Raw genomic sequence first — 72,089 nt, 5'->3', positions numbered from 1 at the left:
AGATATAAAAATTAAAATTTTCACCGTGCGTTATCCAAGAACAAAGAATAACCAAAAAATTTATAGAAGAGAAAGAAATCGTGATGAAGGTTTGGATCTACATCAAAGAATCATGAAAGTGGTATATTTTCTTATTTCTCTCATGTTATTTTTGGGTGATGATTATCTTTGTTTAGCAATTGATTAATTGTCGTAGTGGAAATTACAAAGTTTCTTTAAAGTAAATTGGAGGATGTTGCTGACAATATCTTAGAGGTAACATATATATTGAATCTAATGTGCACATCTGTTTCATATATTAAAGGAGTAAGTAATGAAGGGAATAATTTTGGGTATTGGAAGCAACGACTCTGATGCTTATTTAAAAGCATGATTTCTTGAATATATCTCTTTTAAGCTTGATTTTGATGGGAATTTGTTGCTTGTTAATGTGAATGAATAATTTTTTCTATTTCGGCATTATTTTTTATACGTGTAGTTGTATTTTATTTTGGACAATATAAAAGGGTCAGAAAGTAGAGAGAGAAACTGGCCTCATTTCCTAGTCAGTGTCAGTTTACCCGGTCAATACTACCATCAAAATTACAGGCGTATCCTTCGGAAATCTGACCAGTCGAGATATATTTAGGAAAAAAAGGGAAAGGCTGAAGAAACCCGTCACCCTCTCATCTCTTCTGCTTCTCCTTCATCTTCTGCTTCTCATTCTCATTCTTTCAATCTTTTTTCAAATCTCAACAACAATAATAACAAGTCATTTTCTCACTATTAAGATTTGTATATGGTGTTAAGAGTGAAATTACGGTTTGATTTTGGTCTCCATCTGTTAGCGTTTGTTGATGACAAAAACAGTGAAGTTGATGTTTGAAGTAAATCCATAAGAAAATTAGTTTGATTTTGGTGGTGAAACTAAAATCAAATTCGGTTACAGCAAACCAAAATCAAGGTTAGGGTTTTCTATACTGAATCTTGTGGTGGTGAAATTGTTTCTAATGGTGGTGAAGAAAACCAAATTCGGGTATGTTGATAGTCAAATTGAGAACAATTTTAGGGGTTTCTGCTGAATTTGATTCAGCTGCAACTGAATCTGATTATGGTGAAACTAAATTTTCTACTGGTGAAGGAACAAGAGGTGAGTTGGGTTTAAATTAAATGTACCAGAGCTTTTCGATTTTTGTATATTTATTTTTTCTTTTTATGATTTGATCAAATGTCACGGATTCTTGAGAAGTTAGGGTTTGCTGGTACTATGAATTGGAGAATGAGGGCTAGTCTTGAGATTTAGATGAGTTTAGAGAAGGGAAATAGATGGTGATATTGATGTTAATGGGTTTGTCTTGAATCTACATGTGATTAACGGTTATGAATGATGGATCTGGTTGCTGATGCTGGTGATGTTTAATTGAGGTGTTGGTGAAGCTGCAGGTGGGTGTTGTGTAGGTGCAATTGCAGGATTTGTTTGAGCCCAAGGAAGAAGTGGTAAGTGCAGTTGATAGCTGGTGGTAAGCTGAACTACAACAGATGATGTTGTAGGGCTGTCAATGGGTACCCATTATCCGGAACCGGAACCAACCCGGTTAGATTCAGGTCCGGTTCTGGCTACTAAAGTTGGACCCATTAGCAACTTAGGACCCGACGGGTAATTACCCGGTTGGACCCGGATGTTAACGGGTAATACCCATCGGGTACCCCGCAGGTAACAGGTACCCGGTTATTCATCTTTTTAGCAAAATTATAAGTATTTTGCTAGTTTTGACTTTGATTTTTTTTTCATTTTTCATTTTTTTCTTACATTTAATCTTTATTTAGTATATTAATAAAGAAATAATAATAAATTTTTATAAAACTAATTTAGATTCAAGTTAAAAAGAGAAAGAAAATTAGTTTTTAAGATTTTCTTTATAAAAGATGGCCACAAGGGCTTTTATTAAACAAACAAATAATGTCTTACACAGGGTCGGTTTGAAGGGTTGGCAGGCGAGCAACAAGTTGTGCACCAACAACAGTAGTTCTATATTTCTCTCTAAATCAATTCGAAACATTCCCAAATAACATCAATGACACATATCACTATTCCAGGCTATTTTCGAATGATAATCTTGAACCATAATTTAAATTACGAACAATAGATTGTCCTTAACCGAAATTCATCAAGTATGAATAAATGTTCATTAATCTTAGTCATATATTTCGAGAACTAATTACCAAGATAAACTTGCGAATTGCAAAGTTAAGAAGGTAGAATGAAGTTCCACACTATGTAAAAGTTTTTGTAACTTCTAGAGGTTGTAGTTTATCTGTTGTTCAATTTCAACTTCTTTCTGTATTAAACACTTGGACTTTCGTTAACAGAACTCTCCATTTAATGGACTCAAAAATATTGATATGATTACGATAGTGTAATTAGTTATGCGACATCATCTCATAGATAAAAAGATGAATATAACTTGAGATATAGGGGGGCCAGTCTTCACTTACCTTTTGTTGAAGAAGTTCTCCAAAAGCTTCGGCTGATTTTCTCCTTCAAACGGTAGAACGCAGTGATGACTGCCGTGATGTCCATTTCTCAACAACACCTTCTATCCTAATCCGAGACTTAACTACTTGTAGACTAGAAATCAAGATATATTTTTGACAACTAAATTTGACAACAAGCTTGAGATAGCAACACTTGTGAGTTCGACCGAGCAATGTTCTAACAACATCCACAATCGATTTCCACTGATCTCAATATATTTTCAGCTTCCCTCCTGTAGATGGGGAAAAACGATTTGTTGGTTTTAAAGGAATTGAGGAGACGATCGTACGGAGGAGACTCCTCGAACCGAGCGAAATATTAAACCTCACACAGATGCACCGATGCAAAGGGGGTGATTTATATTCGAGAGATCAATCTGTAGTGCTCCGGCCTAAATCAAGACAATGACCGTTCCAGAGTAATTCGATCACAAAAGAGGATGGGTTGATCTGTAGGAGGGAAGCTGAGAAATGTGTGAAATCAATGGTAATCAAAGATTGTGGGTGTGTGAATTCTAAATATGATAAGCTCTAAATGATTGAAGTTGCTCAATTGAGAGTAGTTGCTCAATTGATGAGTTGATGATCTCGTGTTGTCGATGAGACGTGAGATTGATGATACCGATGATGCTTCAATCATGATTCAGAGACTTATTTATATTTCTGGAATTGTAGACACCATGATTCCATGAAGTGTGACAGTTGATGGAATCAAGGAGTGGGGAAGTGTAGATCGTGTTTTAAACCAGTTTCTCAACGTGTGGAGACTTGGTCGATTTTCCACCCACTACCTCGTGAATTCTTTCAACTGATTGCACGACTTGCTCACATTCCATCGCGTGTTTGAACACACGTGTCGTAGACCGCCAGACCAAAACCCTAAGTGATATCCCCCCAAATGACACGATTGAAGTCTCGTGGTTTGTTAGTCAATGGATGACTTCGTGGTTTGATGGGACGATGAGTCCATGTAGTCGTTGAGTTGAACATGATGTTCTGAAACTCATGAATTGAATATGTCATGAGACAGAGGTATAGTTCTTACGATGAAGTGAGCAAGTATTGCTCATTCGATGGATCGTTGAATATTGATTGTTGAACCAATATTGAGCAAATATTCCTCATCTGAGCAAGTGCTGCTCATGTGATGAATTGTTGAATATTTGATCGTCTGAGCATGTGTTGCTCATCTGATGGATTATTGGCAGTGTACCAAAAATATTAATTAGAATACTGGTCGTTGAACCGAGCATAATTAATAAAATTAATGACCATGAGGCCGTCGTAAAATTATTAAGGTTGGAATCTGGAATGATGATCCTTGGATTCAGAAACCCTAATTTGATCAATTGATGATCAATTCATGGTTGTCAGAATTTCAACCATGGGACGAAGGAGGGAGCGACTACATGGGACCGTGGATCAACCATGTAGTGTCCATATGCTCACGTGAGAAAATACGAAGAACTCCTGAAGAGTTGACGATTTGTTGGTGGAAGAATGATTAAATGCTGGTTTAATCATTTATTCAAAAAATGCTCGTCCGAGCCTTAGGTGAGAAAACCTAATTAATTATGACGAGGCGAGGGACCGACCATGGAGTCATGAAACCGGCCCTAGGATGTCCCGTGACCGCCTGACGATCACTTCATGAAAATCCAAAGTGTTTGGGAGAGTTTTGGACCTAATACGAGCAATTGTGCAAATTAGGTCAAAACTGTGAAAATTGATGGGACCGGCTTCCGTGAGCCAAAGAGCAAATCTTGGTCGGTCAAGATAGCGTGCTCGTGTCCCCAAGGCATCCTCATCTCAGTCCTGAGAATTTTGATATTTGGCGTGCAATTGAGCATCCATTCAAGAAAATATGCCAAAATTAGGGTTTCGACGAAACTGAGGAAAACACCATGAGATGATGAAAAATAATTATAAAATAAGGAACGAGGAGGAGGCGTGGGACCACCGTCGTCAAGTCATGGTCGTCCGGTCGTGACCACGGTCCCGTGGTGCCTTTTCCTTAAATTTTAATATTTTGATGATTTTATGAAAAATTCATGAATTTTGAGAAATTTGATGAATTTTGGGAGTTTCCATGAATTGAAGGAGTTTTCATGAGTTCAAGGAAGCAAAAAATATTAAAATAATAAAACAAGGGCGTGTGGGACCGTGGAAGGCATGGCCGGCCGGCTAGGGCGCGGTCCCACGAGTTTCCCTAATTTTATAATGATTTTATGAAAAATTCATGAATTTAGGGAGTTTTCATGAACTGAAGGAGATTCCATAAGTTCAGGGAAGCAAAAAATTTAAAATAATAAAAACAAGGGCGTGTGGGACCGTGGAGGCATGACCGGCCGGCTTGGGCTCGGTCCCACGAGTTTTCATAATTTTTTTAATATTTTTTAGGTATTTTTGATGATTTGAGGGAATTTTTCCTAATTTGAGAGAAATACCATGAAATCAAGGAATTTGATGAATTCAAGGAAAACTAATAATAAAATAATAAAACAAAGGAGCGTGTGGGACCGGCTAGGGCATGGCCGGCCGGCCAAGGCCTGGTCCCACAAGTTTTCATAATTTATTTTATTTTATTATTATTTGATGATTTGTGCAAAAATACCATGAAATCAAGGAGTTTTTTTATGAAATTAGAGAAATAATAATAATAAAATAATAAGGAACCGTGGGTGTGGGGCCGGTTGGGACCAAGGCATGGCCGGTTGGCCAATGGTCACGCCCCACACTCCTTTCCTTAATTTTATATTATTTTTTATGGATTTATGGAAGTACCATGAAACCGAGGAGTTTCCTCGAGACGAAGGAGATTTGATAAAATGAGAGGATTTTCATCAAATCATGGAAAATAATAAAAATGCATTAAAAATATAAAACTGGCATGGGATTGACCATGACATGGTCGGTTGGTCGTGTGTCCGTGCTCCCAGCACCCTGGTCAATATTTCTAATTATTTATTATTTTCTTCTCTATTTTGCATAGGTTCATCGTTTCGTTGTATTTTTGAAATACTCGTTCGTGCGGTGACTGTTAGTGTATCATCGTTGAATACACCTTCACCATTTGAATCGGGGCTTACTTAGAGGTATCTCAGACGCACGGTTGTTGATTATTTATTACTAATTATGGAATTCAGTGGAGAATAATTCACAAAACTGAGTAATAAGATGTTTATTATTAATTCATAGGATCAGCTGAGGATCCGACTACGAATTCAGAATAATAAAGTGAGCATTACCATTCCATGGGATCGTAGATTCGACCATAGAATCGGAGTAATTAAGGTTTATCTATTACCATTTATGAGACCAGTTGTGGATTCGATCATGAAATCGGAGTAATGAGATAATATAGTTATTGTTATTCTATGAGATCAAGCTGTGGATTCGATCATAGAATCAGAACAATTGTTATTGTCATTCCATGGGACCAGTCGTGGATTCGATCATGGAATATGAGCGATTGTAATTAGGAATAATTAACTTTGTGGCTCTATACTAGCATATCAATCTATCTAGGAGCATTAATTATCCTGATACGATCTTGCCAGTAAGTCATATCCTTTATATAGTCAGGGTAAACTTGTTGTTTGTTCCTGAAGACGTTATCGCTCTATACTAGCAGAGCAAGCTGTCTAGGAGCCGTCCATCTCGTGATGCTATATAGAAATAATCACTGAAAGTATTCAGTATTCATGAGATATGCCGTTGTCCAGTCGTGAGACTACATATCTACATGTACTTTGAGAGAAAGTACTCTCCGTTGAGAATTCTATGAGAGACCCGTGTCTCGATACTCACGTCTGATTGCTGAATCAGGGCTTCGCATAATTATGAGTTTACGAATTTAGCCTTTGTCGAAAATCCACCATCTACATTAAGTCCCCTGCTTACTGAGGAAAGCTGTGTTCCTCAGTCAGCATTAAATGGTGATTTTCCGGCCATAAATAATAATACCAGTAATTGAACTTAGTCGTAAGTTGAGACGTTACCGGATTTAAAGAGCATGAGCAAACCACGACTTGATGAAGGCTTCAATGTCATGATTGGAGCGTCTTTTGATGAGCATAAATTGGTGTTGAACCTGGTTTGGACGACGAGTCCGTGGTCGGTTAGGATTCGCGGGTCGGGCCCAATAAGGAAATCCTTAGAAAATTAGGTTTTGGAAATAAAATTGATATAAAAGGGATTAATCCTCTTTTTTTTATTATTATTTTCCTCACACACGACCAGCACCTTCATCACCTTCATGCCAGGGAAGGAGAATCTTCCCGCCGGAGCCGCCACCGATCGTCGGCGACGTCCGACCGTCGTCCGGCCAAATTCTGGTCGCCGCACGTTAGTTTTTTTTTTGTTTGCTGATGTTTATGATCCTCATGAGTTGATCATGATGAAGTTATATACATGTGTGTATATTAGTGTGAGTTTTATGAAAAAACCCTCGTTTTTTGAAAACGTATGTTCGTTCGATCGTTAGTTTTGAAAACTAACTATAATCCCTGATTTAGGAGAGATTTTTTTTTAATATGAACCTATGTCCAATGATAAAATTTAGTGTATGAGATTTCATGTATACCAAGGTTTCATCATAAAAGAAGTGAATTTTCATGAAATTGGAAAAATCCTTCGTTTTAAAAACAAATAATGATGACACGAAGGAAAATATGTATGATGAACTTGTGTCCAGTGATAAAATTTTTCTTATGAGCTTTCATGTAAATACAAAACTTTATCATATGTATGAGATGTGAGCTTTCACAATATTTTTGAAATAAACCTTCGTTTTAAAGACAAATAACGACGATACGAAGGAAATTTTTTTTTTTATATGCAGCCGTGACATATATTATGCAAAATATGATGATATATTTTATTTTCATGAGTTTGTTTTCATTAAATAAATTTCTTGAGAATTCATGTAAGCAATGTTGCATTAATTGTTGTTTTTTCGAAAAATCAGAAACGTGGGTTTTGAGGAACCTTCGAAGATAGACAATATATTTATGATGAAATATTTTATTGTTATGAACTTCATAGGTCAGTTGTGTAAATGTTCACATTATGAAAATTGTGTCCGTGATTTTATGAAAAATCAGTTTCGAAATTAATAAAACTTCGTTCGTTTTTTGCAGTTTTCGAAGAGACGAACGATTTTGAGGTGTTAAATCTAGCATTACTATCACTATTGTTAGTGGAAGTATAAAAGGTAAGAGTTACCATTTTTTTCTGATGTTGATTTGTTTACATAGTAGTAATCTTTGATCTTCCGGTTCCAGAAAATGTTGACCAACAATAACAACAATTACGATTACTGGTATTCCTCTTCTTCCTCTGGATCTTCTGATGAGGATTCCGATGCTCATGTAGCGAAATCAAAGGCTAGGGTTACCCAGAAAGGGGTGAAGCCTAATGTTCCTTTGGGTGAGCGAAGAGTCTCTTTTGCTGAACTTGAAAAAAAAAGAGCTGAAGACAAAAAGGAGGATGCCCGTCAACGTGAAAAGGATCGCACCTGGCGTAAAAGACAGAGGGTTGAAGAGAAGCGTCAATTCTTGGATGGGTTGCCTTCTGATTCTGATGTCGATGCTTCTAAAGGAGAGATCACATGGGAACCATCCGAGCGTCACATTAAGCCTGACCGATATGAAAGAGAGCATCGGAGGACGATGAAAAAAATTGAAGCTGAAGCTGCAGCAGAAGATAATTTGGATTTAGATGATGATGTTATCTTCCGTCCACCGGACTTCACCAATGATCCTGACAGTGACTCTGAAGAAGATGGTTCCGCGAAGGACAGTGACGATGAAGCTGACAGTTCGGATGAGTCCGACGAGTAGTTTTACTTTCATCTTCTTGTAGATGGTAGAACATTCCCTTTTTAGTCTGCATAGTGGATATCTTTCTTTTGACTGTTTAAATGAATTTACTTCAATTAGACTTTTCTTCTGAATGATGAACATTTTGTTAACGTCGATTTATTCTAATCCATGACATGGACCAATGTCCATATATCCAAATTCATCATGACTCGTCGATTTTCATGAGAAGTAACATAACACACGGATGAGAATTCATGACGTGTACAAGGCCGCGTGGCCTATCCTCTGACCCGTGACGTTCAATCCCTCGTGTGTTATTTTCCTCCGCGTCTTCGGTATCGATCTTTGAAGCCTAGGGTTTTAGTGAAACTCGTAACTGAGTTGACTATATGACTATCGCCTGATATATATATCTTCAAGACTCCAAATCTATGATCCACACAAATATTTCTTACATTCCTGAGTCAGTTTCATCGTGCAGGGAAGTTTTGATCCCACCCTCTTGCCATCATGTCGAGTAATAGCATTTCTTCTCAAGATGATCTTCAGTCGAAGCGTCAAATAGCAACGTCTATCTCAGTAAGTTGTACACTTCTTCTTCTTCTCCTTTCTTGTCTCTGTTCAATCGAGATTGTTGATCACAAGAGAATGACTTGTCGTAGGATTGTAAGAAGAATGCTACTCCTCATAATGTAAGGCCTAAGCGGACTGTTAGAGCTCCTGCCCGGTATGGGTCGGCTCGTGCTGAAGCTGGATCGTTTGTAAGTAAACCTATGACTCTTGAAATTGTACTAAGTCCCGGGATTAATACTTCTTCATTTCATCGTAGGCGTACGTCCGTGTCATCGTCGATGCTAGACGAAGAAAGAGTGGAAAGTCCGTGACCGTGGTTGAGGTTGAGGAAAGCAGTAACCAGGCATGTGAAGATTCTGTAGGATCCGTGGAGACCGGAGACGGTGTCCATGCTCGTGAATACCCAACCGCTGGACTTTTATTCGAAGCCCCATTGATTAATACCTTCCCAGACAATGAAATGGTCGGCGGATTCGTGGTTCCCAAATGTCATGTCTCTGTACACCAAGATCTGGAAGAAGTATGGTCACATTGACCACAGAAGTGTGGAAAGGTTTTCTTCCAACCCTTTTAACCACGGTAGCGGGGTTATTGCCGATCATCGAGGAAATGAATCAGATGCACTTGCGAGACGTCAAAAACCATGAACTGCACCAATGGGATGAAATGATCTCGAATTGTGAGATATTGCGATTCAATGTAAGCTGGCTCTCGTCGTCTTGAGATAATCAAGGTTCATAAGGCGCAGAGGCTGCTGATGCAATTTCCATGAATGCAGCTTTACTGGATGAGGAGAGGATACTGGCTCTGGAGTCGCAAGGGTTGAGAAAGCGTCGAAGACTTGAAGGCAAAGACCAAGATTTTTCAGAAGAAGCTTGACGAGGCTTCTTACAGGGATTATCCGTTGCTGGATGGTTTGCTCTGAGTGAGCATTTGTGGTTGTTGTTTTTTGAGTAAATCTGAGTTTCTAGTTAGGTGAAACAGTTGATCATGGTATGAACGAATTTTGCTCATTTTGAAATGTTTAATGAACAAAGGAGCATTCGCATGCTCTTTGGAGGAATGAAATTACATTTTTGAAAATGCTTGAAATGATGAAGAGGTAGTTTGTTTCATGGATCAGGCATAATAAGCTTTGAGCCATTTGCCATTGATGATGTTTCCTTCCTTTCCTCCATTGATTGCTAAAATTTTGTAGTATCCGCTAGACACTGCTTTGATAACAACATATGGCCCTTCCCATTTAGGAGAGAACTTAGGAGCGGACATGTCTTGTTGAATGTGCTTTGCCGTCTTTAATACCAAATCTCCTACTTGAAATGTTCGAGGTCTTACCATTTTGTTGTAGGCTCTGGAGATCCTCTGTTTGTAAGCTTCCACATATTTTTCCACCTTGGTTCTCCTTGATTCCAGCATATCTAGCTCAGCGATTCTTGATCTGGAGATTTCGGCCTCATCCCATTGTACACCACTGGATGCTGCAATCCTGGCTGAGGGAACTTTGATTTCTGCTGGAAGTATGGCGTCGGCTCCATAGACAAGGGAATATGGCGAAGTACCGATCGAGCTCCTTGGTGCAGTTCTGTAAGCCCATAGAGCCATGGGTAATTGCTCATGCCATGATCGAGGATTGTCATGAATCGTCCGACTGATAATCCTGACAAAGTCTTGTTGGTACTTTCTGCTTGACCATTTCCTTGTGGATAGTAAGGCGTGGAGAAGATTTGTTTGATCCCATATTTATTGAGCAGCTTCTCAACATCTTGATTGGCAAAAGGAGTTCCGTTATCTGTGATGATGCTTAGGAACTCCGAATCTGCATATTATGTGCTCTTTGATGAAGGCGGCAATCGTAACTCCAGTGGTGCTTCGAAGAGGAATAGCTTCGACCCACTTGGTGAAGTACTCTGTCGCAGTGATGATGTATTCATGTTGTTTTGAAGATGCTGGATTGATCTTCCCAATGATATCTAGTCCCCAGCTGTAGAAAGGCCACGGACTATTCACAGAATTCAATGGGAGACAAGGAGTGTGGATGAGATTACCATGGTTTGGCATTGGTGACACCTCTGAACGTGTGCGGCTGCATCATCTTCCATGGTTGGCCAATAATATTTCTCATGAATTTGAAGAAATAGTTTCCTCTTTCCTTGATGTTCTCCATCATGTACTTCCTTCAGGATTGTAGGGATTTCATGTTCGGCTAAGCACCTCAGTAAATTTCCACCAAAGCTTTTGCGGTATAAGATCCCATCGAGATAGACAATCTCTTAGCTTTCTGAATGAGTTTGACTGCTTGCTTCTTTTCCAGTGGTAGTTCGTTGTCCCGGAGGTATTTGATGTAAGGCTCCCTCCAGTCCCCAGTGTGGTGGACGTCAAAACTCCAAGTGATGAGGAGGTGTTTGGCAATCAGGACAAGATCCTTGTAAAGCTCTTGACTGAGTCTCCATGGATGGCCAGTAGTACCCCATTCTTTGAAGCTTTCTGTAAAGTGTTACCACTAACGTTTGCCCACAGACTTCCTCATGTATGCGCTTGAGCTGTTCTTCCGCTTCGTCGCTCCCAAGACATCGTGATAGAGATCCATCAGGGTTTCGATAGTATAGCCCTCCATGAAGCAAGAAGTAGTTCTTCAATTCCTTGAGGCTGACTTGGCCTTCTGAAATAGAGCTGCTCAATTCATGAATGATGGGTGCTCGCCAATCGTTCGCTGGAATGTCTTCGATCTGAGTGAGCCAAGTCGAAGTATACGCCTTACAGTGATCGTTTTCTGTGCTCCTTCGAATTGCAGCTTGGAGGCGAGAGTTGCTAGGCAATCAGCATGCCTATTGTTAGTCCGTCCAGTATGGACGATCGTTGCGTCAGCAAAATAGGTCAACAGTCGCTGAGCTTCGGTTCTGAATGGAGCAAGTGTGATTTCTTTGAGAGAATACGTTCCATTCATCTGGTTGACCAATAATTTTGAATCTCCCCTTATCTCGAGGTGTGTTGCTCCTGCTTGCTTGGCCAAGGATAATCCTAATAGGAAGGCTTCATATTCCGCTGAGTTGTTGGTGCAGTGGAAATCCAACTTGAACGAATGTGAGAAAACTTCACCAGATGGAGACACCAGCACTATGCCCGCTCCTCCGGTGTCACTACTAGGGGTGGCAGATCCATCAAAGTATAGAAGCCATGTTTCTTCCTTGATGACCAAGATGTCTGGGAATTCGCCGGACTTCTTCATGTAGTGTTGTTGTGTCTTCCCCTGGAAAAGCAGCGAGCAAGTCTGCGACCGCTTGACCTTTGATGGCTTTAGGTGGCGTGCAAGCTATGTCATATTCTGACATATGGAGTAGCCACTTCGCTGGTCTTCCTATCAAGGCTGGCTTTGATAGCAAAAACTTTATGGGATCAGCTTTGGAGATAAGTATGACCCTGTTAGATAGTAAGTAATGTCTGAACTTCTGGATTGCATGTACCAATGCCAGGCATGCTCTTTCGGCCTTTGGATATCGGAGTTGAGCATCTCTCATTGTGCGGCTGAAGTAGTAAATCGGTCGTTCGACGCCTTTGTCATCTTCCTGAGCGAAGAGTGCGCCGATAGCGACGTCACTGGAGGTTGTGTAAAGAATCAGAGGTCTTCCCTGCACTGGAGACCTCATGACGGCCGGTGACAATAATATATGTTGTATTTTATGGAAAGCTTCTTGTTAAACAGCTGTCCAGGTGAAGCTTGCTCCTTTCTTCAGCAGAGGTGTGAACGAATCAATGAGTTGAGCTAATCCAGGAATGAAGCGTCGAATGTAATTTACCTTTCCTATAAAGCTCTGTAGTTCCTTCACGGTACGTGGAGGAGGCATGGTGGTAATATATTTTGCCTTGTCTGGGTCGACTTTGATTCCTTCAGCCGTGACCAGGAATCCTAAGAATTTTCCGGAAGAAACTCTGAATGCGCACTTTAGAGGATTCATTTTTAACTTGTATTCTCCGCACCTTTCAAACACCTGTCTTAGAACTTCGAGATGAGATGCTCGAGTCTTCGATTTTACCACCACATCATCAACATAGTCTTCTACTTGCTTGTGCATCATGTCGTGGAATATGGCAGTCATGGCTCGTTGATAGGTGGCACCAGCATTATTTAATCCAAAGGGCATCACAATATAGTGAAAATTACCAATGGGAGTACGGAACGCAGTCTTGTTGGCGTCATGTTCATACATCTTGATCTGGTTGTACCCACTATAACCGTCCATGAATGAGAACATACCATGACCACTGGTTGCATCGACGAGCATGTCAATGTTGGGTAGAGGGAAATCATCCTTTGTAAAACATTTATTCAAGTTCCTGAAGTCGACACAACATCTGATTTGACCATTTTTCTTCTTAACAGGTACCACATTCGCTAGCCACGTTGGATGAAGAATAGGCTTGATGAACCCTGCTGCCAACAGTTTCTGGATTTCGACCTTGATTTGCTTCTCGACTTCGTGTCTAAATTGCCTGGGCGGTTGTTTGACAGCTTTGGAACCAGGTACGATGTGCAGGTGATGGGTGACGAGTTTGTCATCTAGACCCGGCATTTCTTCGTACGTCCAGGCGAAGACATCTTGATATTCTTTCAATAATTTTACCAGCTCGGCCCGCTCCTCTGGTGATAGCATTTTGAACTAATCAAGATTGGCCTTGGATCATATTCAGTCCCAATGTTGATTGTTTCGATATCGTCAGTGGTAGAGTCAGTGCCGTCCTGTAGTTGTCGTGGGGCATATTGGACTTCTTCTTCAAGTGATAGTTCACTCTGACACGATTCTTCATGGTGGGGAGACTTTTCATCGTTCTCCCCGATTAATTGCTAATATTTCCGTCGGCGATAAATGACTCTCCCTTCTACGTCTCGATTGGTCATGAAGTTTGTCCCTGGAGTTGAGACTTGATCATTATGGCGTTTAGCCGGTGTAGTAGGTGACTTGATCATTTTAGCAGCTGAGGATGACGGATCGTTATCAGCCTTCTTGATAGTCTTCCATCTTGGAAGTGGAGTACTGCGAATCCTGCTTGGAGGTTGATGGTTTTTCAAAATGGTTGTAGTAATAGTGGTAAAACTGGGTCTTTTCAGACTTGTGAAGAAAATTATTTTTTAGATTTAAATTAAAAATAAAAGATAAAACAAATTCAAAATTCAAAATTATGTAAATATTATGGAAAGACCAGGGTTTAGGATTTCACCATTCACCAAAATTCATGTGATTCAATAATAATTATTATCATGCATTTCTAGACATTATAATTCAAATCAAAAACAATTGTGATTCTAATCATTGCCTAAATCATATTTTCAAAACATCCATTGTTAATCGCAAGCATGAAATATCAAAAGCAATAAACCAAGCATATTTCATCAACAGAAAACACAATTAATTAATAAAAATCATTTATTCAATTTTCATTCGGTGCAATTAATCATAAAAGGATTGCATAAATAAATTTAAATGAATTTTACCACATAACTTTTGGAAGAATGGCTTCCTCCATCACCCCTGGGATTGGGTTTAGCTCCTCATCCCAAAAACACACTCACAAGATAAATTCATGGCTAAAATAGGTGTTTTTATTGATGTATATAAGATGAAACAGGAATTAGCAAAGCTGTAGAAGTGTTACAGCGTCACTGTTACAAAGGGGTAAGTGCTATTGAAGACTGTTGTAAACGATAAGCCTTTACTGCTGTAAAAGAATGACATTGGTATTGTTATTTAAGACTGCTAAAGAATGACTGACTATGTGAGTCTGTTCTTCGTGTTCTTGAATCTCTTCAATGGCAGCAGCAGCAGCAGCACTGTCTTCTCTGTAATCGCTTCTCCTCGGCTCTCCTGGACTCTAAACTCTCTCCTAAGGTTTTCTAACCCTTCTATGATGAAAACACAACTACTTATAGCTATCCAACTCCCTAGAAAATCGATCAAATCCGAGAATAATCTCATTATTCTTCTCGGGCAGTTTGGAGAAAAATCACTTTCATGTTGATTCACGTGGTTCTGTTGGCTATTCTCTCGTATCCAAACTATTCTCTGACTTGGAATGAACTGAATTGGTATATATCCACACAAGAATATCCCATAAATCTTTCTGACCAATCCCAAACCCTAAACAGAGAAGCCGTATCCTTTTGGGACTTTGATCAATTATTCCGACTTATCCAGCCCAATTGGATGGGTCTAGACGATTGCATTAGGCATGTTATGTCTTCTAGAGTCCGTAGGTACCAAATACACCCGTTTAATCTCCTCAGAACTCGCTAAGAATTCAACTCCAAAACTGTTGTCGCTGCAGCAAATTCTTCCCGCCAATTTCTGTTTTGAATTTTGAAGATGACCTCCCCCTATCCAGTTCCGGTGTCCCTTTAGTACATGCCCTGAAATGGGGTTCCCCTTATCCAAATTAGGGGTTCCTTTAGCAATTCTTCTGGGATGTTTTCTGCACTTTTTCAGGGTTCCTCCGGGGTATTTCCGGTACACTATCAACGGCAATCCAAGGGCCACATTTTTAGCCAATTTTGCCGCAAAGCCTTATTTATCCAAAAACACCTACAAAAGCATAAAAGACCATAATAAATACAAAATCGAGCACTAATAATATATACAAATGAGATATATTAGACACATAAATGTGTCTATCAAATACCCCCAAACTTATTATTTGCTAGTCCCGAGCAAATCAAAAATACAAAATAAATCCTAACTCACTGTCGCAGGCATCGTCGATTGCATTTAGCGTATGCAATAAGCCTTTAAACCCCTAGGTGGCCCTAGTGGACGAGTTATAGTCTCGAGAGGGCTTACCAGAGATATACCCACAAAATCTTTACTCCAGACCCTAGCTATCTACGAAGAACCTCGGAAAGCACTAAAGAACCTCCTTGGTTGGCATACTTATTGATTATTGGAGGAAGTACCCTGATGCGAAATTCCAATTGTTGTACACGAGTTTGCACTCAAGCATACTAAAATTCATATAAAGTGACAGAGCTCTACTCAAATAGTTTTTGGACATCATAAACCGGAGTCAACCAATCACAAGGATAGATTAAGAAGGTGGATGTACATGGATGATGTTGACTAAGGTGAACCTATCCTAATGGACTGAGATATTGGTCTTGACTAATATCAACACACTGGCATATACAAGGGAACTAGTGGTCGATAATCCTAACTCTAGGTCAACTCAGCTGGCATATACAAGGGTACCAGTGGTCGACTTTATTGTATTTATTCCGGTTGGTCTGGTGGTCTGGCCTCAATTTTTCAATCTTTTTTTTTTTTTTTTTTTGAATCTCAGTCACTCTATTTCACCCTAGTAATGGTAAAAATAAAACAAAAGTAAGTGATCAGGATTCTTTCGATGTTTCCATCACGAGGATATGGCGAAACTACCATGTTTTTTTTTTCTAACACCTGAGCTCTGTGCTTTTATGAATAGACTCTATAGATGTTTCCATCTAGTCAGATTGGTTCCTCAACTCCTAAAACCAAAATGCTTCCATCCACTTAGATTGGATAGTGCCTTCCTTAATAACGATAAATTTCTAGGCTCTGGAGTTTATTTATTACAACTTAAAACTAACAAAAAGTTTCTTCCCCACCCCCAAACTTAAATCTAACATTGTCCTCAATGTTTTAAAGATGAAATTAAAAGCATGAACAAGGAGAAACTGTTACCATTTGAAGCAAAAGAGATAAGGAAAGATATTACTGTGTCGCATGAATGTTGGGTTACCTCCCAAGAAGTGCTAAGTTTAAAGTCTTCATCCAGACTTAGAAAAAGATTAGTCAACTCGAACCATAAAGTAACAAACGAAATAACTGCGGGTCTTTCAAACCAAAAAGAGCTGACAAAAGGAAACTGCAGTGAACCAAGAAAATGGACAAGAATAGCATGCCCTTACCTAGTTTCCTGATAACTATCGCTAATTGCGGTCCAGGTTCAGGTTCTATGAAAGGGTCTAAATAAAATATTTTCATTGGATGCGTTTCTTCATAGATGGGATCCGAATCACTAGGTCTTAGAGTCTGTAGAAACTCAAATATGATCTTAGAAGCGCACAATAATAACCTAAATAACAGAGGATCCTCTAAGTCAATAAGATTTGAATTACAAAATTGACCATAATGAGAGTAGTGGCCACTCTTAAGCAAATGTGTCGATTCTAATTTCCTAAAGCATTTAGGTTTAGTCTCACAACTTAATATTCGACACATTTGGAATATAAACGTTCCCACATTTGGAAGAAAACTATTTGGTGGGAAAACAAAGTCAATCTGGGTATCATATCCTGGGAAAACCACATCAACCAGAGGATGGGTTTCTAACGACTGAACTTCTTCCTGGACATCATTAGGTTCGGGAAAACGAGTATGAAGGTAATCTTGTAAAATTGTCGAGGCAGAGATATCAAGTCCTAAGTGAAGGGACCTTCTGAGAGTTAAAGGTAAGGAACTAGGAAGGTGATAATCACCCCCAAACTTAGAGTTTTCAGTGTCTCTAGATAGACTAGTTACAATCTCCCTAATTTCTGGATCATTAGATTCTTGAAAATGGTCAATTGATTCTTCTAATTTATTATCAGGTAGTGCATCTTTACTTATCTCTACAGGTATATCTTCTTCATCTAAGATTATTGTTTCTAAGTCGCTAGACTCTAAAACAGCATTTTCGGAATAAACCCGTTCCTCTAAACCACTATCGGCTTCGTAATCAAAAGGAAAAACTACATCGTCTAAAACGATGGTATCCCTAATCAAATCCTCGTCCTTTTGAATAGGTGAATAATCATAAAAATTATTTGGATTTGAACTAGAAATAATATAATCATTATAAACCTCAATTGGATTAATAGATTCCTGATCACTATGCCTGCATATTTCAGATTCTTCATTACTACTATCCTCATCATCATAATAGTACAAAGATGATTGAACCTTATCTAAATAAGTAGTGTCTTTTATTCTAGCCTCATCCTCTAAATTAGGCAAATATTCACTATTGATATCAAGGGTAGTATTTTGGAAATTTAGATTATTTCGAGCAGCATTAGCCAACTGTTCATTTTCTGCCTCTAGACGTGCCTGAATTTCACTGAGCATAACACTTATACGTTCACCACTCTAGTTTATCATCTCAGAATATCGTGTACACTCTTCTTTTGAACTATTCATTGCAACTAAACGTTTATACGTCATTTCAATCCGTTGTTGGGTCTCTTTTAGAGATGGAACAGGTTCATAATCAGGACTAGTTTCCAAAAACGAGTAACCAGTACTACAGTGTTCCTGATTTTCTTGCTCGTAAGACCAATTCGCGTGTGGATAGTAATTGGGCTCACCATGGTCATAAAACTGATGATGTCCATATTCAAATTCAGGTCGATACTCATTGTATTGGCTTCTATCATACCATTTCGACATTCTTAATTGCAAGAGAATTCTACACAACCACAAACAAGGCCGACTCAACTTCACTAAAGCAAGCCTAAAGATTTCTAGCAAACAAAAAGCATGATGGCTCCACTTAGATTGTTTCTAGACTAGCTTCTATCTCTCGAAGGGGAATTCGTTACAGTTTGAGCAAACCCCTCTGGATCAATCCGAGCTAATGTGAGATGAAACTGAGGCGAGGGAAGCTCAATGGAGCTTTGATACCCAAGGCCTCACCGGCGTTACAAGGCGGCTTGTTTCAACTCCCAGAAGTCATCATGAACTTTGAAATTGCTTAAAAGGTAACCAACATCCTTCGGAAAATTTTCCTAACAAGCTCGATACCCAATAGGTCTCTTTCTAATCATATTTTAAAGCTTGGGTTCGCGTTAGGTTTTGTTTTCCTAAAACGGGCAAGAAGGGAGCGGTGATGAAATCCGAACCCTTATCTTGTTTAGGCCAGGCCTTGCCCTTTACTAGGAATATATAAAAAAACAGTCTGGTTCGTCCTCAAACAATTATCACCTTAAGGAATACAGTAACCCGCTTGCAGTAGATTCGCGAGTGTTTCGATTGGACTTACCTCCCGTACCAGACGAGGGATGAACCATTGCAGTCGACTCGGGCCACGACTCCTATGTCATGTGTGAACCCGAGGGACCGAGGTGATATTGTAATCACCGTCCTTCCCTGCACACAATTTAAATATTTTTTTATTAATTAATTAACCCTTCCGTAGGGTTTTAAAAAATAAATAAATACAGTCCCAATGTTCAAAAATAAATAAAGTGCAAAAATAAAAATGAAAGCCTAAAAAAAAAAAAAAACATAAATCTCTCTTCTTTTTTTTCTCTTTTTTACAAAATAAAGAAATCTTCTTCTTTCTCTCCTTTAGCTTTGTTTTCACTCCCAGACTTTAAGTAAATCACCACAAGCTTTGGCAAAATTGTCTTTCGCTCCAATCTTCAAAAATCTGCAAGGAAACAAAAAAAAACCCAAAAATATAAAGAAGAACAAAAATAATAATAAAAATAAAAATAAAATAAATCTAAAAAAATGCTACCTAAACACAAAACCGCGTCAGCGGCGCCAAAAATTTGATGGTTTTTTCAAAATGGTTGTAGTAATAGTGGTAAACTGGGTCTTTTCAGACTTGTGAAGAAAATAATTTTTTAGATTTAAATTAAAAATAAAAGATAAAACAAATTCAAAATTATGTAAATATTATGGAAAGACCAGGGTTTAGGATTTCACCATTCACCAAAATTCATGTGATTCAATAATAATTATTATCATGCATTTCTAGACATTATAATTCAAATCAAAAACAATTGTGGTTCTAATCATTGCCTAAATCAGATTTTCAAAACATCCATTGTTAATCGCAAGCATGAAATATCAAAAGCAATAAATAAGGCATATTTCATCAAGAGAAAACACAATTAATTAATAAAAATCATTTATTCAATTTTCATTCGGTGCAATTAATCATAAAAGGATTGCATAAATAAATTTAAATGAATTTTACCACATAACTTTTGGAAGAATGGCTTCCTCCATCACCCCTGGGATTGGGTTTAGCTCCTCATCCCAAAAACACACTCACAAGATAAATTCATGGCTAAAATAGGTGTTTTTATTGATGTATATAAGATGAAACAGGAATTAGCAACGCTGTAGAAGTGTTACAACGTCACTGTTACAAAGGGGTAAGTGCTATTGAAGACTGCTTTAAGCGATAAGCCTTTACTGGTGTAAAAGAACGACACTGGTATTGTTATTTAAGACTGCTAAAGAACGACTGACTATGTGAGTCTGTTCTTCGTGTTCTTGAAGCTCTTCAATGGCAGCAGCAGCAACACTGTCTTCTCTGTAATCGCTTCTCCTCGGCTCTCCTGGACTCTAAACTCTCTCCTAAGGTTTTCTAACCCTTCTATGATGAAAACACAGCTATTTATAGCTATCCAACTCCCTAGAAACTCGATCAAATCCGAGAATAATCTCATTATTCTTCTCGGGCAGTTTGGAGAAAAATCACTTTCCTGTTGATTCACGTGGTTCTGTTGGCTATTCTCTCGTATCCAAACTATTCTCTGACTTGGAATGAACTGAACTGGTATATATCCATGCAAGAATATCCCATAAATCTCTCTGACCAATCCCAAACCCTAAACAGAGAAGCCGTATCCTGTTGGGACTTTGATCAATTATTCCGACTTATCCAGCCCAATTGGATGGGTTTAGACGATTGCATTAGGCATGTTATGTCTTCTAGAGTCTGTAGGTACCAAATACACCCGTTTAATCTCCTCAGAACTCGCTAAGAATTCAACTCCAAAATTGTTGTCGCTGCAGCCAATTCTTCCCGCCAATTTCTGTTTTGAATTTTGAAGATGACCTCCCCCTATCCAGTTCCGGTGTCCCTTTAGTACATGCCCTGAAATGGGGTTCCCCTTATCCAAATTAGGGGTTCCTTTAGCAATTCTTCTGGGATGTTTTCTGCACTTTTTCAGGGTTCCTCCGGGGTATTTCCGGTACACTATCAACGGAAATCCAAGGGCCACATTTTTAGCCAATTTTGCCGCAAAGCTTTATTTATCCAAAAACACCTACAAAAGCATAAAAGACCATAATAAGTACAAAATCGAGCACTAATAATATATACAAATGAGATATATTAGACACATAAATGTGTCTATCAGAGGTTCCGGGACGCCTTTTTGAGATTGAAGGAACTCAGTATCATAGACGGGAGCATAAGGAGATGATGAAGCCGGAATGCGAACGATCTTGTTGTCGAGCAGGGCCTTCATGCATTGATGGTATGTTGAAGGAACCACCTTATTATCATGGAGCCATGGGCGTCCCAGTATTATGTGGTAGTCAGGTTCTTGCTCGATCACATGGAACTTTGCTTTCGATCGAATCGGCCCCACCCTCAAATCTATGTATGCATATCCATATGTATGGCTTTGACTTCCTTCAAATCCTGTCATTAGGATGGGATAGCGAACGATTTTACCTTGTGGGAATCTGGCCATCCTGAGAGTCTTCATAGTGACAATGTTGGTGGAAGCACCGGTGTCAACGAGAGCTCTTCTGAATTTGGTGCCTTTGATGAAACCAGTGACGTACAATGCTCGGTTGTGTCCTTCATCCGTCATGCGATCTTCTTCTCCAAAAGAGATGTTGTCGATCGAATGTCCAGGCACTAGGGAGACTTCTTCAACTGATGGTGTTGGTGGCTTTATTTGTACACTGGATGATATCTGGTTAAGCGCTGAAAATGTGTCTGTGCGCTGATCCCTGGAGAAGTGCAGGAGTTGGCATAGATATTCAGTCAAATGTGTGACCTCTTGTTCCACCCGCTTCTCGTATGTGGTGAAGCTGTTAATTTGAGGGTCAGATGACGTCTCAGTCCCCGGTGTTGAGGCTTCTGGAGCGGAGATACTGCCTAACTCGGATGTCAATCTGATGAGAAAGTCGAGGATGTGGTTTATCGTTTCCTTCATCAGGTCCATGTTCCTGGTATGGACCTCTAAGATTTGAGTCAACTCTGCCAAAGTCGGGATCCCTCTGCCCTCCATGCCGCCAGGTGTAACATGACGAGTGTTGCCGTTTGAAATATTCTGATCTGAATTAGTTGAATTGGTCCTAAGACCAACCATCTTGTGAGTTCGTTAGATTGCAACTGAGAGAATGATCTCCCACTGTGGTCGCCAATCTGTAGATGGGGAAAAACGATTTGGTGGTTTTTAAGGAATTGAGGAGACGACCGTACAGAGGAGACTCCTCGAACCGAGCGAAATGTTAAACCTCACACAGATGCACCGCTGCAAAGGGGGTGCTTTAGATTCGAGAGATCAATCTGTAGTACTCCGGCCTAAATCAAGACAATGACCGTTCCAGATTAAATTCGGTCACAAGAGGGGATGGGTTGATCTGTAGGAGGGAAGATGAGAAATGTGTGGAATCAATGGTAATCAACGATTGTGGGTGTGTGAATTCTGAATATGATAAGCACTAAATGATTGAAGTTGCTCAATTGATGAGTTGATGATCTCGTGTTGTCGATGAGACGTGAGATTGATGATACCGATGATGCTTCAATCATGATTCAGAGACTTATTTATATTGCTGGAATTGTAGACACCATGATTCCATGAAGTGTGAAAGTTGATGGAATCAAGGAGTGGGGAACTGTAGATCGTGTTTGAAACCAGTTGCTCAACGTGTGGAGACTTGGTCGATTTTCCACCCACTACCTCGTGAATTCTTTCAACTGATTGCACGACTTGCTCACATTCCATCGTGTGTTTGAACACACGCGTCATAGACCGCCAGACCAAAACCCTAAGTGATATCCCCCCAAATGACACGATTGACGTCTCGTGGTTTGTTAGTCAATGGATGACTTCGTGGTTTGATGGGAAGATGAGTCCATGTAGTCGTTGAGTTGAACATGATGTACTGAAACTCATGAATTGAACATGCCATGAGACAGAGGTATAGTTCTAACGATGAAGTGAGCAAGTATTGCTCATTCAATGGATCGTTGAACCAATATTGAGCAAATATTCCTCATCTGAGCAAGTGTTGCTCATGTGACGAATTGTTGAATATTTGATCATCTGAGCATGTGTTGCTCATCTGATGGATTATTGGCAGTGTACCAAAAATATTAATTAGAATACTGGTCGTTGAACCGAGCATAATTAATAAAATTAATGACCATGAGGCCGTCGTAAAATTATTAAGGTTGGAATCTGGAATGATGATCCTTGGATTCAGAAACCCTAATTTGATCAATTGATGATCAATTCATGGTTGTCAGAATTTCAACCATGGGACAAAGGAGGGAGCGACTACATGGGACCGTGGATCAACTATGTAGTGTCCATATGCTCACGTGAGCAAATACGAAGAACTCCTGAAGAGTTGACGATTTTTTGGTGGAAGAATGATTAAATGCTGGTCTAATCATTTATTCAAAAAATGCTCGTCCGAGCCTTAGGTGAGAAAACCTAATTAATTTATGACGAGGCGAGGGACCGACCATGGAGTCATGAAACCGGCCCTAGGTTGTCCCATGACCGCCTGACGATCACTTCATGAAAATCCAAAGTGTTTGGGAGAGTTTTGGACCTAATACGAGCAATTGTGCAAATTAGGTCAAAACTGTGAAAATTGATGGGACCGGCTTCCGTGAGCCAAAGAGCAAATCTTGGTCGGTCAAGATAGCGTGCTCGTGTCCCCAAGGCGTCCGCGTCTCAGTCCTGAGAATTTTGATATTTTCTGGCGTGCAATTGAGCATTCATTCAAGAAAATATGCCAAAATTAGGGTTTCGACGAAACTGAGGAAAACACCATGAGATGATGAAAAATAATTATAAAATAAGGAACGAGGAGGAGGCGTGGGACCGCCAAGGTCAAGGCATGGTCGGCCGGTCGTGACCACGGTCCCGTGGTGCCTATTCCTTAATTTTATAATATTTTGATGATTTTATGAAAAATTCATGAATTTTGAGAAATTTGATGAATTTTGGGAGTTTCCATGAATTGAAGGAGTTTTCATGAGTTCAAGGAAGCAAAAAATATTAAAATAATAAAACAAGGGCGTGTGGGACCGTGGGAGGCATGGCCGGCCGGCTAGGGCCCGGTCCCACGAGTTTCCCTAATTTTATAATGATTTTATGAAAAATTCATGAATTTTGAGAAATTTGATGAATTTAGGGAGTTTTCATGAACTGAAGGAGATTCCATAAGTTCAGGGAAGCAAAAAATTTAAAATAATAAAAACAAGGGCGTGTGGGACCGTGGAGGCATGACCGGCCGGCTTGGGCTCGGTCCCACGAGTTTTCATAATTTTTTTAATATTTTTTAGGTATTTTTGATGATTTGAGGGAATTTTTCCTAATTTGAGAGAAATACCATGAAATCAAGGAATTTGATGAATTCAAGGAAAACTAATAATAAAATAATAAAACAAAGGAGCGTGTGGGACCGGCTAGGGCATGGCCGGCCGGCCAAGGCCTGGTCCCACAAGTTTTCATAATTTATTTTATTTTATTATTATTTGATGATTTGTGCAAAAATACCATGAAATCAAGGAGTTTTTTTATGAAATTAGAGAAATAATAATAAAATAATAAGGAACCGTGGGTGTGGGGCCGGTTGGCCAATGGTCACGCCCCATACTCTTTTCCTTAATTTTATATTATTTTTTATGGATTTATGGAAGTACCATGAAACCGAGGAGTTTCCTCGAGACGAAGGAGATTTGATAAAATGAGAGGATTTTCATCAAATCATGGAAAATAATAAAAACTGGCGTGGAATTGACCACGACACGGTCGGTTGGTCGTGTGTCCGTGCTCCCAGCACCCTAGTCAATATTTCTAATTATTTATTATTTTCTTTTCTATTTTGCATAGGTTCATCATTTCGTTGTATTTTTGAAATACTCGTTCGTGCGGTGACTGTTAGTGTATCATAGTTGAATACACCTTCACCATTTAAATCGGGGCTTACTTAGAGGTAGCTCAGACGCCCGGTTGTTGATTATTTATTACTAATTATGGAATTCAGTGGAGAATAATTCACAAAAATGAGTAATAAGATGTTTATTATTAATTCATAGGATCAGCTGAGGATTCGACTACGAGTTCAGAATAATAAAGTGAGCATTACCATTCCATGGGATCGTAGATTTTACCATAGAATCGAAGTAATTAAGGTTTATCTATTACCATTTATGAGACCAGTTGTGGATTCGATCATGAAATCGGAGTAATGAGATAATATAGTTATTGCTATTCTATGAGATCAAGCTGTGGATTCGATCATAGAATCAGAACAATTGTTATTGTCATTCCATAGGACCAGTCGTGGATTCGACCATGGAATAGGAGCGATTGTAATTAGGAGTAATTAACTTTGTGGCTCTATACTAGCAGAGCAAGCTATCTAGGAGCATTAATTATCCTGATACGAGCTTGCCGGTAAATCATATCCTTTATATAGTCATGGTAAACTTGTTGTTTGTTCCTGAAGACGTTATCGCTTTATACTAGCAGAGCAGGCTGTCTAGGAGCCGTCCATCTCGCGATGCTATATAGAAATAATCACTGAAAGTATTCGGTATTCATGAGATATGTCGATGTCCAGTCGTGAGACTACATATCTACATGTACTCTGAGAGAAAGTACTCTCCGTTGAGAATTCTATGAGAGACCCGTGTCTCGATACTCACGTCTGATTGCTGAATCAGGGCTTCGCATAATTATGAGTTTACGAATTTAGCCTTTGTCAAAAATCCACCATCTACACCTCCCTACAGATCGACCCCTTTTCCTCCATTGTGACCAAAACGAATCTGGAACGACCATTTCTTGGTTTAATCCAGAGTCGTACATATTTGTCTCTCGAACTCAAAACGCTCTCGTACAGTGCATTTGTTTAAGGATTTAGACGATTTGCTTTATTTAGCATCCGCTTACTCCACCATTTTATATTGCACCCAGTAAACGTTTTTACTTGCAAACACCTATGGACCTGTCCATAAACTTAGGCTGTTAAGGTACACGTATGGGGTATGTGTACCCTTAATCGTTCTCGAACTTAGACCCTTGGGGTACGCGTGCTGGGTATGTGTTCTTCCCACATTTTCACGAACTCAAAACCTTAGGGTACGAGTACTGGGTATGTGTACCCTCACCTATTCCGGAACTCAAATGTCTAGGGTACGCGTACTGGGTATGCCTACCTACCCTATGTCCAGAGTTTCAGTAGTTCTGAAAACTCTCTTCAAACAATTTGAAACATTCCCAATCGCCATACATATCAAATATCACTTCTTGCGCAATTTTCAAATAATCAACTTTAAACAAAAATAGTTCATGAACAATAAATTGTTCTTAACCAAGATTGTTAAGGATCTATAAAAATCCAGTGCTCGAATCATATTTCGAGAAATTTATCAAGAAAAGCTTGACTCGAAATTTCTTCTTTGCAATATGAAATCTACTTAAATCATACGACATAGTTTCGTAAAGATAGAATGGTAAATCTCGTGAGTAAATAGGATGGTTCAGTTTTCACATACCTCTTTGTCAATGAAGTTCTCCAAGTGTCTTCGTTTGATTCTCAGTCTTTAATATTCATAGTTATTTAATGATGTCTGATACTCAACTACTACACTATAATCCTAGTCCGAGACTTGACTTTAGTATACCCAAAATCAAGGTATAGTTTTGTGCATCTAATATTGACAACAAGCTTGAGAAAGAAAAACTTGCGAGTTCGACCGAGCAGTGCTCTAACAACATACACTTCAACCAAGTTAAACTTTTGATCGTAAATCATATCACACATCCATCTTTGTGTGAACATCGAGTGTGAAAAAGCGGGGGTACAACAACCACACCCAATATTTCGCTTAGCAATCTGTATGGACAAACTCTAATATACTTTCTAGAGAATCAACTAGACAGTCAGACTCAATCTAGATAAAAAGTATATCAAAGAGTTTATATCTCAATCTCTCGATTTGATATATACTCAAGCAAATAGAAATCTGCAAGTTTTTATCAAATACTAGAGAGATAACTTGGATGGTACCAAAGACCAATATCCAAGTGTCAATCAATTTAAATCAACAACCAAAAGGTCGGATATTCTAATTGATTGAAAAAATAACAAAATATAATGCGGAAAAGAAATAACACAGACACCAGAATTTTGTTAACGAGGAAACCGCAAATGCAGAAAAACCCCGGGACCTAGTCCAGATTGAACAGACATTGTATTAAGCCGCTACAGACACTAGCCTACTCCAAATTAACTTCGGTCTGGACTGTAGTTGAACCCCAATCAATCTCACACTGATCCAAGGTACAGTTATGCTCCTACGTCTCTGATCCCAGCAGGATACTACGTACTTGATTCCCTTAGTTGATCTCACCCACAACTAAGAGTTGCTACGACCCAAAGTCGAATACTTTAATAAACAAATCTGTATCACACAGAAAAATCTAGGTAATAGATAAATCCGTCTCCCACGAATATACCTACGAGTTTTGTTCTGTCTTTTGATAAATCAAGGTGAACAGGAACCAATTGATAAACCAGACTTATATTCCCGAAGAACAACCTAGTATTATCAATCACCTCACAATAATCTTAATCGGCGCAGCGAAAAAAGATATTGCGGAATCACAAACGATGAGACGAAGTGTTTGTGATTTCTTTTATATCTTGCCTATCGGAGATATCAATCTCAAGCCAATTATTACAATTGTACTCGTACGATAGAAACAGCAAGATAAGATCACACAACTATAAGAAATTAGTATCGGTCTGGCTTCACAATCCCAATGAAGTCTTTAAGTCGTTAACCTGGTTTAGAAGAAGAAACCAAAGGTTAAAGGAGAATCGACTCTAGCTTAGCACAACTAGTATCACACAGAAGGTGTGGGGATTAGGTTTCCCAGTTGATAGAGTTCTCCCTTATATAGTCTTTCAAATCAGGGTTTGCAATCAATGTTAGCTTGGTAACAAAGCATTCAATATTCACTGTTAGATGAAAACCTGATTAGATTCAAGCTAATATCTTTCAACCGTTAGATCGAAAACTAGCTTATTATACACAAATGAAATGCACGTTTCTAGGCTTGTCTAACCGTACCCAAACTTGTACATTTGTTGGTTCAACAATAGTCAACCAAATGGTTAGCCATATGATCACTTTCATATCAACCATATTTTTCTTCACCATAACTAGTTCAAGTGACTCAAATGAACTAGTTAGAGAGTTGTTCAATTTCAAGGAAATCTTATGTAACTACACAAGACACAATTGAAGCAAAAACGATTTGATTCACTCGAATCGGTTCATGAACTATATAGCCACGATATTTTATAAGAATAAGTTCACAAACATCGTTTTTAGATATAACCTACTAAAGTTCGCGGACTTAAGTTCCCGGACGGAGTTCACAAACTCTAGCAGAATTTCTCGGGTCGAGAACTTCCGCCAGTTCGCGGACTTGGCTCACGCCACCTTTCGGGTTCTCTTGATCAACAAAGTTCGCAAACTTCGGTTCAAGGAATAAGGACTTATACATATATATGTTTCCACAAAAATGCTTATATCCTCCAATAATTATGAAATATAAACTCTCATTTTAATCACTGAAACGTTCTTAGAGGATGTTGATATTCTATAGTTGTTATTCACGAACTATTTTTCGTCAAAGTAAACAATTTTCAAAGTGATTGAAACTTGTCATGACTTTCTTCACTAGGTAAAGATGACCTTGGTTAAAGCGAAAGCGACCAACACATATTTCGAGAAATAGATAGGCGAGATAAAGTCGGCTCGAAATAGCAAATGTGTATAATCTAAGTCTATATAGCAAAACGACTTTTGTCTCAAGATATGAGATAAATAGACTTTTGAGTGATAGATAAGTTCAAGTCTCCACATACCTTTTAGTCGATGAAGATCCACCGGTTCCTTGAGTAGTCCTTCGTCTTGTATGATGATTTCCATGGAGTTCTTGAGCTCAACTACATTTTCTATCCTAGTCCGATACCTTAGCTATAGTAGACTAGAAATCAAGACTTATAGTTTTGATCACTAACATTGACAAACATGCTTGAGATAGCAACGCATGCGAGTTCGACCGAGCAATGCTCTAACAGAGTGAAATATTATCTACAAAGATATTCTCCACCCGAACAATAAACTATTAATCAATACCAAGTTGAATCACACCCGCCGGTTCAAGCTCAAATACTAATCGTGGGAAAGTTGGCACCCCGAGCGCAACAGGACATAAAATCGCAAAGGGAAATTGGTGATTTGAGACAAAAATGAAGAAATAATAAGAGCAAAAGAATATAAACAAGCACACAACCACAACACCAGATATATGTGGTTCATACCTTTACAAGTTACATCCACGACCAAATTCCACCATAACTTTTGTCACTATCTTTTTACACAACCTACAAGAGAAGACACAACCATAAATCAACAAGACATGCCCGAGAACACCATTGAAGAAATCTTAGTAATCAACTCGTTAAACCATTTTTCAAACCAACCTCATATCTCGTCGTCCACGCCTTCTTCATGGTTGCAAGTAAAAAGGAGAAACATAGAAATCTCCTAACCCATAAACACTAGCACACCAAAATTCTTTATTTACAAGTTTTTCTCACATTGATATTGTACCTCGTGATATAAAAATATAAATCACGAAGAAACCAAAAAAATATAAATCGCGAGATTGGGTTATGCCCAGATAAGTTGGGGGTTAGGTAATAAAACAAAATAGAATCATTTTGAAGCAGATTCTAAAACCCCTTAGCCATATATGTTTGTTAACGACTAAATTATTCGTTTTAGATTAAGGTTAATCTTATTAAGGATAATATTATTTTATTAGGGGCTAATCTCATATATTTTAATATATATATATATATATATTTATTTATTTTGATTTTTGATTTTTGATTTTTGATTTATTTTTTTTAATTTCTTTCTATTGTTACCTAGATACATCAATATCAATGATTTTCGACCATGAAGATTCTACGTAGCCCAAATTTACATTAAAAGTTATCAAGGTATTGAATAGTGACGATGGCAATTCTTGCAAAAGTCGTCAAGTTACTATTTATCGACTATGACGACTCTTACAATATTCACCGTGGTTGTCTAACATTGCATGAAGACTTTTAAATCATCAAATATTTCTGGAAAAAGATATAAAAGTCGTCAAGTTATGATTAGAATTTAGGATTATAGGAGAATCTAAGTGTTGTTGTCAAGCTATAAAAATTAGACCATGACAATTATTAAGGGAAAAAATTTGATCTCATTCTAGCTGAAATATTGAAAGAGTTGTCATGGACCTAAGATATCGACCACGATCCTTCTTGTGTCATCATGGTAGTGTTGTTAGACCTGACATGTAGCAAAAGTCGTCATGGTTATGGAACATATAACATACCATGACCACGTTTCATTAATTTTTATGTAAAAGAGTTTAGGGAAAAAAAAAAGTAAATAAAAAGAAAAACTTTAAAAAAAAAATTTAACAAAATAGATAGAAATAATAAAATGACATGTGTCACAACCTTAGGATGGATAATGAGGTAACTCTATACCTTTTATAGAAATAATAAAGGGAAAATAATAATTTGGTCCTTTTTTAGGTGGTCCCAAGTTTGTTTGATCCTTCGAGAAAACGTGTTTTCTGTTTGGTCCATAATTATTTGAAAATACAAAATGGAAAAAAATATCCTTCCGTGTTAATTTCTACTTACTTTCTTGTAGCAGTTCATTCTGTTTGATGAACTATCAGGCTTTTTGTAGATTTGAGTTCATTCCATTTCATGAAAACTCTACGCTTCATTATATTCTATGAACTTCATTACACTTCATTATATTCTACAAAATTTCGCCATTAAGAACAAAAAATCAGAGTGCATTCTTTCAAATGAACATGCAACAAAAATTCCACTATTGTGAATAAGAACAAGAGTTCATTTGAAATAAAAACCTATATGAAAACAGAGTTCATTCTTTCAAATGAACACCTAATAAAAACAAAGTTCATTCTTTCAAATGAACACACAACAAAAACTCCACTATTATGAATAAAAACAAGAGTTCATTCTTTCAAATTAATGAACACCTAATAAAACCTATATGAAAATAGAGTTCATTCTTTCAAATGAACAAGCAACAAAACTTTTATTGTTATGAACAAAAACAGAGTTCGTTCTTTCGAATGAACACCTAATCAGAGTTCATTATAATGAACAAAAATTAGAGTTCATTATTATGAACAAAAAATAGCGTTCATTCGCAAAAATGAACACATAACAAAACCTAAATCATCAAAATCAGATCGAAGAACAAAAAGAATGATGAAAAACAAACATAGGTCTACAATTGAAATCAATTCATTCTTCAATAACAACAAATCAAATCTTCAAACATGAGTTCGTGTTCATTATCGTTATCGTTTTCAACAGCAGCAACAACAACAAAAAAAACACACAAATCTCATCGTCTTCATCATCTTCAACAACAGCAGTAGTAGCAGAAAAAAAAACACACAAATCTCACCGTCTTCATCATCTTCAACAACAACAACAACAACAGAAAGAAATTCTTCATAAATCAATCTTCAACATCTTCATCGTCTTCAACAGCAGAAAGGAATCTCATCGTCTTCCATAATCAATCTTCATCATCTTCATAAAACCCTCAAAAAAAATTCTTCATCGTCTTCATTGTCTGTAAATAAAACAGCAACAGAAAAGAAAAAAGAAAAAAACGGAGAGAGAATGTAGATCTAAAAAATGAAATATTTTCTCTTGATTTTTCCTATATATATGGTCCCAAAAGGGTATTTCCGCTACTACAAAATGACAATTACATCATCCATGACGTCGTCCTGCGTAGACATTGTCCACCCTATGACCAAACAGTAATATATATTTTGAAAAATGACCAAACAGACAGTTGACTGGATCAACTGGACCAAACTAACTCTAATATTCTTAGGACTAAATAGTAGTTTATACAATAATAAAATGACATGCGACAGAACCTTAGGATGGATAATGAGGTAACTCTAAACCTTTTAAACACCCCAAGACATACCATCTTGGTTGGAAATAAATTTCATAGCCCCAAACTAATCCGTGTACAATGTACCCCAATCGCCTGAGTCAAAAAAAACAAAACTAAACACGCACTTTCACTATTCTTCTAGGTTGGATTTCACAAATCTCTAATTCTAGTCCTTTAAACTTGAGCGGACCCCTTAAGAAACCTTAACTTCAGGAACAAATTATCCTGGCTCCTAAAAGTTTACACATTGAGAGATCCACCAAAAACTCTAACTCTTGACCACCGGCTTAAACCAAAAGGATCAATTCTGGACATTCTAACACCGTCAATGATATGATGCAGACCCCTGCCGTCTTTTTATTTATTTTTATTTTTTTGATAACAAAGGAACCTTTCATTAATGGAAATTCAAGGTCACATTGGGTTTCAAATGAAAAATTAGAGAATACAAAGTAACAAAAACATGCCATACAAGTACAACACCGAAAAATCCGACAAGAGAAAGAGAAGGATCAACGGAACATGACGAATATAAGCATGAATAAGAAACGATTAAATCGGTGGAGTAGGTTTTTCTCAAAATCCAACAATTTTGTTTGTTTTTCTTCTTCATAAGAAAATACTCCAAAAATTGGAGTGATTTGTTCAAATCTCTTAAAACTTGTGATGAAAATCCTGTCGTCAAGAATATCATTGTTGAAGATTCCGTCGCCGGATAATCTAAGGATGAAGATTCAGGTGAAGATTCCGTCGTCGGAGACAAAAATGATGAAGATCTCGTCGTTGGAATGCATCTCAAGCGATCTTAAAACCCATAGTAACCAAGAACGACCATTAAAGCCGAAATAAACCTCTCTAATAGAGGAAATAAAACCACCACAAAGGTGCAAAAAACTTATCAAATGATAAGAAAGAAACATAAATAAACCTAGCTATAACAAAGATCTAGTGAAAAGCAAGGAAAGGAAGTAAAAATCCCGCTCAGATCCGGCCCAAAACGAACCAGATCTGAGCAGGTGATGTAGCCGGTGGGGAGCTTTTTTTTCTCGTGTAGGGAGGAGAGAGAGGTTTTTCTGACCATGTGGATAAAACAAATGATAAGAATAAAACACAAAAAGTACAACGGATCATAATGAAATGTATATTAACTGTTCAAACATGTCTCTAAATGTAAATATGAGGAGTGAAGTGTCAGGTAAAGATACAAAATTACAAATCATCCCTTAATTCTGAGTTTGTATATTTATCGACCCGCTTTAACATCTAACAAGTAAACGGATTGGATTTGAAACTATTCGTACAAATTTTATGTACAAAAGACTAAGTACACACAAGGATTAGTCACATAAATGTACAAAAGAGAAGGGAGAAAAACTCGAACCAGATTTTACAAAAATTTCACAGGCTCACTCTTCATGTTGCATAAACGTGTCATCGTCCAGTAGTTCTCCGATATCTAAGTCATCTCCGTAGTCAATTGATTCTTCAGAAGTGTTTAATTGTTTAGCTTGTGTTGTCTGCAACAAAATCCCAATAGGATTAAAATCCCAACGAACTCGAGGATCTTATGTCTTAAAAAAAGCACCAGAAAAGATGGGCCACAATTGAAACAAATGTTAGGTTTTTGCCAAGGGAATGATTAGCTGGCGGCTTGGTGCCCAGGAAATAACACAGCAGTTAGAAAGTTGAATTACCTGTGCTTCCTGAAACTCAGACACAACAGTAAGCAGCCTATGATACTGGTCTCTTGCTTCTGGATAATGAACCATAGACTTCACCCTTGCAAGTGCCTTCTGCAACCTTTCCTCAGTCTGTTTTCTGCCTTCTCTTAGGAAATCATAGTCATCCTCTTTTGAAGGCTCACTTTGTGAGATAGAGGCCTCGATAGATGCGTGTTGTAACCTACGAAAACCACTCCCTTTCCGTCTCCAACGCAGAATTGCTTTTTCCACGATACCGACTGACCAGATGATCTTTTTATAATGTTTCCTAACCTGATGACCCCTTACATGAGCCTTTTCGATATAAACATCAAAAGTTGTTAGCATTTGGAAACCATGGCTTAGTTGATGAAATATGATGAATAGTCAGTTGAGATAAAAGACTAAATACACTCCCGAGGATACTGTTACAGACACATTTGACAACATTCTGGCATGTAGGACCTGCATAAAGAACTAAAAGCTGTTTCCATCTAACCCTATCAAAAGTTGGTTGGAAACCAATATAAAAACTAATCACTGATCAAAAAAACATTAAAGGGAATCCTGCTATACTCTAATCCGGATTATCCGAGGAGCATACAGATTATCTCTGCTTGCCATGTTCATTTACATATGTCAAGATTTGTTATGACCTTCAAACTACTAAAGAAGGGTAAATAACACACTCACAAGTTTGATTTTTGGCAAACATAGACAAGGGAAAGAGTAGTGAAATACCTGAATCTTAACAACTTGCTGGCGAATAACAAGAAACTCTTTTCTACCCTTCCAACCACGAAACTTGTTCTGTATATGTATGGCAGCACTGTTCACAGGCTCATCATGTTGTCTTGACCTTTGTGATTTGACAGATATTAATGATAGAGCACGCTCATCTGACATTCCAAATTTATCATTACCATACTCAATCAATTGTCTTTTCTGAAAAGATTGCACCCTGAAAACTTGATAAATACGAGCAGCAGCTTGAGTGGCATTACACACAGCAGTTAGTGAATGCTTCAGTGACGCATCACCATCCGAAGAAGGTACAACAACCCGTTCTGTAGCTGTCTGAATAGCGGAAGTTTCTGGCAAATCAGTGTTGTTTGTATCCTTCAAAGAAAGGGTTGAAAGGTGGGTAGTCAAAGCAGACTCCGCCAAGTAACCAGCAATTCCTTTGTGTCCATTGCTGGAAGCCAGGTCAGCAGGTGGTCTGCCCAAAGGAAATTCTGGAGTTGGGTCTGTTAATGCCCCAGGAGCTGCACCCTGAGAAATAAGGGCAGCAACTGTTCGCTCCCTGTAATGAAAAGAAGTTTAGAATGAGCATTGGAAAGAAGAGATAGATAAGTAAACCCACAAAAGGCTATAGAACACCACAAATAAACTACTGAGAACTAATAACTACAAGGTGAGGGACATCTAAACTCCACACATATCTAAGAACCCATGTATAAAGAAAGATGATCTAAGGATGGTCACTTCACCATGTAAAACAGTTTATCCGAAAAATCAGACAGGCTAAACCCACTCCACTCAGCACTTGAAGTTGAAAGTTTATGCATTTTTACTCCTGATTTCCACATAAACCTTCAATGGGTTAGACAGCTTATTTCAGAATGTGACATCTACTTGGTGAGAAGAGATTCTCATTAAAGACTGGCCGTTGTATCATCTCCTCGTGGACCCTTGATTAAGATGCTTACTCGGAAATTATGAAAAAATGAACGAAAAGGAAACTTACCTGCCACAAAATGCTGCCCAGTGAAGAGCCGTCAAGCCCTTCCCATCACGGAAATTGATATTGACACCTGATGCTAGTAACGGTGATACAGCCCATTCATAACCAAGAGCAGCTGTCAAATGCAAGGCACCTTGGCCCTCCTTGTCTAGAACATTGGGTCCTTTTCCACCTTCAGCGACTTTGTAAAGTAACCACTCATGCAATTTCTCTTTTAATATCTTTTGGAGTAGCTGCTCCTTCACTTCACCTGGGGAAATCTCCTCCGAGATAAGCTTCAACATTTGTAGCCATTCATTTTCATCTTCATTCATCAACGAGCTGATTTTACTACTCGTATTAGGTATCTCACCAGAAGAGAGAGACTTCAAAATAGCAAAAGGTGGTAAAGAAAGCATCTTTCCGAGTCTTATATGTAGAAGCATATCATTTGAATTGCTATTATACAGATCCGCCAGGTCAGAGTTTTGAAATTGCCCCACTCTAAATTCAAATTCCCTCACTTCACTACAAGCTAGCCTGTTAGAGCATGTAATATAGAAAGGGACACTACCGGCAGTGTGAGGAGGAGCGTCGCAGCGAAGAACACCATCAGCTAGCACATCGGCTGGAACTTCTGCCTCCCCAAACATGCATGACCAGTTACATTTCATAATATCCTGTTGCCTCCCTAGGAATTTCCCAGTAACCAGAACCTGGAGAAACGAATTTACATGATAAGTAGCAATTAGTAACTGTATTGATCATAAATACCTTCTTCCATGTTTACTGAAGTCATCTCATAAACAAGATATGTATGGATCGGTAACTCTTAACTGAGACAGTCCGACTCAAAACTGATAAAGAACAGGAAATTTTAAGGAGTCCTCCAAAAACATCTGTGATGGATAATAGGATATAATCCCCTAGCTTTATTTTGTTTGAGGATGGTACCTTGCGTTTTAGATTTTAAAACGTCTAAACTCATCAAAACTTGACTGGAAAAAAATAGATGTTTGAAAAGTCCGTTTTACAGCGAGGATCTACTACTACTCACTTTCTTCTAAAACTTTGACCACTCCAAAATAACCTCTGACAATTTTCCCAAGTACATGTCGGGGCTAAAAGTATTAAAATGGGCTGATATTTTATTAATGTTTTTCCTTCCTGAAAATATGAATATGTATAGTCGAAGTACCTTGGTGTCTGAACCGGTGTATGCCCAATTTGGTGAATAATCAATAATGCTGAAAAGCTGGTGCTGAGATAGGGAAGGGCTCAGCAAGTAAGACTCTAACTGCCCTTGAGGGGACAAGCTGGAGTCATTTACAGGACTTTCACGTTGAATAGTATCATAGTAAGTGATAGAACTGGACATTGTGTTTGTTACTTCTACCTCTCCAAGTTCTTTAGTCATCCAACGGGTAAAGCTGTCTACTTTCTTCAACTCATCTGTTTTACCATTCCCAAGCAATGGATGATTATCAGTTAAAGAGTATTTGACGCTTTCATCTATACCCATATTATCATCCAAATTTGATTTCAGAAGGGATCCAAGTTCTGCATCAAGCTGCATTTGAAACTCATTTTGCGGAAGATGTCCATTTTGCTGCTCAGTGTGTGACTGGAACTGCTCCAAGGCACTATGTAAATCAGAACTACCCTGGTCACGCAATGAAGTTAGAAAGACACAAGGAAAGAAAACATGGAGAGAAGGAAGGCTTCTGCACTATTTAAAGGTTAACAAATAGATTAAGATTTAAGCTAAAGATGGGTAAATTATCAATGTAATACATGAACAAAAAGAGATGATACTTGGTAAACATTGGAGAAGGAAAATATAGCTCTTCCAGCATTTGGCAAGCTAATTCCGTCTTTGGTAAATTATCTTTTAAATGTTATTTTTTCTGCCTCCACCTCTAAGAAGTTTTATAATTATGCCTCAGAGGCTTAACCTTGACTTGAAAAAGTTAAAATAAGAAAAGGCTCAATCATTCTTTGCTCTGAGAAGAGCATGTTCAAGAAATCTGGTGCAAGCAAACTCTATATTTAGTTGAGCTAAAGTCAAGATTCCGCATAAGACAAACTAATGATAACAAATACAAATGATTGTGTCGACAAGACATCTACTGTTTTGTAATTTAGCATGCTGTAAAAAACTTCTGGGCAACCATTATTGTACCTGCCATTTTTCTTGGCCCCTGGTTCTATCTACAACCTCCTGCTTAATGTTGAACTGATTTCCCAAATGTTTCCCGAGCAATACATTTTCTTGTTGTGAGACCCCCCTGGTGTCTGGTTGTGTTGCAGAAACTGATGGCTTGTGTAGTTCACTCGGAAATCCCTCCAGAACATTCTCCCAGGATGCTAAACCAAGTTGTTTCTGTGGTTCAAGTGCTAATTCAAACCCAACATCATTATTGACTCTACTTCCATTGACACGGTCAGATTGGGTAAAGTTCATCCCTTGGACTGCTGGTTGTGTCCCTTGTGAACTGTCTGGCAAGAGTTTCAAAATGTAAGTGTTAACGATAATGACTACAAAAATTTCTCACTGGTAAGAGAACGCTGTTTGCATTGGTTGCTCACTTGAGTAAGTCGGATAATAAGAGCTCCATACACCAGAATCCACGTGCCGATCAGGTTGTTGTGACCCAGGGAAAGAGTGATATGACGAACTTGCTTGATGATTATCTGCACACCAAATATTATTAACATTATTGCATTTTGATGGCATGAACTAATGAAACAAATTACAAATAATTCACTACCTTTTTACAATTATCATAGGGATGACAACCTCAAAAGGAACATATCACAAATTATAGAAGAACATAGAAAGAAATATACCAGACTCAGCATCTTCATATTCTGATGCTTGCTCACTGTTCAGGCTTGTAGTATCAATGGTTTGCGAGTGTAGCTGGTTGTAATTTGAAATAACACTGGAAGATGCAGGACTTCCATTTTGAGAACTGGGTATAACTTCTTCAGTATCTCTATTGCGTCCATAACATGCTTTGGTACCCTGGCGGGATTTATTTTTTTCCCAAGCTAATCAGTATATGCTAATCCTCAAACAAAAAGGTCATTAAGAAACTAAAACTATAAAAATGAGTTTTTAAAAAAAAGGGTAAATCCAGAATCACAAATATGAGATGTGAACATACTTTACAGAAGCTGTCATCTGTGGCTTATATCTAATAGTTTATCTTTGAAGTGGAAAGTAAAGTAATGAGAGAAAACAAGAGATGAGAAGAAACCTGCACTTCACGGTAGTGGACAAGTACGATGTGCATGTAATCCCTGCAGCACCAAGCAACTAAATAAGAGAGCTAAAAAAAAATACGAATCTTGCACTTCTAGTAGCTAAATCAAGCAAGAGAAGTAAAAGTTTCATAGACCTTTACAACTGAAAACAAAAGGAACGATATTCATATCCAAAACAACATGTTGTACTTACTCTTCGAGCATCCAGTAACTGCGTCTTTGAAATTTTTCATTCCCCTCGCCATGGGCATAGTAGCAATGTAACACATCAATGCTTCCTGCCTAGATTGCATAGAGATATTTTATAATTTAGTAAATCCGGTTTCAAGCACACAGACATATTTCATCACACAATATGAAAAACAAAGAAACATTTGTATTGACTACTAAGGAAGAATCGTTCTTTTCAATCTTACCTTTAACCTCTCATGAGCTTCCTTCACTGTTTTGCCATCTTTTTTCTTCCGCCAATTATGGCCATCCTTTCTGAAGTATCTCAAGACCTTCCGATCAAACAGGAAAAGGGAACCACCTGATAATGCAAATGCAAGTAGAGCTAAAGAAATTTTGAAATAATTAAGTAGTTGCATGATTGGGAAAAGCTAGGCGTTCCAGAAGATGTGCCAAAGGGTGCAAACGACATCAATCTGACTCAGGGTTCAGGCCAATCTGCTAATGTCACCAGTCCCTATGAGTCATTATTAATAAAATGTGCACAATCTTTACGTTAGACTGGAACAATTTTCAACACATCTATAAAGCCCATCTTTTACCTATTGGTTCGCCTACACGTTCAATATTTTACGAGGAAAAACTGTGCAGATAACCCCATACTTGATGCAAGTCAATTATGAATGCAGGCGATTGAATACTTTGTTTCTCAATGTGGTGCCTAACACAACTTTGGGCCTCTAATCTCGGATTTTCTTGCTACTTGAAATATATAATTACAGTTACATTTTCTGGCAGCCGCTCTGATGTGTAAAGATGATGGGTATTCCCAGTTTAACATATATTCTTATAACAAATTGCCCATTACTTTGTCAAATGAGCAGTAGAGTTGCACCACTCAACCAATATTTTGTCTATTATAGAGTTGTTCATACCATACTGCAAATGTTTTTAATATCTAACATGCATATAATTAGCCTATGTAAATACTGTAATTCCCACCCACCTGCACACATCATGCACTTTGCTTTCAAGCTTAAAGAGATATACTAGGAAATAAAACATATTGTTAAGCAAATAAGATAAAGAATCATACTGGGAGGCCTAGTTGGAGGCTCTGGAGTAATGCGGAAGTTCCGATAATTTCGAAGAATTTCACAAATTTCAGCAGGACGTAACCATCGAGTTTGTGCCTCCAAGAGTATCTGCTCAATATCTGCACATGCAACCCAAGTAAACTTGATTCTGAAAAATGTTGGAAATGATATCCACCATACACATTATTATCTGGAATATATGAAACTAGCTATCCATGAATACAAATACATAAACACAAAATCCGAACATGAATTGACAAATTTACACATTTGAAAGTCATTCAAACTCTATATGTCATCATACTTCAGAAAGGTTCATGTCGGAAAGGTACAAAGTTGGACTAATTTGGAACATTTTGTCTCCAATTGAGTATGCTAGTGGGTGGACTACTCCCAAGTAGTGCCCTGGTATCAAGTATATCTGGAGACACCCTTTACGCGTACAAACACCAGGCATGTTTAAAATCTCCCCACCCACCCCCACCCCCTAGAATTTCTTGCAGTTTGGTTCTAATTTGGAGGCTAGAGTCTACTGTCTAGGTAGCAAGACTCCTACTCCAACGAATCATCATTAAATCATATAGCTCATAATTGATGTCGCTTAGTGCAAACTTCAATCAACCACCTTAAAATCATTTACTTTCAACACCTACCTACTTCTTCTACGTGCCATATTCTTATGAATTTCCTTTAAAAAAAAATGTTTGTTTCGAAATAATTGACTTTTTCTTCAGCAGAATTCATACTCAAATGCAAGAAATTTCATAAAAATTCAAAATTAGTTTGCATGGTCAAAGCAAAGATAGAGTTTGAATGCATACCTAAGTGATTTCCCAACGCATAACGTCTACTGGTCTCTGCCATAAACCAACAGATGATCCACTTGTTCAGCTCTCTGATAACTTTTGGTGATCTCTCAACACAAATAACCCTTAAAACCCACGATAACTTCAACTTCACTTTAGCTTTAGGATGATGAACTAAACAAAAAAGCAAACATAAATCGAATACAGAGAGGTAAATGGAACCTTTTTCTTAGAAAGAGGAGAAGAGAGCAGCAGCCGTGTTGGTGGAATTTTCTTGGAAAAGAAAATGATCAACTGGTGGGAGGGAGAGGATACTCGAAGTAACTAAAATACCCTTTATATTTATTGATTATTACGTAGGACTCGTTAGTGTTGACTTGGTTAGATCTCATGAAACTGACTAATTTACCCTTATTGGAATGATTTATCATTTTCTGAAAACGACATTAGTGGGACTTAGTTTCGGCATCAGATAAGGTTGTACCTGTGACATTAAGTATGTGCCGTCGGATATTAGATTAGGTTGAGTGTTACCAAATCCATCGTTTTCAACTGTATGTCGTATTTTTAACTCATAAAAAATCGTAGTACTGTAGTAAGTCAGTGAGTACTTTCTTCTCTGTTCATACAGTCGTGAAGAGAAGTGCACGTGTGGTAAGTACATTCTTCTCTGCCAACACAGTCGTGAACAGAAGTGCACGTGTAATGAATAATACAAGGAAGACACTATTTTATTTGTACACCCTCTTCCAAAGAGTGTGATCCTGTGCACACTCCTCTGGAAAGTCTATTGCCATGTTAGTTGGATTTTTTTATTAGTTAATGAATGGTCTCACTACTTATCAGGGTTAAAATTTGGACCCTCGTATATATAACTTTCAAAATTAAATGAGCGGTGGAGATTAGAATGTCATGTGCATATTCGCTAGAGAGTGTGGACAAAATTGGACTCAAAATGACATGATTCCCTCTTAGAATACTGAGTCAGCAGACTCTGTATCCCTCCAAAATCTGAGTGCATATTCTGGCTCTCCTTACTGGAACACATATATTTTGGGAATTTTGATAAAGTGCCCCTGTATTGAAATACACTAATAAAATTGCCCCAGTTTTTTTGAACTTTACAAAAGTGCCCCTTCTTTGACCGTTTTATTCAAAAAACGGCTAACGTCTTGTTAGGGTCGTTAAGTTCCAGCTGGCACCTGATAAAAGTCTTAAAAGCCCTCAATGGAGTTAGTCTGAATAAGGCTGATTCAACTGAGTCACCGAGTTAGGGTTCAGCGAGACACTGAGTCGACTCACTGAAGAATGAATCAGGCAGAGTCTTGTCTGCTTCTGGTGCAATTCCGGACATTTTCAGGCCTGTATTTCTTCTCACCTGCACAACCTAGCATAAATCTAATTCACAACTCAAAGCCTCTCCTGCAATTCCTGCAAAGCGAACTCCATTAAAATATGTAGAAACACATAATTTGGCCATCACCAACACCACTTCTTAGTCATTTCCCATTCTAGCTTTCTGCTCAATTTATTCCGAAGCATACATCTAATCTGTTGCCTTTTCAACACCATCTCCATTACCTTCTTTTATCTTGAACATCACACATCATACTCAACACTAGGACTGTCAATGGGTCCGGATCCTCCCGGGTATCACTAGACCCGGACCCTACTTATAAAAGTCGGGTCCGGTTCTTAAATTTGTGGACCCAGAACCGGACCCGTTTAAAGTCCCGGGTGCCCATCGGTTCCGGGTAGCCGTTGGGTATTAAAAAAAATTATAAAAAAAGGTGTTGGTCCGCAACTTGTTGCTCGCCTGCCAAAGTCAAAACTAGCAAAATACTTATAATTTTGCTAAAAGATGAATAACCGGGTACCTGTTACCTGCGGGGTACCCGACGGGTATTACCCGTTAACATTCGGGTCCAATCGGGTAATTACCCGTCGGGTCCTAAGTTGCTAATGGGTCCAACTTTAGGACCCTGAACCGGACCTGAATCTAACCGGTCTGGTTTCGGTTCCGGGTAATGGGTACCCATTGACATCCCTACTCAACACCATCTGTTGTAGTTCATCTCACCACCAGCTATCAGCTGCACTTACCACTTCTTTCTTGGGCTCAAACAAATCCTGCAATTGCACCTACACAACACCCACCTGCAGCTTCACCAACACCTCAATTAAACATCACCAGCATCAGCTACCAGATCCATCATTCATAATCGTTAATCACAAGCAGATTCAAGACAAACCCATTAACATCAATATCACCATTTATTTCCCTTCTCTGAACTCATCTGAATCTCAAGACTAGCCATCATTCTCCAATTCATAGTACCAGCAAACCCTAACTTCTCAAGAATCCGTGACATTTTATCAAATCATAAAAAAGAAAAAATAAATATACAAAAATCGAAAAGCTCCGGTACATTTAATTTAAACCCAACTCACCTCTTCTTCCTTCACCAGTAGAAAATTTAGTTTCACCACAATCAGATTCAGTTGCAGCTGCATCAAATTCAGCAGAAACCCTAAATTTGTTCTCAATTTGACTATCAACATACCCGAATTTGATTTTCTTCACCGGCATTAGAAACAATTTCACCACCATAAGATTCAGTATAAAAAACCCTAACCTTGATTGTGGTTTGCTGTAACCGAATTTGATTTTAGTTTCACCACCAAAATCAAACTAATTTTCTTATGGATTTCCTTCAAACATCAACTTCACTGTTTTTGTCATCAACAAACGCTAGCAGATGGAGACCAAAATCAAACCGTAATTTCACTCTTAACACCATATATAAATCTTAATAGTGAGAAAATGACTTGTTATTATTGTTGTTGAGATTTGAAAAAAGATTGAAAGAATGAGAATGAGAAGCAGAAGATGAAGGAGAAGCAGAAGAGATGAGAGGTTGACGGGTTTCTTCAGCCTTTCCCTTTTTTTTCCTAAATATATCTCGACTGGTCAGATTTCCCAAGGACATGCCTGTAATTTTGATGGTAGTATTGACCGGGTAAACTGATACTGACTAGGAAATGAGGCCAGTTTCTCTCTATACTGGTTATAGACTCCAGTGTATCGAATGGCTTTATGAAGATTGAGTGCTACGCCAATACGATGTTTCTTCAAGCTTTGATGTGGGAGCACTTCAAGAATTATGCGCCTATTCCACGTAATATTTTGCAAGGACCGAATGCTGATGCTCGTCACATTTTCTCCGAAAAAGATAATGCCAGGATCATGCATTGGTCTACAAAACAGCCTTGGTCTAAAGCACGTCTCATTGATGTGTTGGATGATGAATCTGAGTTCAACTTTCGCCCGTGGGTGTCAGTTCTTGCTTATGTTTCCCAGCCAACAACTTTCAATACTGGAGAGAGTGTGATGCTGATGTCTAGTGCAAATCTGAGTGATGGCGAAAGATCTTTCATGTTGAGTTGCACCCCTGGTCATTTGATATCGGCTATATACGGAGGACTCTCAGTGGAGGAATATAATATTGACAAAGCAGCTCCACAAATGGGTATGGATCAGTGTATTCCAACTTTTCCAAGGAGGAAGCCATCAGTTGAACAACTTAGAACCCATTTAGACCATACTCATGTGGAAGGAAGTAATTACTGGTTTCCTTGCTCCGAGAGATTTGTATATGTAACTTCAGGTTATGTAGACTTTTGGGATCAACAACTTCAGCGATTGCGTGATTACGTGATGGCTGGTCAGCCTCCAGTGAAAGATCCTCCTTCTACTGAGATGATTTCTGGTCGACCAAGATTGAAGTATCTCTCTGGTGATAAACGAAAATCGTCTCCAGAGTCTTCTCAGGTATGTCTCTTCGTATAATCTTCATTAAATTATGAGAACTGTATTCTAATTACCTTACTGAATTTTACCACAGGACGGTCGTAATGTAAGACCTCAAATCCGTGTATATTTCTCAGAAACTGAATCGATTGTTCACAGTGGAGAAGGAAGGAACAAAAGTTATAAGTTGTTACCTAATACCATAAAGTCCCCGGTTGGTTCTTTGGTGAGTTCTCGGTATTCCCCCTGTTGTGACTTTTTCTTGCCCACATTATTAGGATCATGAAACCAAAGTTGTTATTCCGTTGCAGAATTTTACTCCATCAAGTATCGATGGTCTTCGGTTTCTTGCAACAATTCCTGATTTGAGCGATGAAGAAGAAGCCGTAAGTATTCCTTCACATATTCAATTATGATGCTTTTTAGATAAAATGTTGATTGTTGAGGATGTGTACAGGAGGATGTCGTCATGGAGACGGAGAGTGCTGACACTCGACCATTCTCTGAGAATACAGACGAAGGCACTTCTAAAGAGTCGGAGCCGAATAGAAGTAATGAGCCCTTTGTCGTTAACACGGACAATCCCAATTCCTCGAACACTTCGAAGATCCCCCAAGTAAGTACATGTCCTGTATCCTCTTCATATAAGTATGAAAGTGCTGATTTGTGAATGAATGAATGAGAATCCATGTGTATACATGAAAAACTTAGTCGAAATTCGTCGTCAGAAAATTCAGAACTCAGTCTTTTAGCAAAAACGCCGTAAAACCTTCATCTGGAGTCGGATTTTCATGATCTGCATATGCATATTTAAGCCCGAAAAATTTCCAAGCTTTATCAAACAAGATTTTTAAGTTTTGAGCATGTTCAGGGCCCTAAAAAGGCGAAACAGTAAACTTGCAGGAGACTTTCAGAACTTTTTCAGATGGTATGTTGCTCAATGTTTTGACCACATATCCTAGCTTGTTCATTGGATTATCATGAAATTTTGACACGTTGTAGAGAACATCCATACGAAGATAATGTTATATGACCCATCTTCAGATTCCTTGTAGGTTTCTCCCAGTTTGTCTTCTAGTACATGGCAAAGTACAGTTTCTTCAGACGAGGTTACCGTAAAACGTATCTTCATGACTTTCATGCTATTTGCTCACATCTTGGGTGAATAATGATGAACTTTGATGATGTTGCATTGCTTTTATACTGTATTTTATAATCTCACTTGGTTTCATGCTTAAGTGACTCTAACCTCATGTAATCTTCGTATTAGGTGTCAAATACCGAAGTTGAGGATATTGAATCCAACGAGGATAACTCGAACTGCCCTGGAGTTATTGATGAAGAAACAACTATCTTTGCACTTCAAGGCCATGAGAAGGTTGTCACTGAAGTTGTCGAAACCCAGATTGTTGCTGCTTCAGTGACAAAAGAAACTGAAACACCGGTAGAGAATATTGTTGCCCTGATTGTAGAAGCTGCCCCAGTAATTGAGAACCGTATTGTGGTGCATGAATATCCAAGTGTCGGAGTTGCTTTTGATCCTCCATTTGATGCTTCACTCCCGTATCATGAACTAGTTGGTGGATTCAGCGTTCCCATTGGATATGCAGGCTTGTATGAGAAAATATGGAAGAAGTTTGGTCACATGATCGTTGATAAGAACCTTGGACATGCTTATGCCTTAACAATGCAAGTAGGTATTATCTTGCGTGTCGTGAGTGATATATGCACTAGGGCCAGAAATATTGTGACTCCAGATATACTCTTTGATTGGGAGTTTAATTTGGAGAATTCAGAAAGACTTGGCTTCAATGTGAAGTGGCTTCGTAAGCAAATGAACGCTATCAAGGATTCATGTGAGAACAACATACCCTTTCCCAATGATGTTGTGATGGAGAAAGAAGACAAGATTACCAGGCTGACTGAAGAGTTGAACAAGGAGAAGGCGGCTTTGCAGGCCTTGAAGGATGCAGGGGAACGAAAATCCTTTTTTGCTGATTTTCTTTGATTTCCCTTTTCATGATCTCTTGAACTTCTGAACTTCTGAGAGATGTGAGGTTTTTGTTTGGATTTTGATATTAGCTGGTTTTGGATTGATAGATGGTTAAGGATTTTCTTTTGGATTTGATAGAGATTTTCTTTTGGAATTGGAAGTTTAGTGAAATGAAGAAGATTAACAAGATGAAGAACATTGTCCCAAATTTTTATTTTAAAAATCTATATTTCAAATTATTATTGTCTAGTTTTATGTCTTGTAAAATGACTATTAATGATTAATTCGAAGTTTAATGAATTAAGCTTAACTCTATTATTAATTCAGTCTAACATTTTAATTAGAGTTACAAAGTTTAAACTAAAGTAAGACAAATATATTACAACTTAATACTTAGACTTAAGTGGACAACTAAGAACATTATAACATAAATATTGGACAATATTTGGGCAACCCTCTTAAAATCTCGAAACAACTTCCAAATTGGAAGTCTTTTTCGTAGATGCGACGATACACGACACCTTTGTTGAAGTTCCATCATGGTTTCACCATCCCTCATGTTTGGACCTTCTTGTTGAAGTAAAACAACATACCTAATAGCTTCCTTATTGATAGCAATGACTCAACCCTGAAACATCACGATTGTCGGGGTTCATTATTTGTTCTTGAAATTTCCTAAAAATCCTTTCCCAAAATGTTTGGGGACTGAATCCATTTGCGAATAAAAGTCTCCGTAAAAGAAATAAAATTCCTGCAAATACATTCATCTTCCTCAGTAGTAAATTTTGGTAGCCGCCTCCTAATTCGAATTCGCACATTGGCACGATTAACAACTCTTTGATTTTCGGCAGCATGTTGGTTTACTACGAACTCAACCATGTTCATATTATCAGCCATGCTCTTGGGGAATCAGAAGAGTGATTTGGAGATTGAGAAATTCTAAAGAGAATTAGAAACTCTAATGTAAGTTGAAATGAGTTTGAAATTGGGTATTCATAAATGGACAAAATTATAATCGTTGGGTGAGGAACTGAAGAGCGATGATCAAGTCAGCGAGCGACATACTGACCGTTATTGATGCTGGAATGACTAACAAGTAGGGTCGTGTATGCCTATATGTTATAGTTGACATATATGCCGATACATTTAACAATTTGGCGCATGCCTTGTCCCTTCAAAATCAACTGTTTACACGTGCATAACTTGTCCCTTCAAACGTCTATTCTGTACAGAACTACAGCCTGGTGAGTAATGTTCTAGTCTAGTCTACGACTCTGCAGCACTATCCCATATTCAGGTTCCCGGAGTCATGGGTCCAACGACGCCTCCACTTAACTGTACAACTAAAGACATTACCGGTCCCACCGGTACCGAAAAAATCACATCATCATTCAAAGGCATTTTACGTGGCATAGCTCCAATCGTTCATTCGATATTTTCAAAGACAAATCTCTTTCCAGGAAGAAAACTGAAACTGATGTCTATTCTAATCCGAAATTCCAACTGCTTCTTCCGGTTCAATTAATAAACAAAAAATAAAAGCTCCTCTCTTTTTCCCTCCACCGCATCACTGTACTCAGCATTCCATTCAGATTTCTGATTAATGGTTAAACCTCGAAAACCCTAATCTAATTCAGCTATGTCTCCTCCGGCATGTGATGGAATTGAAACTCCGTCAACCACAACTAGCTGTTGCTGTAGATGCGAAGAAGAAGAAGAAGTTGTTAAACCGGATGGGCAGAACTGTCTACATTGTAAAATAATTGATCAACCTTCTTCTTCGTCGTGTTTTATTAGATCTGATAAAGAGCTTGAAAAGTTAAGGAGAATTTTAATAGCTTCGGTAAAGGGTTTTTCAATTGGAGCGGGTTTAAAGGGTGGACTTTCTATCTTCTCTATTCTTGCTCGTTTTAAGAAAACTAAATTATCTCCTACTCAAAGGTATATATATGAATTTCTAAACTAACTTAACTTAATTTGATTTAATATATCGTGTTCGAGTTTTCGCCGATTGTGATTTGATGAATTTCAAAATTCTGATTTCAGGAAGGCGGGGATGGTTTCAAATGGTGAAGCAATTATTAAAGCAGTCAAGGAGACCCTAAGATATGGATTATTTCTTGGTGCATTTGCTGGCACATTTTCTTCAGTTGATGAATTCATAGCTGCTGTTGGAGGACATCGTAGGTATTTCCTTTTTCCTTTTTGATGTGAATGTTCTCTTGCATTATTTTTGCTCTAAATTGTGGAAAGAGTTTATTGATTTTTGAAATTTGTTTCAGGACGGCAGGTTGGAGAGCATTGTTAGCTGGGGCAATTGCAGGTCCTACGATGCTTATGACTGGTCCTAATACAGATCATACAAGTTTGGCCATATATATTCTGATGAGAGCTGCTGTTTTAGCTTCTCGGTGTGGAATTAAAAGCAAAAGATTTGGAGGAATTTGTAAACCACTTACTTGGGCTCATGGTGACATTTTTCTCATGTGTTTGTCTTCTTCACAAATCCTGTATGTTATCTCTCTCTCTCTCCTCGTAGTTCAGAGAATCACTATTTTGATTATTAATAACTACAGCAAAACCTAGAAATCTTCATGCATAATTGTTGTCAAATGAGTAATATTGCAAAGCATTTCTGCTTCTTTATGGTCTTCTTATACAGAGAGAATAGAACTATGGTACTATTGTTGGGTGGGATTCTCTTTATTTTGGACATGACCGAAAGGAGAATGCTAAGGATCACATGCATCTCGACGACTTATATACATTAAAATGAAAGGTTAGATAAAACATGATAGCTAAATACAGCATAACTAGATGACTTGGGACTAAATTAATCCGCCAAGGAGGGGATAACTACTACATGGTCCAGAATCCAGATGTCCCATTTAACTGCTCTTTTTTCTTCCGCCAACACATTGTTCCTGGTGGTTGCTAATGATATGCAAATGCGCTTGAAACTATGAGCTTTGTGCTTTGTCTTAGTAGTCTCCTCTTCCGTTGATATGGTTACACTCTGAGTTTGTTATGTTATTCGGGATTTGAGATGTTTGATTTCAGATCGTCATTCATTGTGATTCTTTTGTCAGGTCTGCTTACATATTGAAGCAAGACAGTTTACCTCATTCATACAAGTCCTTTCTAAATACACACGGTGGAAAGCATGCTGCTATCCTCCAAGGCATTAAAGAGATTGCAAGTGGGATGCCTTTGACTAATTTGGACGGGATAGAGAAGCATTATAAGTCCATGGGTGTGAACATCAAACTGGATCCTCAAATGAAAGTTCCCTGTACGGTATGCCTTCTCAAATTCCCATCTTTTAGATAGTTGTTGCTGCATAAACTTTGTGTCTCGTGTCGTTTTTCTGGCCACAAGTGAAAATTTTATCTAAAATGTTTTAAAATCTGATAACAGGTCTGTCTGCCTCACCATAAGCAAAAGCCAAACATATATGCATTCCAAAACTACATTCCGTCGACTTTGACTCACTCCTTAATCATTTAGTTTGTTCTAGCTGATGAACTTCTTGTTACCCCTTTTCAGCCATTGTTGGTATTTCTTTCTTTCGTTGCATAGCTATCTGGGCTTATCGCCTTGTTGGAAGCAGCCCCATTCTTATAAAAGAGGTTTTAGAAGAAAACTCCATGCACAGGATCAGAAATTTTACAGCTAGATAAACTATAAAGCATTAAGTAAGTAAACACAACTATTACCTTAGTTTTGTATAGAAGAATGTTGAGTAACTAGAATGAAACAGCTAGATGTTGGTTAGGTTCTTCTGCTGAAATAGGCTTCCACTTCTATCTCTCCGTACTTTACATAATGGTAGAAATTACTTTTACACAAGGCTAGGATGGAGTCCACATCATGGTAACAAGGACATGTAACTGATCTCATAAGTTTTAAGTACACACCCTTGACTTTAAGTTATTAGCTATATAAGATGCCACTTCAATACTGGAGGTTTGTTTAACTTTTTATCATACCCCTCAAACAGAACTACTTTGACTTGAATATATGATCTGAACCTAAACACACCCTGATTAGGACATGTGTCCTTCAGCTGATCTATCATAAGTTTAAGTACACTCTCTTGTTTTTAAATTATTAGCTAAGATGCCACTTCAATACTGGAGCTTTATTTAACTTTATCTATACTGGAGGTTTGATAGCCCTCAAAACAGAACTAGTTTGACTTCATTACATGATCTGAACCTAAGCACACCCTGATTAGGATTAGCATTAGTCTGGTTTTAGTTAAATTAAACAGGTTTGGTGCTGACGGCTGAAGCATAAATCTACTACTATGCACTTGAAAATATATGACTTTCCTGAAATCTTATGATCTCGGGAAATGTTGAATTTCTTCGTATATTGATCCTTGTTTCCCGGGTTTCATCGATCATATGTAAGATTATATTTACATCACGATGCAGTTCAATGTGTAGTAACTTTAGGATGTTACTTGTTAGCGGCTTAAAGGATTCAAGAAATCATCATTTTAATATTAAGCCTTAGCTTTTCATTTTATGCGCCATTCTTTAGACATTTAATATCTTAATGCAGCATTTAGCCGTATTTTTTTGTTTTTCTTCCCCGATGTCTGAAAGCATGCAGTTATAAATAAAGCAGTCAACGAATGATGGTACATAACTTATTGCTAAGCATTTCATCAGGTTGCATTTCTCGAAAAGTTTGGAAATCAATAAAATAGAGTGGGTACTTATCTGAAATATTTTTGCAGATTGTACATGGAAACCAATCTTGTCAGTCACATATTTTATCCTTCCTTCGTCAAGCTTATGCAAGAGCCTTGCCTGTTTATCTTCCAGTATATTTATTCCCAGCACTAATAGTACATCGTCAAGACCTATTGAAAAGGTATGCTACTTTTTGTGTGATTCTTCCCAGCTCTTTCTTTTTCCCTGTTTATTTTATCCGGTGTCAATTTGGAAGGCGCCCTTTCAGTTTAATTGAATTGCGAGCTTTAGAGTAAGGGACAGTTGCACAAGAGGGACTTCTAGGATTTGTTGACCAGGATAGCAACTTCCACATGAATTTACGGTTCCTGGTAACCTGTGTTACAAGGACACGGACACGGTGTCGGTGTGTCCTGTCCAATACGTTACCTTGACACGACAACTTAAAAAACTAGAAAACGGGGACACGGATAGCGAGCATAGCAAAATACTTACATATATGTATAGACTAATAAAAAGGCATTAGTAATACAGACTCCATTGCTTATTTTTACGTATCTCCATCTCATAGATCTATAGCTGTAGTTGTGGGAGGGACATCTCATTTTTGCTAAAAAAATCTAAAGGAGATCAGTGGAGAGTTTCGGGACAGTCTCTATTTATTACTAGAAACACAAAAACTCCTTATAGCTGAAGTATTATTTCAGTTTTATTTAAATATTTTTTTTTTGTCTTGGTAATTGAGCTGGTCTGTGGTCGGACACGAGTGTCGGTTCGTCGCGTGACACAGCGCATTTCTTTTTTTTGGCGTGTCCTTGTAACACCAGCTATATTTATGTCTAGGGAAATCATGTACTTTCACATTCAATTATCTCTTAGTTGTTAAGTGATGGAATTAGATGATGTTTACCAGTAACGGTTTCAGTTTGAGTAGTTTGCTACAACATTTATGACATACACCACTAGAAATAAGAGAGGCTACAACCTAATTTAAATCTTAGGAGAGACGGGTGATCCATCCCGGAAGATTTGCTGGGAATATTGTTATCCCTACAAAAGAAAAAAAAAAAAAAAGAGAGGTGGAAATGCACAAACTTACTATTAGTAGTGGATTTGCATAAATTTGCCTCATGTTTCAAGTCCCCACCTGCCATTCTAATAACTAATAGGTAAAGCAAATGTTTAAAAGTTCACCTTTGATATTTGTGTTACAAAAGTTTCCCAGTATCACCTAATCCTTTGAGCAGAAGTTTTACGAAAGTTTTTGATATGCTTTATTGTTTTAGTGCCTTACATTTTTGTTGCTTAATCTGATGCAGGCCTTTTACAATTTTAGGAAAGGGTCTATTCGGCACTGCGAGGTCTAGCTTGTTCCTATCAGTTTACTGTTCATCAGCTTGGTTAGTGTTCATTTTCTTATATTTTACCAGTATAGCTCTGAGCTAGTTACCTTCTTGGAAATTTAAAGCACTACTCTTGATAGTTGCGGCTGACGACTCATTTGAAGTATTTATATGGATAAGCACATTCAGATATAATAAGGCTTCTACATGAACAAACTTACTAAAATAAAGCCCACTAAGGCACTAACCGCAAAGAAAAATGTTAATGTTTCAGTTGGATAATTGATTTTTCATTTTGAATAAAACTCTGTGATGCTGATAGTCTTTCTCTTTGCTCTTTAGGATGTGGACTTGCATTCTATTCAGAGCTTTTAAGACATGCAATATACCGATGGTGGCAATGGGAACAGTATGTGGATTTCTTTTTAACTGATGTTCTCTCCAATTTATTTAATTTTTCTTCAAAAGGGTTTTCTTTTAACCTTTTCTGGTTTAGTTAAGCATACACGTATTTTTGACAGTTCCCTCCTGGCCTGGCATTGGCGATCGAGAAGAAGAGCAGACGGATTGAAATATCTCTCTACTGCTTTGCACGAGCTATTGAGAGCTTCTTCACATGCATGATTGATGCAGGTATTCTTCCAAAATCAAAGAAATTAAATAGAGCCGATGTGCTGATATTCAGCTTGTCAACAGCCATTATCATGCACTGCTATGCACAAGAAAGGGAAGTTTTTCGATCCAAGTACTTGAACGTTCTTGATTGGGTTTTCGGAGTTCCTCCTCCAACAAGTGAAACACCTCGAGGCAAACAAAACTGAAGTCAAGTACACCGATGTTCACGAGTCTTTTTAGGGATAGATATAATGCATGACAGATTTTGTAAATTGAACTGCCAAGGGTCACCCTGCATTCAATGGGATCCCAAAATTCAGGTCATAAGTTAAGCTGTTGGCAAATATGTGTTATATTCTTTGAGATGTCTATGTATGTATACATGAGCAACTCTGAACTAATAAAAACAGTTGCTAGAAAGAAAATCAATAATTTTGAATCTATGAATTTTGTTTTCCTCGTAAATTTGCTGTGTTGTCTAAAGTGGTGGTTACGGATTTTTACACATCTTAAGAAATTGTTCGATGAATTTTCCTTCATAGAAATAATTCAGCACACCTTAGTATTAAATCTGAATATAAGGAATTATTTGGAATTTCCACTAGTACTAGATTGGAATAAGATTTGGAGATCTCATATCATCCCAGAGATTAAGTTCTTTACTTGGGAATGTATTAACCATTAACAGCATGCTTACTGGGAGATAAAGAGCAAGTACAGTGCAGCTAGTTAAGGAAGAAGCCCTCTCTGTGTAATGCTGCAACTGAGACAATTATCCACTTATTTTTCGAATGTCTTTTTGGAGTAGAGATATAGGTAAGGGTACATTATTTATATGTACCTATTTTTGAACCCCAATAAGTATATATCCTTATACAATAATAAATATGTCCCTACTTTTTAATAACCTCAAATTGGACTACCTTATCCATTTTTTGAACCCAATAATATTTTCCTTTCTTTCAAAATGGAACAAATTTCTTCCTCTACCACTTCACCACCACCACTAGCACCACCACCAACATTCAACTACCATTCCACCAACACCATTCAACAAGCACCGCCTACCAACCGCCACCACCACTCCTCACACCATTACAACACCACCATTCCTCCACCACCACTAGTCCGTCGCCGCCGCCACCACCAATGGTTCAGATATTTTGTATCAACAACAGTAGTTGATCCAAATAAGAAATAGAACAAACAATAGAAGTTGATCCAGTTTAGGGGATCAACAACGGTAGTTGATCAAAAAAAAAAGGATCAACAGTTGAAGTTGATCCATGTAAATAGTGGTGGTGGTGAAGCGATGAAGATGGTGTTGGTGAGTTCCGTTGATTTTTCTACGAGTGAGAAATAAAGAAAAAGCCGAGTATAAGATATAAATAGGTTAAAAATTGGACTATGGGAAAAAAAATTGTTGATAATTTCTATTATGCCACTAGGGACATTTATAAAGAGGCTCAGGGATATTTGTGAAGGCCCATCAAGACGAGGGACAATAATTCAATTTCCACTATAGGTAAAGCCGAAAGATATAAGAGACGGAGAAGAAGATCTAACTAGCTGATTACGCCTCCCACACACAGGCCCAAAAGCCCTACAACACTTCCCTTATGCGGTCAAACAACAATGCCTTTATATGTAGATTTTCACATATACTTATTCGAATGCAGATTTTCAGATATAGTACTCTCCACCATCACTGTGGCTAGATCAATTGCCTCATTAAAATCTTGTCAGGAAAATATAAAGGGACAAAGCCTGGACCGAGGAAAAAGAATACAATATTAAGAAGACTTATAACGGGGTTAGATTTAAAGGGAAAAACATTCTTAATGTTGCCTCGTTAAAACCTTGACCAAGGAAAAATCCAGTGGGATAAAATATTGACGAAGGGAAACGAGCACAACATGTTAAGTCCGGAAGTATACCTTTGTCGAATACCCATACATAACATCCTTTCTATGTTTATAGATGATCGATGGAAACCCAACATTCATCCAAAACAATAATAGCATTACTACTAGTTGATTTATGTTGAAAACTGTTGTCATACATTCCTTGCTTCGTTGTGCTGATTCGGGAAGTGGTTTCACCTGACAACAATCGTATTTCATTTCTATGATTCAATATAATTCAACAACATTAATGCGATCGATGGGTCTTCAATATTCAACATATGCCTAGTGTAGTATAGTTTTTGTCTCACTTAAAACCTTGTCGAGTAACAAAAACCTTGTGGGAAAAACTAATTTCGATTAAAGGGAAAAAGGTACAACGCATATTCACATTTCGAAGTAAAATATGTCGACATCATATCCTTAGATCCTCCCCCGGATGTCGGCATCTCCCCCTAATTCCGTTTATGGGAGATTATAGAAAGTTGTTTTAGTCATGTGCTTTCCTAAATGGAATATAGGTGATGACTTCGTAAATAAGTCTACCATGTCTCCCTCTTATTACTTTCGTGGGAGGATAGATTATTGTTCCTTCATAATCAACAACTTTTAGATTCTACTTCCTTTAGCAGTTCTCTTTACGTCTTTACAGGGATAAAACAGACTCATGTCAATAGTTCCTTTTTAAGTATATGATTACATTCCAGACTCCTTATACCATTCCACAAACGATGCGTCGGCGCTAAGCTATATCTAGCTAACAAGTTCACTGGGGATGAAATATTTGGTCGAGTACATTATACTAAGTATAAAAATGCATTTATTGCACTTAAATATGGGAATTTCATCCCCCAATACATTTTCGTCGTATTCCTTTGGACAAAATGGTCATTTACTTACATTTGAACCTCAACTAATCACGAGAGTGCTAGCAGGATGCATGTCGTTGTTAAATTATTTGAAAATTTTAGACATATGCAAACCGGTGGAATAATATACCACAAGCTCGATGTTCGATCGAGCTTTTCCCAAATTTTCATCTCAAATTCGAATTTCAAGCAGCTTATAGAATCTCTTACGAGTACATATCATGTCCATACCATTGACATGGATAGCTACAAGTCCAAATCAAGAACTTTCTTTGTGAGTACACAGGGCACAATACCTTATTTGTTTATCCCTGCCCCGTCAAATAGTCACTTAGACTAGTATATACCAAATCCTCTTGATTGTTTCAATCCATAAGTGAGTACCAATCAATTGCAAACACAATCCGTGGTTTAAGTCATTTGATTTGGACGACAAAATGGTATCAGACACTTCTGTAAATATCTTTATCCCTTAGATAAGTAATAATTAAACAAATATTGCACTTCCATTCCTTCTGAAGCTACCAAGCTAACTAAGTAATATAATGATATAGTTCACTAAAACTAAAAGAGAGTAAACAGTTCCAGGGATTTGCAAGAAACCTCGCGCCACAAAGGGAGTCATTATGCTTTAAGACTTCATTTTTCTCACTACGTTTTATGACAAATAATTATATATGTCCCACAGAATTTACACTTGGTTGGTTAGCAATACCATACCAAATACTTATATATATACTTGTCAAAGAACCTGGATTATATAGGTCAAATATATTCTTTATTGATATTAAACAATAAAGAACATGGTTCGATCTCATCCTGCTCTATTTCCTTGAGCAACTGTATATGAAAATAATAATCATTAATATGATCGCATGATCTTTCCATTGACTCGTGTGCATTCTCATTATCCATTGGGATTTCATTGTTCTATGGAATTGTTAAACTTCGGAGCATGCTCTAGTATTTATTCATGAACATGATCAGAGACAATCTAATAAGATGGTTTCTTTAATTAATATAAATTAGGTTCCGCTTTTTTTACCTACTTACTTTCTAGGTGAGCATTGATCAAACTCGGTGGTCTCTCAATCTTTCTTTATGGAACAATGGCGTTAACTACTGTTAATGGTGGATTTTCATTTAAGGCTAAAATTGTAAAAGCCAAAACTATGCGCTAATATCCTGCAAAAGATAAATCCACTGATAAAGTGGAGAATACTTCTTCACTATAAACTTATAGAATTACTAATTAATGCATGACCATCCTTGTATTTCATGTACTGCTCCACTTTCATTATTGGTGCGGCATGACGACTGAGTGTGGCTCTCAGCAGAGAAACACGAATATCCAAGCATTAAATAAGGAGGCATGTACGAAATACCCGTACAGGCTATAACTCTCGGAGTGTTATATTAGCCCGATCGAGCATCTGGACTGTCCGTATCAGTCTCAGAAACGATCACGACCATCCAACTTCACCAGCATGATTGGATGGCTTAGATCGGATCCATAACCCCCAGGCAGGTATTGGAGTATTCACCACCGGCCCAATACGGGCCCCGCATGGTTGGTCTCCCCAAAAGGGTAGCATAGCTTTCTAATACGTCCAGCCAAATCAGCATGGACGTGAAACCTTAAATTAGGGTTTGCGGCACAATACATGTGTCGCAGAACAATCTCAACCATCCATCTTCGCAGGCATTGATGGAGGGTGTAGATGTAGATTAAAAGGGCCCATAGCATGTCAACACAAAAACCGTGGGCCCTCCTACATACATGACCAATTGGTCAGGACCGACTATGGTTGGTCGTCCCAATTCGTGCGCCCAAACAAGGCATGACGCACAGCCGACAAAACCCTAATTAGGTCTTGTGTTGCGATCACGAGCGTCCATCTTCTCCTGCTCGGATGAAGGGTTTAGGAGTAGACTAAGCAGATCTGGTGAGCATCAACATGACCAGTGTGGACCCATATATCTCCACACCTGATCGGCCAAAGCTTATCATGACTGGTTGCCTCGATTCGCACGCCCAAAATAGGCATGGTCACACCTCCCAATTGCAAACTAATCTCGACCACTCAACTTTGCCGGACAAATTGAGCGGCTTAGATCACGTTTCTATGGGATAGTAAAGTATAGGCGTGTACACCAGCCCGCCATCTGCACGCCGGACTGATCGGCCAAGACCGACCAAGCTTGATCGTCTCGAAACGCGTGCCCGGAGTAAGCTTGTCGCGCGGCCTTTGCGACATAAAATTTCTGTCAGAAATCGATCCTAGCCGCTCCTATTTACCGGACAGATTGAGCGGTCCAGATCACGCATTCATGGGGCAGCAACGTATAGGCGCCTACACCGGCATGCCGTTTACACGCATGCACAATCGGCTTGGCCAAAATTGCGTCCCGAGATTGGTTTCGACCAAGCTGAAGAGTGATGCTTGTGCACCTCTTCACAAACCCTAGTTCCACTAACGGTCGCAGATGAGTGTCTCAAAGATCATCTCGTCCGTTCAACTTCACCTGCTTGGTTATACAACCCTGGTCAGGAGTTAACTGGTCAATGAGGTGTCATGGTGATTCTCATCCGCCACTCTACCACACCATGTGGTCGGCCAAGGGAGGACTTGCTTGCGCAATCTCCAAACCATCACATGAAGTAGGCTGGACATGAAGATATTTTAAGACGCTCAAACAGTGATGCTTCATACATGCTGAGTATATTCAATGCATTACTTGCATAGAATACACACGATACTTCACAAGTATCGACTTCCTAAATAACTTAGTTATTTAATCTAACATCACATGCTGCTTTGTGTGGGTCTCACGATCCACACACTCGAGACATCAATCATGTCACAAACTGGGGGATACATACTAGGGTATTGGTCTGGCGGTTTACAGCGTGCAGCGCACAACGCGCCATCACAAGAACGTGTCAGGAAGTCATGGACGGATAGTGATGATGGGAGAAGTGGGAAAGACTGATCGTGTAACACTAACACACGCAACTCCACTACTCCATCACTCCACTTTCTCCACTTTCCATGAGAGACGTGGGTTAGGCTCAATGACTTGTATAAATAGGCTCTCCTCCCTATTTTCAAACAAGACAAGACAACAGAAACCAAATGTTGATACAATCGTATCCAAACACCAGAACTGATAGCTTACATTATGCAATCCAGTTCAGCTTTCTGATACAATTCATAGACAGCCAACACCTTCACAATCTCAACACCTTATTATCTTCCCTCCCTAAGATCAACCCCATCTCCTTTACTTTGTGACCGAAGCAAGTCTGGAACGACCATTTCTTGGTTTAGGCAAGAATTGTACAGATTGATTTCTCGAATCACAAGCACTCCCGTGCAGTGCATTTGTTTAGGGTTTAGATTCATTTATCATTCACACACCCCAAATTACCAAAACCGGCAGAAATAGTTTTCACCCATAAACAACTACACTTCCACCAAGTGTGGTTGCAACACATCAATCTATGGTGTATATCCCTTATTGAGGATTTCTTACCTTGCAGGTAAATCTACAGCTGGTATGCGTGATCTTGTCACTTTAGCGATATTAGTGAATATTATAAAAATCTACAATTCTTTTTCGCTTCATAATTATGCTCGTAAAGCATAAGAATCAATATGAAACAGAGTGGGAATATACCACGATAATTCCTGTCGTTCTCTTAGAATTTTTTTTTCTTCTCCCTCCTTAACGACGGGAATACTGTCTCAAAAAATTGACAATCTAAAAATCTAACGGTTAAGAGATCGCCTGTGAATGGTTTCAAAATCCAGATAATTGTTGGAAATCCATATACAAGATAACTACTTAATTGTTTTATTGACCCATTATAATACGACGTGGGGTCGTAATTGCACATATATAGCACAACCATTAAAGTGCATAAGAATACAAATGTCATGTTTATATCCAGTTACCAAATGGTATGCATAAATGGTTAATTAATTATGGTTTCCAAAACGAATGAGTGAAGATGCACATAATATTTCATATCCCACGAGTAGTTATAAGAAGGTTCGGTCTGCATAACCTATGCCTTAAACACCATTTATATCCTTTGATGGTAGCATCTGTTAGACCATGTTGTATAAGATCCTATGAAACATGCAATAATCATCAAGTTCTTTTTATGTAAATTCTCTAGAATTAACAAGGGTGGTGAGCCCTTAAATTATATAAATGTGCTAGAATTGTTTCAGAAATTGTGAAACATAACTAATTCAATACTTCGAATCATCCAAGGGTGAATTTATGTTTGGGTTCAACTCTGATAAAACCCAATCGTAAAATGAGAAAACCTAACTGTAAAAGTATTTTTAATTTTTTTTTGTAGTTCCTTTTTTTTAACTGTTAGGTTTTTTAAATTGAACCCAACCGTAAATCGAGAAAACTTAACTCAAAAAGTATTTGATCTTTTATTGTGGTTCCAGATCTTTTACGATTATGTTTTCCAAAATCTAACCCAACCATAAAGTGAGCAAACCTAACCATAATTGGTCTGCGATTGATTCTTTCCCTAATTTACCCAGTTACAATTAGGAGTTCATTATCAACTAACCGTAAATTAATCTTACGGTTGGCTACAAAGGGAAAAACCCAACCGTAAACCGGTCTGCAAAGCTAAAAAAAATCCATCTTTGGTTGGGTGAATCACCATCTCCATCATGAGGTATGTAAAATTTGGTTCTTTATCATATACGGATTGACCCACCTAAAAATTTTCACTGGAATCAATCATTTTTGTTGATGAATCAAAATCTAGAGTTTTGAAAAAAATCTCTAAAGTTTTCTTTATCTTTTCTTTTATTTTTTCTTCCCACCAAAACAACATACTTAATCTGATTGTTTATCACTAACTACAAAATAAATTCATTAATCTAATCTATTAGTTACCACTAATCAAATAGGGATAGTTTTATCATTATGAAAAGATTTTGGGTATGGATTTTTTATTTTACTAACTAGTGACCCAATTTTGTTTTGCATAAACATCCCTCTAGAGTTTTTTCGTACGCCCCTTTATGAGGTTTCATATTAAAGGCTATATTAGTAATATCATGGTTACATCAAGTATTTGTCTTTTTGTGACCAACCAAAAATAGATCCTTCTTATATATCAATTAGATTTTAGTTAAGACCCATATTTGGGGGATACCCCACAAATTAGGGGATACTTACTGTTGCAGTCAGCATGGTTTTACAACATCCACCGCAACAGTAAAGTATCCCCCAATTTATAGGGGTATAACCCAAATGTGGAATCGTTATTTTTTTATTATTATTTTTTTCCCCTGAAACATGATGGTGTAATGTTTTGATTTTGGCTTTATCACGGGAATAGTTCTTGGAACAAGATCAAATTTTGGAGTAGCTTCGGATCCTAATCTAATGATGCTCATCCATCAAATGAAGCAGTTTTTTCTTTCTTTTTAATTGCAATATCTTCAGCCTTTAGGGTTATGCAAAAGTCGGCTAAATTTTATGGATAGAACCTCATGTTCTACCGGTTGAGGTGCCCTTTGAAAGAAAAAAGGTAAATTTGATTAAAACATTAGAGGAGAGATATTTAATGAAGATAAAAGAGAAGAGAGAGAGAGTCTCTAGTCTTTTCTTTTCTTTAGAGACTCTATCTCCTCTCTCTCTCTCACTCCTATTTCTTCTTCAACAAAACCATCACTAGTGACTCTTCTGTAGGATCAGAATCTCGCATCAATAATGCCTCAGCGAAATTATCAACAACACAACACAACAGTGTCGCAGAACAATTTCAGAAATGACATAATAAACGACGTCAGCTAAATCATGAGAAAAATGTGATGGTCCTGCGAAAATTAGAGAGTTTGCGAGATTAGCATTTGTAAGGTTGCGAGAATGTCGCAAGCCATATCCGAAAATAAAGGACAGATTAGCTGTCATCCACTATGTAATTCCCTATAAATAGCCGTTCAGTTGTAAAGGAAAGGGGAGAGATCTTTTCTGAGTGAAAAACAAGTAAATAGGAGAGAGAAAATCTAGAGCAGAGGTTATTCTTGATTCCTTTATCTTTTCTTGTAAGATTGTTCAAAGATTCATCAATAAAATTGAGATTGTTAATCTAAAATGAGTTGAATGTTAATGAAATCTTATGAGGGGTGTAGTGTAGGATTTCCTGCAACTACATATGGCGCTAGAAACAGGGAGGCTGAAGATTGAAAGTTGAAGATTGTTATGGAGATTGTTCAAATCAAGAAAGTGATTAAACAAATCAGTGAACCCGTTAAAAGAAAAATGATTAGAGTCAATGAAGATGAAAAAAGATTGGAGTGTAATATGATAACAAAAACAATGGTTAATGAATTCCATGAAAACATCAAAAGAATGATACATAAACGAGATTTTGAAGGAAGGAAGGTTATGACGGTAGAAAAGACATCACCCTTGAAAGATTGGGAAAAGCAAAAAATCACATTCATGGCGGCAGAGATACCAAAAGAAAATTTGAACCACACATCTCCATTAGTTATTACAGTGCCTATTACGCGAAAAGAGAAGGGGACAACAACAAAATCCACGGAAGAATGGACATTGAATAGAACTTTAGTCGATACAGGAAGTTCAGTGGATATAATATTTTATCATGCGTTCAGGGGAATGTGATTTAAAGATGAAGAAATGTCCAGTTCAACATATCTTGTTCATGGCTTTGGAAAATCCACAACAAAACCTAAAGGAGAAATAGTGGTACGAATTCCACTAGGAGAGATCGAAATACACGTGACACTATGCGTGGTGGATATGGAATCGCCATATAATATGTTGCTAGGAAGACCATGGATACATGCGATAAAAGCTGTAATATCAACGTTGCATCAATGTATTAAATTCCCCACACCAAATGGAATAGGTGAAATCAGAGGAGATGTTGACAATGCGAAATTATGTCATCAAATTGAAGGACGAGCAAAAAAGAAAAAATTTCGCAGAAAGTTGGCAAAGGAGGCAAAGAAAGAAGAAGAATTTAGAGTGTATACGATAAGGGCAAAGAAGGCAGGGGATACCCAGCGAAATTTCGGAAGAAGGAGAAGGACCTGTGAAAACAATAAAAGAACCAACACCAATGGGAGAACCCAAGTCCAGTTACACTGCCGCAGAACCAACAAAAGAAGTAAACGTTGGGACTATAGAAGAACCTCTAATATTGAGAATTGGAACCAAGATGGATGTAGAAGAAGAAGAAAGAACTGTTAACCTTTTGCGAGAATATAAAGACATTTTCGCAAGGAGCATGGATGAGATACCGGGAATAGATCCATCAATTGCATGTCACAAACTGGAGATTAACAAGAATGTGAGACCATTTAAACAAAGAATAAGAAAAATCGCAACAGCCTACCATTCCCAAATAGAATAAGAACTACAGAAAATGCTTGATGCAGGAATTATAAGAGAATCTAAATACCCAGAGTGGATAGCGAACATGGTCATTGTTCCAAATAAAAACAAAGGAATAAGTATTTGCATATATTTCACTGATTTAAACAAATCCTGCCCTAAAAATAGCTTTCCCTTACCAGATATTCCTCAAATGGTGGAATCAGCAGCGGGAAATGATAGGGTATCTTCTTTAGATGGGTACAAAGGATATAACCAGATCCCTCTCGCTGAAGAAGATCAAGAGCATACTGCTTTTTTCGCCCCTAGAGGTTTATATTGTTACACGAAAATGCCATTTGGTTTGCGAAATGCGGGAGCAACATACCAAAGAATGATAGAGAAGGTGTTCGCGAAATGGATACACAAAACATTAGAAGTATACGTGGACGACATGTTAGTAAAGAATAAAGAATCCAAAGACCATTTACAGGACCTGAGGGAGATTTTTGAACAAATGCGGCAGTATGACATTAAACTGAATCATGAGAAGTGTACCATTGGAGTTGCATCGGGAAAATTTTTAGGCTACATTATATCAAAGGAAGGAATACAGGTTGATCCAGAAAAAGTGAAAGCAGTTCGTGACATGCCAACACCAGCAACAGTAAAAGATGTACAAAAGTTGAACGGACTTTTAGCTTCGCCAGGGAGATTCATTTCGCGATCATCAGACAAATGCAAATATTTTTCGATATACTTAAGAAGGGTGCGAAATTCAAATGGACTGATGAATGCGAAAAAGTTTTTCAAGGGATCAAAGAACATCTTATGAATACATCTATTTTACAAAAATCAGAATCAGGAGAAGAGCTATTAATCTATCTTGCGACGACGTTGCATACATTAAGTGCCGTGTTATTGCGAATAGACGCAGAAGTGGAGAAACCCATATATTACATTAGCAAAACTTCTAATACTTCCGAGAATAATTACTCAAAGATTGAAAAGCTAATCTTAGCATTAGTTTATGCATCATTTAAGCTCCGCATATATTTTCAAGCGCCCAAAATAAAGGTATTAACAAAAGTACCAATTGAATAAGTGATGAAGAATTTAAAAAGATCAGGAAGAATGGAGAGATGGAATGCACAAGTAGGCCACTTTGATATTAAATATAAAATTTTGTCTTCACCAAAATCACAAGTTGTTGCAGATTTCTTGGCAGAATTTCCTTTAGAAGAAGATGAAGCGGTAGAAGAAATGATGGATATAGAAGAAGAACATGGAGATCCAAAAGAATTATTAACAGAACCAAATAGATGGGAGATGTTGGTAGATGGATCATCAAATGGAGAAGGCAACGGAGTTGGAATTGTTTTAATTTCGCCAGAAGTAGCGAAGATGGCTTTTTCATTCAGATTGGAATTCGCATCCACTAATAACGAAACGGAATATGAAGCTGTGATACATGCCTTAAAGTTCGCAATGGAAATGAAACTAGAAAATGCCAGGATCACTAGTGATTCGAAGCTAGTTATTCACCAAATAAAGGGAGAGTACACTACAAATGAACCATCCTTGAAGAAATACAAGAAGCTCGTTGAAGAATTGTCAGCGAAAATCCCAAAAATAAAATGGAGGCACATTTCAAGGAAGGATAACAGACTCGCATACGCTTTTGCTTTCATCTCAAGCATGATGACAGATCCAACTACGAGATGCATAAAAATACAGACACTTCTGTCACCATCAATCAATAAAGAAGAAGAAGAAATGAACGTGATGATAATAGATGGTGGAGAAGAAGAACAAACGAACAATGTCGTAGATTGGAGAACAAAACTTCATGCATATTTGGCGAAAGGAGAAACACCGAGAAATAGATTGGAAGCACACAAGTTAAAAAGACGCGCAACAAATATGCATGAAGTTATGTTCTCCAATCTACGACATTGTTCGTTTGTTCTTCTTCTCCACCATCTATTATCATCACGTTCATTTCTTCTTCTTCTTTATTGATTGATGGTGACAGAAGTGTCTGTATTTTTATGCATCTCGCAGTTGGATCTGTCATCATGCTTGAGATGAAAGCAAAAGCGTATGCGAGTCTGTTATCCTTCCTTGAAATGTTCCTCCATTTTATTGCTCCTTTGTATCCACAAGATAATGGGCAGGTAGAAGCAACAAACAAAACAATTGCAGATATATTAAAGAAGAAATTAGAAGGACATCATAGAGCATGGTGCGAACAAGTACATAATGCAGTATGGGCTTATAATACAACTAGAAGAGAAGCTACTGGAATGTCACCTTTTTGTTTAACATACGGAGTTGAAGCGGTGTTACCAACAGAAGTTGTTATTCCGACAACAAAGAGAGAAGCTTGGGAGAAAAATCTTAGTGCGCGTTTGATCTTAAGCGAACTTGATGAATTAGAAGAAAAAAAAGAAAGAGCTTTACAACATATGGAGAATTATCAGCGAAGATTATCCCAAGAATATAATAAATGTGTCAAAGTACGCGAATTCCAACCAAGAGATTTAGTTCTGCGAGAGACACCAATATATCAACGAGAAAATGGTGGAAAGTTAGTGAAAAAATGGGATGAACCTTACATCATTAAGGAGATAGTTGGAACTGGAGCTTATAAATTAATGGATCCAGAAGGTAGGGATGTTGGTCATAGACTTGACAGACCATGGAACAGATTGTACTTAAAAAGATATTATCCGTAAGAAGCTTTGAGAAGTTATGGATTCTGAAAGAATAGTTGCGAGATTATTCATATCAAAACAAGATCATGATGTGCGAAACTTTCGCATAGATAATCATAGAACAATGACATAAAAGAAAGGGCGAATCTTTATGGCGTACACCCTAGTTCGCGAATAAAATTTCGCAAGAGGCAAATGTAAGACCTAAAGTACGTCATATAAGGGGGCACCTGTTGCATGGCTCAGGGAAAGGATACACCGCCACCGGAACCTGAGTCATGGAGATTTGGGATCAATAAAGCCCATCTGGGAGAGGCACCTTGGATTCTTGGTGGGCCCGGAAAAGTGTGTGAAAATTAAGCGCAATAAAAACGCGGGCCTACAGTAATACCGCAAGTGCACGGTCGTCAGTTGTAGCTCGTGCAAGTACGGGTCCATCCACAGAGACTGGGTGTGTTTGGAGTTTCTAGCTATTTTGGGCTCTAAATTGCTATTGGGCTTCTAATTGTGCTTTGGGCTTAGTGGGTTTGTTTGTAATGATGAAGTGCTTTAGGCCTTGGGCCTTTGAATGATTTTGGAATGAACTGTGAACTTGGGCTCAACAGTTCAATTGTGAATTGGGCTTGGGTTTTTGATCCTGGCAGTGAACTAGGCCTTTGAGCTTTAAACAGATTACAATGGGCTTTTTTAAAACAAGGTAATGAATGCTGTAACAAGAACAGGAGAAACAAATGAGAAGAAAGAGCAAATAGTGGCAGTGAAGCTGTGATATTTACAAAGCAATGAAGATGGTAGTGAAATAATGAGACAATGGATGATAAAACAATAAACACAAGAAAACATATACAAATACAAAACACAAAACAGGTGACAGTGGCAGTGGAGAGTGATAGTGAAGAAAAGCAAAGGAAATGGTGAAAATGGCAGTGAAGATGGCAATGGAAATGAAGCAAAGAGAAAGAACCAAGGCCTAAGCCAAGGGCAATGGCAGGGGAGCAAAACTACATATACAAAACAGAGAAACAACACAACTAGGTTATGAATCCACCTTGTGACCTAGCCAGATAGTGTAGTTCTAGGTTGAATCCCTAATGGAACTAAGTGACAGTTAAGGCCAACTTAAGATCCTAAGCATACAAAAAGGGAATAGCAAGATAATCAGCTTGCTCAACTGATGTGCTCCTAGTATTGACTGTCTTTTGACAATACAATCAATCACAAGCACTAGTGAGCACTGATTTCTCCCATTGCTCAATCAATTCAGTGCACTAAGGCTTCTAACCTAACATTCCACTACCTAACAGTCCACTAAAGCTTCATCTGAGCCTCAGCTAATGAGAACATGAGAGAACAGATGGAACAACACATGATTAACAGGAACAACACAAAAATTGGAGAGACTGGCTAATCTAGTTCTCCCAAAACATCACATTAACAACAACATCAACAGGACAATAAAACAGGGAAAGGCATTAAACACATGAACATTACACAAAACCGAACATGAACATTACACAGTGAATACCAAGAAAACAACATATACAGAACATCAAAGTTCTGGACACTGGCTATTCCAGCATCTAGATAAACATGAACAGGAGCTTGATATAAAATGTAACAATCACACACTCAAATTAAATACATGGTGGAGTTCAGAACAGCTAAAATTAACAATGCATTTGAATTGAGAATCATGGAATTGAAAAGATTGAAACCCTCAAAGCTACAGTTCACAAAAATAAACTATTCTACTGATGCTCTGGTTAATCCAGGCACAAGCCTTTACATCACACCCACAGTCATATTTATACCCAATTACAAGTTAGGGTTCTTCCCAAAAAATCCCTAAAATCAAACAGAAATTAGGTAAATTATTTCTACATAATTTGGCAGTACAAATCAGACCCATATCTTCTATAATGCTCCTCCTAACAGAAAATTAGGGTTCTTTAATAAATTCCCCCAAATCAGAAAATTTAGGGTTTGGTAATTCTTACCCATATTTATGTGATTTGACGAGTTTTTCTTAGACCCATTCTTCTCCTTGGTCCTCTGTTCCATTCCCATGCTTCTATTTCTTCTCTAGCCCTAGCTATTGTACCAATTTCTTTCCTAGGGTTTTCTGAGAAAGAAAAGAAAAGAAATTGGTAGGATAGATGGCTAGAATATGGGGGGAATGATTATAGTGGAGTTGGTGGTGGTGTACGGTGTGAAGGAGTGGCGTTTGGTGGTACGGCAGTGGTGATGGCGGACATGGTGGAGTTGGCAGGAGCAGAGCTCGACTGCTCGAAGGAGGAAGATGAGAATTTGGGTAAGGTGCGTTTGGCTGAAGGGTATAGGTGTTCGATACTTGGGTGTTAGGCGGGTTTAGCAATTGTTGATGAACAGCGAGGATGATACGTTGGATGCGAAGATGATGGATCGATCTAACGGCGAGACAGAAGGAAGCGAGGAGCGACCGTTGGATGCGGAAGTACAACGAAACTGACGGCTCAAGATGGAGTTAGGTGCTGTAGTGTTAGACAGGAGCTTCAGACTTTGATGACTGGCGATGCTGCGACCGTAAGATGCTGAGATGATCCAATCTGACGGCTATAAAGGGAAACGGGCATGGATATATGAAATGGATTTGGGTGAGGGTTTTGGGCCTTGGGTATGCCAAGCCCATATCTTCTTTAAGAACAATTCTTCCTCTTCAAGCCCACTTCTAGCCTTTTGATCTTGTGCACAACATTCTTCGCGGCTTCCTTGTGTAATTCCTCCCGGCTTTTCACCGCTTTTCTGCTCTTTTCCGCTCCGCTATTCATCCAAACTTTATTTATTACCTAAAAATGCAAAATTAATTAAGAAAAGTATTTATTCTTGAAAACAACGAAAACACAGAATATGGGATAAAATGTAGAATTAATGCACAAAAGATGAGTTAAATGCCAAGAAAAATATATAGAAATATGCACTTTTTAGCACTCATCAATTCTCAGCTTAAGCATATGACTTAGGTTGGGAGACTAAGGTAATAAGGACCCTCCCAAGGAGTGCGGAATCTGATCAAGGCGTCGAGGTACACGGTTGAGTCAAGAGTGTGAGGGGCGTCTGGAGCGTACCTTTCCATTCTTGACAAGTCTTGGCTTATACTGCACTCGACCCGAAGAAAACCCCACTTAGGGTGCAGTCTCGTAACCATAAACCCTATAGGTAAAAGGGATAAGAGGCTGCGAAAACAACTGGTTGTTTTTAAGACTGGATGGGAGGAGCTAACCTTGTATCGTAGAAGTACGCCTCCTTGAAGGGGCAACCAGGGGGAGATAAGGGTGGCACCCTCCATTAAGGAGCTGAGAAGTGTCTTAAGACGCAAATGTCATGAGGCTTTTACTCGCAAGGGTATTAAGGCTTGTCATATTTGTGCAAAAATCCTGAAGAGGCAATAATACTAGAGAAAAAGATAAGACGAGATCAATGGGTTTTTGCATGAAAGTGCGAAGACGTCCTGCGATTTCGTCGCAAGACGGCAATGTAATGGGGCTTTATTTTTGCAAGAATATTTAGGCCTATCATATTGTCGCAACATTCCTGAAGAGGCAATAATACAAAAGAAAATTTTAAGGCAAGATCAATGAGTTTTTGCATGAAAGTGCAAGGACGTCCTGCGATTTTGTCGCAATGACAAGAGGTGGCATAATAAGACCTTTAATTAGGAAAGCAAAATAAGACCACATGACAAAAAAAAATATTTATAAGTATTCATAACAGATCATTTCTCGCAAGAAATATAATGAGAGGAAAGTATGGGAATCAGTAAACAAGAGGCATTATATTTCTCGCCAGCAAAATACTAAAAGAGAAAATTAATTCCAAAGTTGGTTGAAGAAAATTATTCGCAAGAAATAATAAAGATGAAACAATTCAAGAAGATAGAACTAGATAAGAAGCTCATGCTTCAGTATTAATTCCAGTAGAAGGAGATAATGGACGCTCTTCGCCAATGTTCTCATTATCGCCAACCTCTTCTTCATTTCGATTCTGATCTTCACCAACAATAATTCATTTGAAAGGGACTTCTTTTTCGCCGCCACCTTGATTATCGCCAGCAATTACTTCTTTAGAAGAGATTTCTTTTTCGTTTTCATCTTGATTAGCACCAGCAGTTGCTTCCTTAGAAGGGATTTCTTCTCCATCTTCCAGAAGACTATTCTCTCCACCACTTTCATAATCATAATCACTGTCAGCAGGACGAGGAATTTCATCACCATCTACTTCCAAAGGTTCGATTGATTTAGGAGGAAGAGATTTGGACAATAAAATATCATTTACAAGGACTTCAGCCCGGAGATGAACTTGTCGAATAAGTGCTCTCTGATGATTCCTATCTTGAATATCCTTAAAGTAAGCAAGATAATCAAGTCTTCTTTCTGCTCGGTCGCGAGAACCAGTAAGGACAGAGACGAGTAGTGCATTTTCTTTGCGAATTTTGGCATATTTAGCCTCCAAAACAGAGATGGAGGAATGATGATTTTTCTCAGACTCTGCGAAAAGTAGAATACAAAATTTCAGTAAGATGAAGAACTCAAAAAGATATGAAAAAGAAAAGATAGTTAAGGCAGTCAAACTATTATGACTACCTTCCTTTTGCGAAATAAGGTGTGAATCAAGGTCAGACAACTATTCTCCCAACGGTCCATCGCATCATCAAATTTATCTCCAACTAAACCTTTAAGTCGAGACTGAAGATTTTTCTCTTTAGAAATAAGAAAGGCATTTTTCTTCGCAAGAGAAGAATAAGATTCTTCTAATTTGGAATATTGTTCTTTAAGTTGATTCGCCTTTACACTTAAAGTTATTCTACCTTGAATGAGTGCATCTCTTTCAGCGATAGATGACTCTGTTACTTCTTTAAGTTCATTTCTCAAAGAACGAAGAGATTGTTCTTGGTCATCACATACTTTCTGAAGGATGCTAAATTGTTGCGAAGATATCGCCATCTTATTTAAACAAATTCGCTTCTCTTGAGATAGAGTTTTATTCTCATCTGATAAAGATTCCATCCCTAGATTAGCTTTAGTTAAAGAATAAGAGAGGCAAGATATTTCACTACTTAATAAATCTTGCCTCCGAACTAACTGGGTATTTTCATTGGTAAAATTATTTATATGATCAGCAGAGTATGAATAGAGGTTATCTAATTGGTTATATTGATCCATCAAAATCTCTTTATCAACACGGGCTTCTTCAACAACAGATTCAAATTGATATCTCTCCATTATTCGTTTCTGGTTTAAGGCTTAACATGCGAAAGAGGGATTTCAAGGATAATTAAATATGGAAAGGATAAAATCATTAGAAAAGCAAATTGAAGACACAGATAAGGAAATCATACCTCTCAGTTCATCATTCTTCTTGCGAAGATTGTCGCGATCCAGCGAAATATTCTGGAGCTTTTGATTTTCGAGACGAAGAGCATTACACTCTTTTTCCAAAGATGTCTGCGAAGCAGCTCTGTCAGAGCCAAAATACTTACTCAGAATTTCGCAAATACCAGACTTGACAGGATCAATGGGAGACTTCTTGCCATCATCCAGGACCTCAGACAAAACTTTGATAGCAATATCTAATCCTTCCACAGTTTCTTTCGAAAAAGGAAGAGGCTCAGGTAGAGAACTGGCAATGATAGAAGGTTGAGAAACATTATCAATAGGAGGAGAAGAAGTTTCATCACAGAAGGATTAATAAGGGGGGTTTCAATCATTGAAAGGTCAGTTGAAGAAATGAAATCTGAGGCAGCCTTTTCGCGAATTGGAGATAATGGTTTAACTTGCGAAGATGTCGCAGGAGATTTAGAAGAGACAAGTAAGTGGAATGGAACAGAGGTTTCAACGGTTTTAAGGTGGCGAGATTTCTTGAGAGGTTTATTGGAATCCTTATCATCCTGCGAATTGCAATCCAGATAAGAAACA

The 72,089-nt window shown here is 38.1% G+C and overlaps 2 protein-coding genes across 2 annotated transcripts; one reads left to right on the top strand and one right to left on the bottom strand.

The window, feature by feature from the left end:
- Window positions 1-33,145: 33,145 nt before the first annotated feature.
- On the bottom strand, window positions 33,146-41,085 carry LOC113331783 (calmodulin-binding transcription activator 3-like). The gene is made up of 13 exons (XM_026578422.1): window positions 40,807-41,085; window positions 39,985-40,104; window positions 39,134-39,249; window positions 38,911-38,999; window positions 38,711-38,753; window positions 38,298-38,475; window positions 38,037-38,141; window positions 37,630-37,946; window positions 36,646-37,110; window positions 35,472-36,163; window positions 34,466-35,027; window positions 33,719-34,039; window positions 33,146-33,541 (listed from the first exon to the last, which is right to left on the bottom strand). Exons 1-13 carry the CDS (start codon window positions 40,847-40,849, stop codon window positions 33,431-33,433), a joined length of 3,162 nt encoding a protein of 1,053 aa, XP_026434207.1. The 5' UTR covers window positions 40,850-41,085; the 3' UTR covers window positions 33,146-33,430.
- Window positions 41,086-48,084: 6,999 nt separating this feature from the next.
- LOC113331712 lies at window positions 48,085-53,703 on the top strand. The gene is made up of 8 exons (XM_026578357.1): window positions 48,085-48,536; window positions 48,642-48,782; window positions 48,878-49,105; window positions 49,685-49,892; window positions 51,343-51,479; window positions 52,618-52,698; window positions 52,984-53,050; window positions 53,163-53,703. Exons 1-8 carry the CDS (start codon window positions 48,235-48,237, stop codon window positions 53,460-53,462), a joined length of 1,464 nt encoding a protein of 487 aa, XP_026434142.1. The 5' UTR covers window positions 48,085-48,234; the 3' UTR covers window positions 53,463-53,703.
- The last annotated feature ends 18,386 nt before the right edge of the window (window positions 53,704-72,089 follow it).

This window comes from Papaver somniferum, unplaced genomic scaffold (genome assembly GCF_003573695.1).
Source record: "Papaver somniferum cultivar HN1 unplaced genomic scaffold, ASM357369v1 unplaced-scaffold_128, whole genome shotgun sequence".
Taxonomy (NCBI): domain Eukaryota; kingdom Viridiplantae; phylum Streptophyta; class Magnoliopsida; order Ranunculales; family Papaveraceae; genus Papaver; species Papaver somniferum.
The sequence above is the reverse complement of the archived record's forward strand: the minus strand, read 5'-3'. Positions and strand labels throughout refer to the sequence as shown.

Coding starts and splice junctions, on each gene's coding strand:
- LOC113331783 (XM_026578422.1), bottom strand. CDS start 40,849: ATGGCAGAGACCAGTAGACGTTATGCGTTGGGAAATCACTTAG. Junction 39,250..39,984: donor GCCTCCAACTAGGCCTCCCA/GTATGATTCTTT, acceptor TTGCATTATCAG/GTGGTTCCCTTTTCCTGTTT. Junction 36,164..36,645: donor ACACCGGTTCAGACACCAAG/GTACTTCGACTA, acceptor TCGTTTCTCCAG/GTTCTGGTTACTGGGAAATT.
- LOC113331712 (XM_026578357.1), top strand. CDS start 48,235: ATGTCTCCTCCGGCATGTGATGGAATTGAAACTCCGTCAACCACAACT. Junction 49,893..51,342: donor AAATGAAAGTTCCCTGTACG/GTATGCCTTCTC, acceptor ATATTTTTGCAG/ATTGTACATGGAAACCAATC. Junction 51,480..52,617: donor CGTCAAGACCTATTGAAAAG/GTATGCTACTTT, acceptor AATCTGATGCAG/GCCTTTTACAATTTTAGGAA.